This window comes from Toxotes jaculatrix, chromosome 13 (assembly GCF_017976425.1).
Source record: "Toxotes jaculatrix isolate fToxJac2 chromosome 13, fToxJac2.pri, whole genome shotgun sequence".
Taxonomy (NCBI): Eukaryota; Metazoa; Chordata; class Actinopteri; family Toxotidae; genus Toxotes; species Toxotes jaculatrix.
Window position 1 is genome coordinate 13,836,028 of NC_054406.1, and position 60,184 is coordinate 13,896,211.

The following is a 60,184-nucleotide window of genomic DNA, read 5'->3' on the forward strand; positions in this document are numbered from 1 at the left end:
TTCCCCTCACTTAATGTGAACTTACAACAGCAACAATTGCACGTCTGGTGCAGTCATGTCATCTCAGGAGACTCCTGACTCCTCTTCCTGTCGCATGCCCTCCCCAGATAATAAGCAATTTCGACAAAAGGTCTCATTTTAAACCATGTAGCCTAACTACGTGCTGCTCAGTGGGCTACAACCTGTTTTTGATCGGTGGATATTAATACCATCAGCATCGCTGAATAAACATCTCACTACTCGGTTCCACTCCTTTACCTGACAAGTCATTGTGGCCTAAACTGCTGGGCGTCCAAAAACTGGAGGATAATTTGGCTCCCTGGCTTGGGTTGGGTTCAGCTGATACAAAGGGCTCTTTTTTTTTTTAATCTCTTACAGAAGAGGTGCACGCTCCCATGGGGTTTGTTGCCACGCAACCGCAAGCCCCGCCTGCCACAGCAGTGGCTTCACCTGAGCGGTGCTCACGTGACGGACTCTGAGAGTTCATCCAATCAGGACTCAGTACAGGTGCTTCGAGGTGAGAGTTTCGGAGGCGGAAACCTGCTGGTTCAGTAGACGAAAGCCGCTCCTTATAAATGTGTTAATTCATTTGTAATTTTCTGCAGAACTGCCGAAGAAGAGAGGAGATATTTGAGTTGAAGAAGAGAGGTAACATTTACAGTTCGTAGAGGTGGGAGATGTGAGGAGTCAGGACACCTGGCTTGCGTGTGAAATGGATACTGGTGCGACCCTTTGAGGGACTGCTGTCACAGAGCGCTCCGCCGACTGACTAAGAAGAAGAAGACACCGAGCTGTCCTGCGAATTTAAATCCCAGCACGTTAAAAAGTGTGACATTCACCTTTTGCTTCAGGTCACTTCAAGTGTCCACAGCACCTGTTGGAGCTCAGGTAGGGGATTATGACAGCGTTTTTTGAGCGTTGTTCACCTGTGAATCACGGCTTGGGTTTGTTCTTCTGTTCTCACGACTCATTAAACCAGTTTTACAGAAAAGGTAAACATGGTTACACTGGTTATTCTTAGGATGTGTCACCAGTGTAAAATGGTTATGAGGAAGGTGGAATTAAATCAAGATATTTTACAACCAAAACATATTACAATTTAGACAGAGTAAACCATCATTCAAAGACATGGGGATGAGAGAACAGGTAAATCATTTTAGAGCATGTACACAGGTGATGTCCAGGAAACCAGGAAAAGCAATGACCTTATAGAAGACATGTCATCACTCACACTAATATTGGCTTAGAGGACAATATCTGAATATTTGCAGCTGAATGCTTTTGGCTTTATTTTTGTTCCAGTTTCCTCCCTCCAGTCAAACATGACAGAGAGGACCCCATGGTGGAAGGCTTTCCTTCCAAAGAGGAAGAGCGGTGGCTCCAAGGATGCAGGTTCGCCTCATGTCTTTGACCCAGACTTTGACCCCTTTGCACAACGTCCAGAGAAGAAAAAAGATCCTGCCGCGGCTGCCTCCAAGACCACTGGTGACCAGTCCCTGTCTCAGCAGGACTCCAGCAACAACTCCAGCCTCCTTAGTGACGACACCTACGACGACTCCCGGCTGGAGTCGGTCTTCAACGAGCAGACGTGTCGCAGGAACATGAAGGTGTCACGCTCGGGTCGATTTAAAGAGAAGAGGAGGGTGCGCTCGAGCCTTCCTATACAGGAGAAAGAGACAGAAAATGTGGCATCAGGGAAAGAGGACATACGGTGACGTGGGGATAAAATGTGGGAGATCAAAGACTGCATTGAGAAGATGCTTTGACGAGAAGGAGAGAGATCTGAGTACATGAAGAGGCTTCGGACTCTTGAGGCATTTCAGGAGGTCTGCTGTATGTTGGTGATGATGGAGATGACAAGGAAGATTCAACTTTTAGCCCAGTACTGCAGGATTAATGTGATGTGGTACAATAAATATTGAAAATTTGATGATGGACTAGTGCCAGAGGGCCACAGAAACAGAGACAAACAGGGACTTTATTTGTTTATGATGGTTATTGAACCATTTTGCCAACAATATCCCATAATCAAAGCCCCAGATGAGGAGATACAGTAGTAATGCAGTGAGCACTTAAAAGCCCCATGTAGCTACAGTCCCACAGTGTCCCTGTTTTAGTCATCACTGGGCAACTCATAAAACAACCTGTAAGAAAGCACAGTCACTGAATGTCATTTTCTATCCATACTCAAGATAAAAGTGTGATATACTTCAAGAAAATATTGTTTATAAGATGTTTACATTATTTCTATAATACAAATAATATATGTTGGATAATGAAGGATAAGTATAATGCTCCTTTTACAATGCTTTTACAAAAAAAAAAAATCTTGATTCTAAAGGGTTAGGAAGGATGTTTATGAAGGTGTAAATGATTCCATTATTATGTGTGAAAAACAATCAGCTAGTGGAAGAAATGCTTGTGAGCAGCTTTTAGTCTGACACACAACACTTGCCAGCAAAACAGCAGAAAATATTTCAAATGAAATGAAGGATGAAATCCGGCGTGATTTCTAACTGAAACAAAGTTGATGTTGAAGTAAGAGGTTATTGTTGTGTCCAGCTGAAGGAGATGTGGCCATGGAGCTAAAGGAAGTATGATCCAACCACGGATGTAGTTTTTGCTTTACAGGACTACTGTACTTTGGATCAGCTGTGAAATAAATCTGAAAACTGCTGCCGTCAGTTGTGTGTGTATATACACGTGTGCTTCATTATCATATTAAATCCCAATTATTGTGTCAACTTGGGCAGTGAGAGGACAACTTTGTGTTGCCAACAAGGAAAAAAAACGACATTTTACAGTTCAAAAATACATAAAAACAGAAGAAAATCTGCATTTAAGATAAGACATGGTCCAAAAGTGCAAGACAGTATTCACAGGAGTCATGTCTCTTCTCTTGGCAGCTGCGTTGGAGCCCGATCTTCACTCAACCTGGAGGAGGGTGAGGAGAAGAAGCTGGCCTTGTGTGTGAACATCACATTGTCTGAAAAAGGCAATCGCAAGTACTGGGTGCCATTTATGTGTAGTGTCTTCACTGTGTGTCAAAGCCAGGCCTAAATTACTCTGTTGTGTCACTTAAAAGGGAGGAGCATGCCTGTGTCACTGCATTCCTTTGCCACTGTTATGGTTTGAGGTGTGTGTGAGTGTGTGTGTGTGTCTGCACCATTTGTGTTTATGTAAGAAATCACATGATCACTGTCGAATTAAATGCTGCTATCTCGCAGTAGCTCTTTAATTGTGGTGCCATGGATGAAACACAGGCATTAGATGATTTCAAACTGAATCAGTGAGGACGACTTGTAATGTCATATTTCTAACGGAAGGGGGCGAAAATGTGCCACCCTGCAGCGGCGAAATATAGTTGAATATAACCAAAATATACCGAGTTGGGAAGAAATAATCCATTCAGTAAGATCTTGTTATAGTACAGAGGTCATCGCCGCTCGTTCAGAACCAGATCTCATGCAGGCAAGATGATTATTTTATACTACAGGTGTAATTCACGGTGGTGGAGGGGGGGTTCTTGGCAACTACAGCCTGAACTGAGGCGATGACACTGAGCAAAGCGTCCTGCCTTTCTGACTCTCCATTGGTCCCGTATTGACTGTGGGGCGGTAAGGTGTGGCCTTGCACTCAGCGTGTGTGTACGTGTGTGAGCCTCCCGCAGTGCGCTCCCAGGAGGGGGAATAAACCGTAAACAGCCGGAACCATAAAGGGACCATTGTGCAGAACCACAGTTGCATGTGTTTTTTTTTGGCGTCTGCTAAGTGGACACGAAAAGCTTTCTACAACTTATTTTGATATGTTTACAAGAGCCCCCCCTAACACACACAACCCTTCCAGTTTTAGTTATTGACAGCTCAAACGCCGGAGAAGTGGTGTCCTCATTTGACTAAAAATATCTTGGAAGCTGTCTCACTGACTTCCCCACGAGGAGCCCACTATGAAGGCTGTTTGCTGCGCTCCATCTCACTGAGGCTTTCCCTGCAAACAGGTGGATTACTGACATCTTCCGAAGGTAAGCCACACTTGACTGTTACTTTGGACGAATTAACAAACAGATGTTACGACGACAGGTCGCTATAGCCGCTATTCTAAGCGTCCTGAAAACGTAGAATAACAACAGACGTGCATAGTTTACATAGTTTGTTAGCGTTGCTTGAACTCTTTGTTGACACTGGTCTTACTTTTTAAGTATTTGTGATCCTACAGGCCCCACTGTTGTGTTGTTGTGTAGACAAACAAAAAACAAAGCTGCAAATTAATAACAGCAAAATCAACCACTTTGTCCTTTTAAACATGTTCTTTCCCACTTCGTTGTTGAGCTTGAACGTTTGAAGGAGGCAAAAAAATGAGGATCAAGTATTGTTACTGCATCAAAAAAGGATATTTTATGTTTTAAGCATTGTATGGATTATGCATGCAATAAAAACATTGTTTTATTTGCCAAAAACTTACTTGCAATGAACAAACTGCTCAAAAACTGTGCTCAGTGCCAGTCACAGATACAGAGCATATAAAGATCTTTTGTATTTAACCATGATTTACTGCTGGGGCCTGTGAGACACCAAACAGGAATCATTTTCTGCTGCAGACTTCTGAAACATGGACCCCAGTCATTGGACCCCCCATTTTAATTACAACCTCTCCATTGATTCATACTGTAGAGATCCTGGGGTGGGGGGGTGGTCTCATGGAAGCACCCTTTTTGTATGTCTTTGACACAAAAAGTGTGAGAAGCCCCTTGTTAAGGCCGCAACAGCTGCCGGTTCCAGCTGCCTGTCTGTGTCACTTTAGATCTTCTTTGCCTCAGACTGAACAAGACGTATTACAGGTTGACAAAAACAACAACTGGTGTGAGAGAGGTGTATTTCCGCGGTGTCCCACCTGTTCTGCAGGAGCTCAGCTAACCAGTGTCCAGCTTTGCCCCCTTTAAAGATCTACACTGGCAGTGTCACAGAGGCTGCTTGACACAGATATGAAGATAGAAATAGCAACGGAGGACAGTCTGCCAGTTGCATAGAGGGAAACATAACACATGAACTTTACACAAATAGATTAAGACAGCAGGGACATTTACAAAGAGATTCAGCCAAAAAAAAAAAAATAGGTTCTGCTCTGTGTTTTATTAAATTGAGGAGAATCATGTGCAAATTCCACAGAGAAGTGAATGCGCACAAACCTCGGGCTGTTTTCAGTCTTTTCAGTCACAGCTTGTCGAGAATTTATGATGTCAAGAAGTTGGGTGGAGGTCTCAGTGACTGTCACTGAGGATCATTTACTAGCCAAGTTGCCAACAACGTGTGAGAGATTGAAATGTGTTGACATAATCCTGGAAAGCTGTTGTTGTGTGGTATCGCTTACTATTACTGAACCAGTTGCTCTTGAAGGCTTCCTGTACATAGTCACATGTCCTGTATAAGTTGGGGAAAAAAGAACAATGTGTTGGCATGATGTAGAATATTCCTGTGGTGTTTCCTCGATGTGCTTTCCACTCAGTTACTACAGTGAATGCCTTTCGGTCATTGAGTGACTCAAGGGTAGGGGTCTATTACTTTTCACACAACACTCACCATTGTTCTTCTCCAAAGTCCCATTGTGGGAAGAAGAGGAGGACAGGGGCAGAGGGGATGTGTCAGATTTCTCTGGAGAGGATGGAGCGCTTGCTGTTTCCTGTTTTGTGCTGTATAGTGGTGAAAGCTCTTCCTGTTCGGGGGGTGGGCCATCAAGTGTGCCCCTTTGCACAGTAGCAGCTTCTGACATGAAGCAAGAAAAAAAAAATCCCCCAGATGCTGGTCCAGTGGCTGCAGAGCATTAATAGGATGGTGACTGCGTTTGTTTCCAGTTATAGGGTTGCGCGTTGTCTTCTGCAGGTACCTGAGGCCTAGGCATGCCAGCCCCTCCTCCTCCTCCCCCGCCTCCCCCAGCGCCTCCTCCACCCCCACCCCCACCCAGTGCTGCCCTGCCACAGGTAAGACTGTGTTCCTCTCTCTGTCTTTCTCTAGCTCTCTCTCTCATTTGGCTGTAAACACTCACTTGTGTCCTTCTCACTGACCATCAACCAAACACCTGGAGGTTATTTGCATTATTGATTGAGGTAGTGCACACGTCACACACAGACACACACACACACACAGACAGCAGACTCTCAGTAGCAGAAGAGTGTTATGTTTCCACAGCAGGCTCACGGCGTCCTCATGTTAAATGAGTTCCTGGCCACAGTGCTGATACACAGTTTAGCAGCTTGTACATGCACCAGTAATCTGAAGTCACAGTGAAGTAAATGAGAGAAACAGTAACCTCCCTGTGAATTTATCTATATAATTAAACAACAGACACTTTCAGTGTCTTCTTTTTCCTCTCTTATCCTTGTCTTTGCTTCATTCTTTCACTGCACATTTGCTTTTTTGCTTGCATCTGTTAGTTAGAACACATGAGATGATGCAGAGGAGCAGATGATATACTGTATCCCCTCTTCATGTAAAAAGATATGTGACATGTAAAAAAAAAAATGAACCAACAGCTCAAAATCCTAACACATTCATGTCACAGTGAAAGTAAATAGATAAAAGCGGCAAATCTGCATGTTTGTGAAGTTGATATCAGCAAATATTTGACATTTTGACTGGTAAGATCTTACATATATTGTACTGTAAAAACACTGGTCAAAGTTATATAAAATTTCACTTTTTTTTTGGGTGTGTGACAGTGTCCGTCTGAGCCTCCTAAGCTCCAGTCTGGTGGAGGAGGCGGTGGAAGGAATGCCCTGCTGGCCGACATCCAGAAAGGAACCAGGCTCAGGAAAGTCACACAGGTCAACGACCGCAGTGCCCCTGTTGTCGATAGTAAGAGAAACAGCCTTCCTACCAGCACTTACAAGGACACAGTCTATCTGTGTTCAGGCACTAAATGATACTCACATGCTGCTAGTATCACTAAGTCATCGATTTTCATTGTTTTGGGGGGGGGCGGTGTTAATAGTGTGTCTGTATCTTTAAAAAGCAAGGCTGAAATAAGAAGAAGGGCTAAGCGATGACACAAAGATGGTAAATAAAAACAGGAGGTGACGAGATTGTATTTAATTCACTGGGAACATGCTGTGTCTCTTGGGGCTGTAATTGAACAAACACACACACACAAAGTCCAGTGCACACTTCAGGAAGGAATGCCCTACAGCAGATAAGGATGCAGACAAAGTAGGAAGCCACTATATACAGTGGCAAACACAATGGACAAAGACATACATTGTGTTCCCAGTATACCATAAGCTTAACAAAAACAACTTAAAAACATTTTAAACAGTTTGTGTTATTTATCATGTTTATCGTATAAGACAAATTTGCCATGTGGGTCCAGTTAACTTAAAATTAAAATTCAAACTGTGAGATCAAAGACTGAACTTTGAATTAAAACTGAACATCGTGGCTACTGAAAATTTAGTCCGAAACATTCACATAATAATAATAATTTACTACTGTGGGAAAAGGCTTACAACTCCCCAGCCCTATTGCTTAGGGATATATACACAAATTGACAACACACTGGATATCTGACGTATGGGTGACCAGTGGGTTATAGAAACTTTGAGGGAAATTTCCAATCAGTTAGTCAGTGAATCAGCTTAACTTAGATGCTTAGATGATGGGTGAACCTGTCAGTCAGTAAGTAGCAGTTAACAGTAACCATGTCAGTTACACATTTGGAGCTGTGCCAGTGGAAACAGACCTCTCTGTAGCTGGCCCTCAGGGAGATCAGGTGATTTGGGTGGTGCAAACTCATGTTCCAGCCTGAACCATTGATCTTTCGAACGAAATTCTCACAGTCGTGAAACCACTGAGGACATAAAGTACATTTCTCACAAGATTATTTTCTCAATTAATGAATCAAGAAGTTAATAAGGGAGTGTGTAATTAAATATATTAAAAAAAAAAAACTCTTTGTGATTTTGACTTGATTAATATCTGCTTTCGTCCCTGTTACTGATTCTCAGCTGTAATGTATTTGTATGTTTGTTTTTCGCCAGAGCCCAAGACCAGCAGTGGAGATGTATCCAGCGGTGTTGGTGCTTCTCAGGGTTCATCAGGTGGGATGGCACCCATGGGACCCTCTTTGGGTGGGCTGTTTGCTGGAGGGTTTCCCACTCTCAGGCCTATCGGACAAAGAGACTTAGTGGGCAAGACCCCAGGTTGATGCAAAATGTTTTCTTCTTACTAGATCTGTGTATTTTCAGTAACCTTCTCTGGTGGTTTTCACCATCCCAGTGTCTGCTCATTCATGTCTCATTCATGTGTGTTTGTTAAAGTGTCTCGATCGAGCTCATCAGTGTCCCTGAAGCCACTGTGGAACACGCCCACGCCAGCCGACCCCGAGCCTCACAGGACGACGGAGCTCCGGAGCTCCATCCACCGCTCTCTCCATCCTTCATCCTCTGCTCCTCCCTCCCCGTCTCACGGCAGCAAGCACCCACCTCCTTTCCCTGCTTCCTCTCCCCCTCCTGTCCCTCCATCTGCTCCACCCCCGCCTCCCCCACCTCAAGCCTTTCAGGACCGTCCGGTCAACAAGCCTCCACCTATTCCCACCTGTCCTCCTCCTCCGCCTCCATCCCAGGTCACCAAGCCCACCTGGCTCCCCATCCAGCACTCCCACCACACCTCCATCTCCCAGCCATCTACTCCTCCTCCTCCACCTCCTCCTCCACCTTTCCAGCCTCCCTCTGGTGTCCCTGGAGATCGCTCCTCAGGGTGCTTCTACCCTCTGCCCCCCTCTCCAGTTCACTCCGAACCTTCTAGGTTCCCCATCCTGCGGGACAGCCCTCTGGGACCTCCTCCCCCACCTCCTCCTCCACCTCTCCCGGCTTCTTTTATCCCCACCTGCCCATCCACCCTCCCTCCACCACCGCCCAAGATGGCCCCAGTGCCTTCCCCAGCCATGCGTTCTCTGCCGCCATCATACCCCTGCAATGCTCCCACCCGCCGGCCACCAGCTGTGCCCAGAAGTGCAGGTAGGTAGACACCTACAACATCAGTGTCAATGTGATGTTTCAGTTCTACCTTTTTAATAAATTTGTAAAACTATACAACTCTGTTTGTGCTTTGTCATTATGGGGTATTGGGTGTAGAAATAATATATATGCATGTGTGTTCTGTATAAATGTAAAGACACAATTCTACAACAAATGCTTATGAGAGCTAGAGAAATAGTTTTAGTAATTGTTGTGTTTATGTGTCTGAAACCGTCAAGCAGCAACAGGTTTGAAACTGTGGCAGCTGTTGCAGGTGGTCATTAAGTCAAACAGTGTATGTCTTGTATGTGTCTGTTGTTTTTTTTTTTAACCTACGTTGTTTCTCAAAGAAAAGTGTGGCCTCGCTCGTCTCAGTTGACATTAGAGACAAGAACATCAGATTTGGTTTTACTTTTTTATGTTGTCAGTTTTGATGCTTTTGTCAGACTCCTGTCATCAACCCTCTGTGACAGGTCTGGGTCGACTGGCTCCTCCTCCAGCTCCACCGGCACGTTCCCCCACCACTGAGTTGTCCACCCGCATTCCTCCCCCTCCACCACCTCCTCCCCTGCCTCCATCCAGTCTCAGGAACGGACACCTGCTCAGCCTGGGTGAGACTCGACTCGACTGCCGACCGTCTCAGGGAGTTGGACACCACAACAAGACATTTAGAACATAAGCCTGTCTTGCATAAATTAATTATCTAAATATCTAACTGCATCTTCACCCTTCTTTGGCAGATGATTTTGAATCCAAATTCCAGTTCCACCCTGTAGAAGATTTACCTCCTCCTGATGAATTCAAGCCTTTCCCTCGGATCTACCCCAGCAAAGAAAACAGAGGTAGCAGCCCAGCATTTGTCATTTCTCTACTTTAACGCGTAACTTCAGTTTCAGCTCTTCAGTTGTCTTTCTCTTCTTCTTTTCTCTTACAGTGAACCCCAAACCACCTGGGATCAGGACACACCTCAGATGAGTCAAGGCCTCACACTGTTCTTCAACCCCAACACACAGCAAAAAAAAAGACTATGTGTTCCTCCTCCTCTTCCTTCTCATGACAATAATGTAATTGCCATGGACTTACTCTGATGCAAGCCCTGTGTGTGTTTTGTTCGTGTTTAGTGTATTAGTGTGCGTGTGTCTATGTGGGTGTCAGATGGGCTCCCGCCTTATACTGAATATATGACCTCTGACCTTTCCTAGTGTGGAATGTTTTGAATGTGTGTGAGGAGGAGGGCTCTCCCTACTCGTACTCATAAACTACATGCAGATTCTATACACACACACACACACACACACACACTCCAAGGACAATGTCTTCCAGTAGCTATATTTAACATGACACTTGGCACAGTTTGTAACACAGCTTTTAACAGCTTGTAAAACATTTCAGTAACTGCAAATAGTACAGAATATTTTGATTTTATATCTTGAGCAGTATCTCAACCTTATCTTCATCATACATTATCTTTTGTAATGATGTATACAGTGGCACTTTAAACTCTGAATTTAACCCACAGACATTATAAAACACACAGTTTTAAGATAATACAGTTCTCTTAAAGACAAACATATATGCAAACTGTGGACCAGCAACAACTTCTGCACAAGGAGATGCTCCTTAACATGCATCCATAATGCCACATTTTTAAACTGATGCCGTAATGCTCTTGCTGTTCAATCTCTTTTCCTGTCTAATTAAGCCTTGATCTAATTTCAGTATACAACTTAATGTGAAAACAGGATTGCAATTCACTTGCGCAGCAGGGTATGCTAATCCTGGGTGTTCGTAAATTATTGTACATACAGTATAGAGGTGCTCTCCGGTGTTTATGTGATTATTTTTCCAAGTACCAAAATAATCTATAAAAATGTAAAAAAAAAAAAAAAAAAAAGTGTGACATCTGTTTTGAATTACACTGAGGTGCCCTTTTTTTTATGAATAGATGAGCGATATACCGTTTACTGTCTCCAGCTGCAGTAAACACCTGTGAAGACAGTGCCACCTGCTGGTTCAATGTGTAAAGTGTTACAAGGTGTGACCACAATATACACCACAGCATTTTATTTAAAAAGTTGAAAGTCACTTTATTGACCACATTTATTGAAAACAAATCTACAAAAATAACCAAATCAGACCAGTCATTTGCTTATTGAGTTTAGTCGCGACGTGTTTACATGAACAGTGCCAATCCCAAAGCTGTAGAAACAGGACGGTCTGGATTCTTGTCGGCACTGTGGGAAAATCTCAAAACAGCCTCCAGCACACTTTGAAAAATAACAAGCACACTTAATCCCCCTTGTCCCCTTCACATTATTCTTCTCTGGACCCTTTAATATAGAGAGAATTATTCTTTGTCAGCAGAAATGTAAAAATACCAATTTTAATATCCATCCTATATATTATATAGGATGGATATTTCTTTATGTGTATGCAAGTTTGAAAAATCAGTGGAATAGGGATGAACAATATCCTTTCAGTGCTGACACTAATGTATACATGTGCACTGTACCTTTCTCACGGATATTCAGACTTGTCAGACAGAGCTGCCTCTAATAACATTATTAATAGCTGGATTCTTTTTAGGTGTACCAGTACCACAGCCTCAATTACTGGGAGCAATTAAATGGAATTGAGCTTGAATGTTATTAGCTACACCTGCTGATCCTGTTATGAGAAGTCATGTAATCCATCATGAAAAAAAGCCAATTATACCCTAACGCACCCCCCCCCCCCCAATTTTTATTTAGCAATGTTTATTGCTAAATAAAAATTGAAAAATACCAAAGTTCACATTTTCACAACTAAACACTCGCAGTCTAGTCAGTGCAATTAAACATAAACCTGATCAAGAACCCTATTTCAAAACTGACCCACAAACATTAAGCTGCATAAATCTGGGAACATTTTATAAAGAAAAACATTAGATTTTGATTAAGGGGAATTTCACAGCCAAATTTAATAACATTACAACAAAGCTTCTATAAAATGTCAGCTAACCTGAGAGAATCTTCGTAATAAACTCTGCACCAAAGTATCTTCCACCATGAACCATGAGTGAGCACGTCGTGGGGGGGACTGGGAGAGACTTTAAAGTTCATCGTGTTTGTATGTGAACTCTCTGGAGGATATAAAGCCATCTTTGTTCTCATCCTCTTTGGCAAAGATGTCCTCTGCCATGTTCTCATGTAGAGTGTCGTTGGGAGGGTAGCCGTGACGCTCAAACTCCTTCCTCAGGTATTCCTTGACCTGGCATATTGAGTAAGAGCAGGACAGTTCGTGAGACCGAGAGAGGTTGAGAGAAAAAAAATAATATAGCGAGGATATGCACTACAAAGAACATTTGTACTGTGCGGTGATAAATTAAGAAATGCCTTTATCAAATAGGCAATACTAAATATTTAACTCAGGCAAATACACTTTAGTCCAAATTACTGTGTGAAGTTTATAATATACCTCCTGTTAATCTTCACTATAGAGTAATACATATTTGGCTGTAAAAGCCAAAAAGGCTGGAAATTAGTAGCTTTTTGAGGCAATGGCAAATTCACTTCAAGTCAGAGTGTGTGGACATAAAGCAATTCATGTCTTTACCTCATGCTTGGAGAGTCTCCAATCATTGTTGAGGTCCATCTCCTGGAAGGACTCATGTGATCTTGGTCCGTTTCTGATCTCAAGCACCTCGACGATAAAGGTCAGTGTACTTTCAGGCGGGATCTTACCTGTTAGAGGATAAGACCACAAGGCAAGAGGTCAACTAAAACTGAGACTGGATACAGCTCAAGGCTTCTGTGAACACGCTTCAATACTGAGAACCAGCTAGGTTTGTGATTTGTTCTTAAATATATGAGAGGCAAGCTTGAACCGCGTTGTTACTCATGTTATACGTCATTCAGTTTTTTGGGTCAAATAAGAGGTTACACAGGTGCAGAAGAGATCAGATGTTATTGGTTAGAGTGGTGTGTGCTTACCAGGACAAGGCATAGTACAGGTCACATGCTCCATGTTGAGAAAAAGTGGACTAATATTACTGAATGAAACCTTCATTCAGTGTGGGAGCCCTAGGGAGCCATTCAAAACAAGACAGTTTTACATACAAACATGCATAATATATGTACACCAATCAGCCATAACATTAAACCCCCCTGTCTAATATTGTGTAGGTTCCTGATTGTGTCCTGTGGCACCAAAACTTCAGCCTCAGATCCTTTAAGCCCTGTAATTTGCGAGGACATTGTCTACAGCATCGCACTGCCAACACCATTAAGGTTCTCAGCAGTTTGTGCTACAGTAGCTCTTCTGTGGGATCGAACCACATGGCCCAGCCTTCACTTGTCCATTTTTCCGGCTCCTCACTTTAACAAGTGAGTGTTGACTTGCTGCCTAATAGATCCCCACCCCTTGACAAGTGCCATTGTAATGAGATAATTCGCCTGTCAGTGATTGTCATGTTGTGGCTGATTGGTTCATAGCATTTTTAAGAAGTGCTATGTACCTGTATAACAGCATGCAGGGAAACTTGCATGCATGTTGGTGGAGCTACAGTACCTTTCCCTTCTTTCCCATAGGCTAGGGCTGGAGGTATGACCAGTTTCCTCTTCTCTCCAGAGCACATGTCCTGCAGGCCTTTATCCCAGCCTTGGATCGCTTCTCTGATGCCCAGCGTGAACCACATTGGCTGCTTGTCACCGTAGGTTCGACTGGTGGACAGACACAAAGGCAGTGGACTGTTAGTGGGCGGCAGCATTGAGAGAGCGAGTACTTAAAGGGTGAGTCACAGGGTCCCAGTGTCTCCATTACTTTGAATAATTCAGTTTTCTTTGGTAGGAAGAGTGAGTGTGAAAAATAAGACTCTTCTCAGAAAATCGTGTGGATTTTGTAAAGGGTATTTTTACATACAGTAGCTGTTTGAGCACTTTCATTGTTCAGCTTGATTCTTTAAACACAACAGTGAGGTCAGACGTACCTGGAGTGAAACATGGTCCCATTCTCAAAGTATCCCTCATGATGCACCAGCAGAATGTCTCCATACTTTGATTTTCGGTGACAGAGGAAAGGTCTGTGCAAAACGTCTATCTTCACCTCGGCCTCGGGCAGCTTTCCCCCGCCGACAGACGCCAGCACGAAGGAGCAGAGCCAGCTCAGCACGGTCAGCAGCATGCCGACACACTCAGCGCTCAGAAGAAACAGCAGGACAAACACACAGGGAAGCTTAAAAAAAAAAAAAAAGTTTGTTCCAGATGTGCAGAAGCAGGATTGAGGTGTGCAGCTGCGCTTCTACGTGGCAGTGACGCTCATCATACAAGCTGTTGCAGCACTTTCCCCTCTGATTGGTCGCTTTTCCTCGTAAACCCCGCCCACAGACACTCCCTCTCAAGGGCCCCCATTAGGCATCAACTGAATGAGGACTCTTTAGAGTGAAAGTCTTATCTTTTATTAGTGTTGTTTTTTTTGTGTGTGTTAAATTTACAGTCATGCAAGCAGATTATCAATTAGTCCCTTTTTTACTGAATTCATTTTGGAGTCATCTTGATGTAACAGAGCAGTTTCTTCATGCTGCCGTAATAATCAAAGGTACTATTTTTTTCCCCTGCTGTTGTTGCAGTATGACATTCATTTTCCTCCTGTCGGATTATTTGGACATTCATTGGCAGAGGACCCCACTTCGGCTAAAACATTTACAGCACTGGTTAAAGCACTCTTCTGTGCACCAACACATTTACATGCAATTTCACAGAACCACACTTAATGAGTATATGTATTCTAATACAGTGCACAGGAAAAAAAAAAATACACCCCTGATTTGCACACTACAGTACATACAGTATAGTATCAATAATATTATTGCCTATTTTGGAAAAGGCTTTTTTTCTCTGACTACAAAAGAAGTTCAGAACACAGCTTATTTCTGCATTAACAGTCAGCAAGTCATACACATTGTAACTCTTTCACGTTACAATCATTAAACGTTTTTTGATAAATGTTTTTCACCATCAGTGTCCGTAACAGTGCTGCAGCCGGTGGTGTGACAGTAACAGGAAGTAGCTGCTCTCTGAGGCCAGTAAAAAGAGTTAAACCTCCATTCAATGTCCAGTCGATTCAAAGCTGACTCCCATGACTATTCATGGCTCAGAGGAGGTACAAGAGCTTCCTTTAAGTTCTCTCTCGGTCCATCAGTTGTTTTTTTTTAAGGGGTGATACTTCAGTCGAAATCTGAAGTATAATCCCCGTCATCAGAAAGAGGTATCGCAAAGTTGCATTGCAGGCATTTTTGAAACCTCTCTCCTCAGGTGAAGTACTTGCAGCCAGTGGAATCAATGAGGCAAGAGTCAGTGCATCTGAGCTGCCCAAAGGACCTGCAGAGGACATGGAGAAGGATTTTTAATAAGTGCCTCTGATCAGATAAATTGTCTACTTAATTTTACACTCAGTACCTACGAGGTTATAGAGTAAGCCTCCCTGTTGGAGGAGCTGGAGTCAACACTTCATATTTACAGTACAGGCTGTCAACAGTGGAATTTCCAAAAATGTCAAGAGATCCCTTTAAAGGCATAGCTTGACATTTTGGGAAATGTTCTTATTTGCACAGAGCATTTCTGTGCTGGAACTGCTCCTAGCTGGGATCAGTGAGATGTAACATTGCTCTCGAGCAGCTCGAAGCTTTTTTTTTTTTTAACTGTTTCCCCCTGTTTCAAATCTTTGTGCTAAGCTGAGCTGAGCGTCTCAAGCTCTAGCCTCACATTTAGTGTGCAGACATGAGAGTGGTATCTATTTTCCCATCTAGCTCAAAGCAAGAAAGCATATGTGTAAAATAATTTCTCTAAGCATTAGTTTAAAGCACGTAGAGCTGTGTGATTTAAACATCTAAAACACTGTACAGTAACTTGTGCTGACACAATGCAGGATGGCTTCAGAGACATCACAGCAGAAGAACAGTATTTCATTCAGGTGGCCTTTATAATCCCCTGTTGGGCGCAGTATAAATATGCTGCTGATTTAAAAGGAACTGCATTGTGCTACCTTGGCAAAGACGATCTCTGTGAAATGCTGACTTGCAGTAGCAAGCTGTACACAGACACATGGTGTATGTTTGTGTATCCACTCTGAAAGGTGTGACTGATCATACCCAGGAAGATAGGACTTGCAGGTTTGATAACCAAAGTCCTTTCCATCGCACTCCTCCATGCCTTCATGTCGGTAGCCATCTCCACAGTAGGCCCACTTACAGTCTGAAGGGACGAAGGGAAGGAGATGAGGAGAGCGTTGTGGCAGACGTAAGAGAGAGCAAGGGAGAGAGGGGAGAGAGAAGACATTACTAATTGCTTTGGCACTCCTGCGTGTTTCAGTGATGCCAATACAGCATTTTCTTGCTAATTTAATTGAACAGCCAAGTAGAGAGTAGTGAGAGGATGGCAGGAAAAGAGAGGGTGAGATTAATGAAAGATCAAGGAAAGGTTTCACAGTGCTTACTGCTTTTATGCCTATGCCATGTGGGCTCAGACTCTGTGGTGTACTGTAGTTAGGCTCTGCAGGGCATCTCATGAGCAACTGGGTATATGACAGCATGATGTTTGTGCAGCAAAAAGCCTAACCTACTTTGAGGGTAGAGAGTAGCTCTATTTCTCTAGACTAACATATACTATAGTCTTTAAAAAGCACTTTAAAATTGCTTGCATCGTTAGAATCACGGTCTGCAGATCATTATTTTATTGTCTGTGTTTATCTTCACATTGCTGGGCACGCGTTTGTCGATGAGCAAAAGAGGCATGTAACTCACTGAGGCAAGCATCGGTCACAATCTGGTTTCCATCGTCACACTCCTCTCCGTGCTGGGCCTGCACCTTTCCGTCCCCACAAACACCAACTCTGTCTGGGACTTTCTCCGTAGACTGGAAAGGCTGGAAGGGCTAGATGGATTTGTAAAGGAGAAAACAAGTGCTGACTTGACATTTCAGGTCCTGAGAGATCTTAGACAGACAGCTAAGGGTTTGTGGTTTGCAGGTGAAAGATGTCAAGTCATCTAGACTAAAAACTAGGCATAACTAGATGGAAAAATATATGTTGCCTGGTACATATAGTAGAAGTAGACACTTACTGGCTTTTCCCAGATATGGATGAGGTTAAAAATAAACTTTCATGCTCCACTGTAGAGCAGATTTTAGCCAACATGAATACAGTAGTTGTCGGCTATATCAAATCAGTTACATGCTCACTGGCTGCTGCTAATCTCATAGAATAGGTGTTACCTGTATGGGCTTCCATCCCTCTTTATCTTTAAAATACAGCATCCTCTGATCCTTCCTGAATGCTATTGCATTGTCCAGATGCAGACGACCCATCTCCTCCTCACTGTTGACCACAAATATCTACAAGCAAGCATGCAAAGGACAATAAAGGCTGATGGGTAACGATTCATTAAGTAATGACATGCATTCAGTTTGGATGGTACAGGATTGTATTGTGTATCAAATGGGTCTTACTGCGGGGACTTTATTGGGGCCACCCCGTTGTGTGTAGCTTCCAAAGGGAGCGTTATTAGCTCCAAGCATGGTGTCACAGTCGCAGCGGCCTGGTGGACCTGGGAGACCCTTCTCTCCCTTTTCCCCCACTAGATAGAGACCTGCAGGGAAAACATATGGTATCTCAAGGAGGGTGGGGCAACAAACACAAGCCCACACCATACATATACATAGTATATACAATATACTTTGTTATATAAATTGTAAATTGTGGCTGGTTGTGTGTGGCTGTATGTGTGATGGGTATGAGTTACCTGAAGCAGGTGGACCAGGTGGCCCAGGATGGCCGTTTGAACCTGGGGGACCTGAGGGGCCCATGACTCCTGGGGCTCCAGTCCCACCCTTCATGCCCTGTGCAAACCAGGAAACATCACAATATTAGAAAATACACACAGGAACACACACACACACACACACACAAACACAGACATATACACTGAAGGTGACCTACATGCAACTGCCACTTGTGCATAGCTGTGATAATCTAGTCCAGGAGAAAATAGTGTGTGTGTATGTGCTTATGTATATGTGCGTGTGTGTGTGCATATGAATGTGTGTATGTGCATATATGGAATGTGTGTGGAGTGAGAAGATCTAAGACCCCACGGCCCCTGCAGAAGTCTAAACTTAGAGCCAGAAGTAAAGTGGAGTTGCTTCAGTGACAGAATTAGCCTGTGAGAAGACACAGCTCTCAGTTTACAGAATGAGGAGGAGTGTGTGTCACTGCTCCGCACCATGTTCAAGTGATGCGGTCAAGATGTGTATGTGATGAAATGTGTAGAAAATCTCATGCCAAAATGCATCTTACAAATAAAAACGTGGCCTTTTACGTGCCAAATACACACATACAGCAGTAAAATTCAGAGGCAGCCAAACACCTTGTGCTTTTGTGTATTATTCTTTCTCTCACCTGTTTGCCTCTCTTTCCAGGTCGCCCAGTCGGTCCTCTCTTCCCTGACACTCCTGGCTCTCCTTTTGGTCCCTGCTCACCCTGTGACATGTGCAAAATTAAGGAATAATCAGGTAAAATCAAACGTTTCAGTCTCCTCATTATTTAATTATTCTTACCTTCTGGCCAAGCATCCCGGGCAAACCAATGGAACCCTAAATAGAGACAAAATGAGAGATGGATGTGAGAAAATTCATTCCCTCCGCAGAGCAGGGACTCATAAAGTGTTTAATGTTCATTTAATCTGGCTCCGAGACAGACGGCTTATTAAAACAGCTTGTCTTTCAGGTCTTTCAAGACCTGTGTCTCATGAACCACTTTGGATTCCAATCAATACTTGCAGAAGCTATCGTAGAGGATTTCGCTGCCAAATCAAATAATTAAAAACCATTATTACACAGCATGTTGAGTAGAGGTGCTCATTCTCAAAGCCAAGCATGAATACGCTGAATGCAGTTATGCAACAGAGCACTTTCTAAAACAATTCAAGGACGTGCAATAAAAGAAACATGTCTCTCAAACCTTATCGCCTTTTGGTCCTGCTGACCCTGGGTCACCGTGAGCCCCCTTTTAAAACAGAAAAGGGACAGGGGGAGAAAAGTGAAATGAAGAATATAATAGTTTATTAACAACAACTAGTTACTGCGGAGCATGTGATTCTAAACGTACCTTCTCTCCTTTGTAACCAGGTAAACCCTGAAAAGGCAGGTGAGGAATGAGATTAGACAGAAGGAAATCTAACATTGGTTTTGTGCATGATTCTGTAAAGATGTGGCTAACCTTTGTCCCTGGTGGTCCCCTCAGTCCTGGTAATCCCATGAGTCCTGGATCACCTTTCTCACCCTAATTAAAATAATAATAATAATTATATATATATCATATGATATTGAATGTGTCATGAACTTGATTTGCGATATACTAGATGCATATATGTATGAGGAACATCAGGATGTGTTGTTCACACCTGTAATGAGCCACTTTCCACAAAAAGATCCTCACTAAAACCATGAGGCTTACCTTGGATCCTGCTGGACCAGGCCATCCTTGTAGTCCTTGTTTCCCTGGGAGGCCTGGAGCTCCTGTACGACCCTACAGAAACACAGACCACTACTTAGTGAGACTATCAGTGCTCCTTCAGTCCATTCTTCCCTGCTCCATCAACATGGAACCTGCTGCAGAAATGGCGTTAAGTTGAAAGTATTTGTTGAGAATGGGTTTGCTGACTTCCCACAGTTTCTGTGGGTTGTCTGGCACCTTCTCCCTGTATATCGATGAGTTGCAAATTTTATTCTCTGCAACATGCTTGATTCATGGTCTTATTTCCCTGGTCTTAATAACGACTAACCGGGTTTATAAAGTGCCACAAACAGACAAGAGTACGGAACCTTTACTGCAGAACTTTAACAATATCACTGTGTTTTGTTCATTTAGTGGACGGGAATAAAGCCTTAATCGAGCTTGCGCTATCACCAGTTCCCTGTAAGCGGCAGAGCCAAATGTATTACACACCAGCCTCGCATCTCGGTGACACCTGGACAAGTATCCCAGAGCTGCTGCCATGCTAGCAGCGTGCTCTCATTTAGCTGCCTGTCATTAAAACAGCAGCTTGTAGAGACACTGTGGACCTGCTGCTGTGCGGAGTGATTTATCATGGAGAGCAAAAGCACTTAGGGAGATTAAAGTACAGAAGTGGAGTGCTGGAGAGGCTGGATCAGCAGGACTGGAGTCCAGTATGGGGGCTAATGGAGCCAGGCCAAGGAAAGGAGGAGAAAGAAGGAGAAGACAGGAAGAGGGAGAGAGGGAGCAGGAGGATGGACAGGAGACATCCAGGGATGTGATCAAGCTTTGCTGCATGGTTACAGGGTCTAGTGAGGCTAATGTAGCATGACCCATTTAGCATCTGCAGAGGATATTCTGAGGACATCAATAGACAAATTACATCACAGAGATTGAGGATGCATTGAGTGGATGGCGGAGGCAGAGAGAGGGAGAAATTCAGACTGCATTATTCCAAGGACATGTGAGATGGAGCAGAGAGAGAGAGAGAGAGACAGAGATGAGCGAGAGAATGAGACATGCAGGAGAGGAGGAGCGGCTCACCTTTGACCCTGGGCGTCCAATTTCTCCCTGGACGAGGACAAATGAGGGGAGAGGAGATGGAGCGCTCATTAGAGCAGAGAGGAACACAAGGACACAGGCACAAATACTTCTATAGCATTATACATTACAGACATATTTCACAAAAAAAAAAACAACAACACACACACACACCTTCTCCCCTTTTGGTCCTCTTATGCCAGGTAGTCCACTATGACCCTGAAATATCACACCAAATTTATATTCAGCTCACATATTCCCTATTGAGAACAGTACATTTGGAATAAAATCAAAATTAAAAAGGTACTACAGCTACTAATGGAGATTTACAACATTGTGCAGTATTTTATTTTTAAACAAGTTCTTACCTCTGGGCCCCGGGGTCCTGGAGGTCCTGGAGGTCCAGGTGAACACCCCGGTATAATAGGTTTTTCTCTTTGTTGCTCCTTTAATCCAATTATACCTGGCTCTAATAGGCTAATGTCATCCTTCAAACACACACAGATACACAGTACAAGAGAATAGGTTTTCAAACAATGCATATAATTATGCTTGTAAATGAGGGTGTAATATGCAAGTGTGTGTCTGCGTGTGTGTGAGAGAGAGAGTGTGTTGGTGACGACCTACAGGACTGCCCCGCTTCCACAGCTGAGGTGGCGGAGGGAAGAGCGGTGGCGGAGGAGGTGACGTGAGGCAACAGGGATCAAACCTCATCGGCTCATCCAGCAACCTGAGGGCTGAGAGGAAAACAGAGAGCAGCGTGCATCACTGTCAGCTTGCTACGAAGAATCACAGCAGTGACACGTGCATGCAACATGTGTTCGGTCAGTCTGACGACACACACACACACACACAAACACACAGCTGGATATCTTACCTGTCTGGGCTGAGAGGCCGCTGTCCATGTAAGGGTGATGGGATAAGGTCCATGCTGGACTCAGAAGAATGTGGATGGACACTGCGATTTTGACCAGGTCCATTCTGTTGCTTTACTTTCCCTGAAACACACAACACAAGCTGTCACACAAACCATTTATGCTGCCTGAGCTTAATGCAGTTACTGGCAGCTGTCACTTTTCCTTATTTTGCCTTGAGGGTGTCACTGTTTCATCACTCCTCTCTCTCTCCCTCTCCGTCCATCTCCTCACAGAATAATAAACTTGTTGCAGTTGCCACACTGCAGCAGATGCATCCACCGCTGTAATTCCACCTGTGCACCAACCCCCTTCAGCCCCATGCCATAATTAGACCCCTGACTGGCAGAAGTCATGACAATCATAATAGTAAGTCAAATAGCAAAAGTAACACTTATAGCATGCCTGCATTGCATTTTATAAACACAGGTCAATCATACTAGAAGAAGATGTTACAAATTCTTAAAAATAATAATCTTGCATTGAAGCACGTGTTTTGCAGAAAAGATAGTACACTTATTTAAACCTATCTTCATGAATATGGCTCACACCCCTTCTATTTTTATCTCATTTGAATAAAAGTACATCTTGTCTTAATGTCCCAGTGATCCGCACAAGCAGTGTCATGCACATCCATAGCTTTTAACGCACAAGAGCCCTCTTACCTTCCACTTGAAATTGTGCCGCACTTGCAGACACGCTGTCTGTCTGGCGTTCCTCTCACCTAAATGCAACGCGCGGTATGCAGTCCCACGGACTGTGGCTCCTCTGACATTTGGCGTGCTGCAGCCAATCTGGACCCGCTAATAAATCTGATCCACTTATCGATCCGCTTCCTTCCCTCCGCCGGTCAATAACAACACAGTTGTGAGGAAGGAGGACCTTTTTGCCCCCCCTTTTTTTATCCTCTGAGCGCTAAATGCCCAGCAGAGGAGCCTACACAGCGGGGGCAGCTCAGTCCCAGTGGGTCTGGATCAGAGACACAGTAACAGTTGTGTCATCTGGATCGACTTCAGTACAGCAGGTCGTGTGAGTGGGATGGTTCTGTCACTTCATGTCTGCATGCTTACGCTCGACTGGCACGTTTCATGCCCACAGTGATGCCTATGGTCTCTCTAGCAGTGAAATGGCGCCCTCTGCTGGGTGTTATAGTCCATACCAGAAATTAAAATCAGTATTTCACATTCTTACATAACTTCACTATCCATCATGAAAACATTATACATTTGTGTCTGGTAATAACATGAAATGAATCTATTATGCATTATCCTATTAAGATGACCGTAAGTGGATTTAAACTAATTTGCTGAGTGATGTGTGTCCCCTTCAAATGCCTACTGTATTAACTATTTCACTCTCTGTGCTTACAACTATATTCCTGAGATATCGCATTTACGATAATGGGACCGCACAGACAACCCGAAAATGCTCAAACAAACAAAAAAACTATACAAAGATTGAGCACAAAACATATTCATTTTAAAAGTGAAACTTTATAAAAATAAAAGTCAGAAAATTTTAAGTAGTCTGTCCAACACCATTTAACACAAACACGTGTTCAAAGTTTACCCGTTTAGCCTGCAAGAAGAAAATTATATATAAACAGACAGAGACTTAGAAAATACTAGACATAATACAATAGAAAAATAACCTCAAAAACCAGTTATGGTAAGAGGTAAGAGTTAAAGTGGCAAAAATGCAAAGTGTGTGAAACCATATTTCTGTGCAAGTGGCAGTACATTTTTAAGTAAACAACTCAGTTTTTAGAAAAGCCCAGAGGAAAGCTGCCCTGACAGAAACGTTACTGGAAAACCCAGAAGCTGCAGGAATGATAATTAAAAACAGTCTCCTACACACACAAAAACAGTGAGACAGCGATGTTGTAATGTAACAAAATGTTGTCCTATAAATAAAAAACAATATTGTAAATTATGAACTCAAAATTAAAACAAAGAGCACACTGTGAATGTACAGCATAATGCCTCTGTCTACAGCTGTATGTGTGTTCTATGGTGTCAGCGTGTTAGGAGGTGGCGTCCTTTAAATAAGCTATAAGATCCTGTCTTTCCTTTTTCTTTCTGATCCCACTGAAGATCATCTTGGTGCCGGGAATGTACTTCTTTGGATTTTCCAGGTAGACATTCAGAGTTTCCTCGTCCCATATGATACCTAAAACAACAAATATACGCATTAGAAACATGTAAAGCTTTGCAATATGTTTGCAAGAACATTATCTTGTTTTACTTGACATACTTGAAAAATCTGCCTTCTCACACATTCAAAAGTGTTATTGTTTCATGTTAGAGCAAGGGTCTGACTCAGAGAGGAAGTCTCAGTCACTGCTGTCCTGCCTGTTCAGACCTGTTGTTCGTCAGTGACGAGGTAGGTATAGAAAATACAAGAAACAAGCTGCTTCACTGCACCGCAGTGGTAACTGTGACCCATTCATTGCACATACGTGAATATTCAGACACACATTTATATGTTATATAACACAATTTAGTTACATAGCACAATTTCTGAACTTTTTGTTTGAGCATTCCTTAACTGAGCTCTTGAGATGACATCTCGTCCATATCAATCAGGGGACAAAAGACAAAAGAGAAACCACATCCATGGCCGCCCCTGTACTCTTTTGTTTCTAGTTTGTCGTCTGAGGTGTCCCCTACACCGCTGATCCATACCTTTGTCAATGTTGGCCTGTGTGTAGGAGAAGCCGGGCGCCTGTCCTGTCTTCCTCCCAAACAGACCCCACAGGTTGGGTCCCACCTTGTGGCGTCCCCCCTCTTCCACTGAGTGACACTGTGAACATTTCTGGACAAACACCTTCTTCCCTTTCTTGATGTCCCCCATGACCAGCAGCTGGGAGGAGAGAGGAGGAAGTGATGAGTTACACTTAGTCTTATTAATGTACAACAGCACATGAAGTGAGTGGAAAAACACCAGTGAGACAAAAACTTAGACACGAGGTAGCCCAAGGCACACAGGCAGTTCATAAACTTCCGGAATGTTTTAAAAGAAGTTATAAAACAAGTTACATGGGTTTCATAGCAGCAGGGTTATAAAAGAGATCTAAAAAGTGTGTTCGTGATGTAAAACACATTGGGAACACCAAGTCGCTATTTTTTTTAATGGAATGAAAAAAAGATTTGCTGTCATGTATAAATCAGTCCTCCCATTCTAACCACTGAAAATAGGAAAATACCAGTCGTCTACAACGTTACCCGATACAGACAGAGGGTACACCAGAACATAATGTTTTCGTTTGAGGAAGACCATGAGAACACAACAAATCAGGGTAACAACCAAAGATGAACTTCACCGTACCTGACGGGTTTGGGTAATTCCAGCGCCTTTTCAAAATAATACTATAACACTATATAGCTATTTCTTGTTGCTTGTTAACCTGAATTTCCAAGCTGTCTATGGGATGCGACCGGATCTGGACCTCAAATCAGGAGGAGGATGTCACATTTCTGGGGGGCGCGGTTTGTCGGGTTGAATAAGCGGTGATAATAACATTGCGCAACTCAGCGAAGACGACGCCGTAGCCGCGTATGTGGGTCACACCCATTTCCAAAGGCAGGTCAGGTATGTTTGCAATGTAGGGGAAGAAAGTAATGCTGTAGTTGTGAAATAAGATGGTTTATTGATGTGATCAAGGCACCGTGTCATCTCTACTTTTTTGAGGGACATCGTCAGAAACTTCATCAAAATGAGTTGAGGTGTTCATGCGTAACTGAGCGAAAGTATTGTGAATTGAAGCGGCAGAGCAAGTTTCTCCCCAACCTGGTCAGATCTCACATTACAATGCTGGAGACGCCTGTGTGGCCCCCAGCCCCCTCAACCCGAGGCTCTCAACACACACCACTTGTTTATGATACACAAAAACCGTGATCATACGTTTTATACTTAAAATGCCCAAAACAGATAGTTAAGATCTTTATGTAAATAATTACACATTACATTTAATATATAGCACAATGAAAATACATCATGCCCATTATATTTGAAGCAGATGACAGTGGACACTATAAATAATAGACAGTATTTGTTCAAATATGTTCAAATATATGACATGTCAAAGTGTGTGCTGTCAAAAAGGCCTATAAGGGCAGATTCATTTCTGTTATCTTGTCCTTATGTCATATTTTGACACTTGATGAGCAGCACTCCCTATAACACACACAGTGTCAGTGCTGAGCACAAATCACAAATGTCATTTATCTCATTCAAATCTACACTCAAATCTATGCTTGTGTGGCATTTGAAAATATCCATCACTTTGAATGACTGATTGTGATCTAAAGAATTCATGGTACTTAAGACCTCAAGAGATTGTTTTTTATATTTAAAAAATGTATATACTGTTTTGAAACAAAACACTGTGAGATATTTATGTTGTTTTCCTCACTATAAAACATTTTAAAAGGCTCATCTGGATCGACTGTGGATGGACAAAACATGCCACAGAGATATGGGACTGAGAGACTGAGAGGCACTGGCACCTTTATTTACCTCTCACTGGGAGAAAGGTGCAAGAACAGAGAAGATTGCATTATCTGAATCTAAGTGTATTTTACTTGGTGTTTTTCTCCCTCTAGTGGTGTATAAGTGTATTGAACAAGCCCTGCACAAGGCTGTGTTTGCTTCAGTTACAGTATGCAATGCTTTTTTTCAACAAATAATGCAAAACTTGTGGATCAGTGGTCACAACAATGCAACTAAGCCTTGCTGCTTCAAGGTGCTGTTTTCATGTACATCTTCAGTGTGCCTGGTAGTTAATGTAGTGCCCAAATCAACTTCATAACCAGAAAAAAAAAATCTGATTTCATGGATGTCTCCATTTGAAGAATCAAAGTAGTTTGCCTAGGACAGCATGCTTTACTTCAAAATGTTTATTTTCGCATTACACCTGCCAGAATGAGACGCTGGTGTTATCATAAAAGACACAGTAACAGGGGAAAGCTGCTCTGTTCTGTGATTCCTTGTGTTAGTAAAAATTGTAATGTCAGAAGTTTACTCATTTCATGCTGTTTAAAAGGTTGATTAAAAAGGCTAATAAATAATAGACTAAAAGGTATTAGAGTACAAAATGCATTTAAATAAATAAGTAAAGTGTTAAGAAGCATTTGTGATTCATGTACGATATTTTATTTTGAAAATTGTAATCTGGTCACATGACCAAAGTTTGGTCCAAGGTAGACGGACTGTGGAATTGTGGGATAGAGCCAGCAGTGGACGCACGAGGAACACACCCTGCGGAAAATTAGCATATTCTACCTGTGGGCCAAGAGGCGGACACGGTAATTATTATAATTGTTTGTATCGTGTGAAATATTGTTGATGGAATTTACGTGGACTCAGAGACACATTTTATTGTTTATTTTGTTTAGGGACGTTTGTGTCGTGCTAACATTTAGCCAGTGCACTGTTGGAAACTACCTTGAATGACTGAAAGGGCGTTGAAAAGGTACGTGATTTAAAAACGTTGTCCTTTTCTGTAGTTTTCACTGTGTCCTCTGAAGAAGCAGAGCCAGAGAGAGAAAAATAAAACTTCAGTGGCATCAGTATGAAGCGTGGCCATTATTTTATCGGGCCAGTGTAGCTGCACCTTGTATCAGGGTCGGACAGAGAGACAGTCTGTGATCGTAGTGTTGCTGGTTCAGCTAGATTCAACCTTCACTATGCTGATTATTGCTCACATAGGAGGTTTGAAGTCAAATGTATGCTATCCATCTGTGTGAGGCTCAAATCAGAGTGGATTTATGGTTTTACATTTCATTTTATAACTTTGCAAAACCCGATAACAGTGCAAAATAAACACAAACCACTCGCTTGACACTTTTATTATTAGTGTTTCAGATGTTTTCCATCACAATAATATAACTTTAGTTATAGGGACTAAGAAATTTGAATTATTCGAACTGCTTGGATTTTTTAACATCTAACTTTATACGTTTTGTCTTTACAGTAAAAACATTATATGTTGATATTTACATGCTACAGTAGAACTCATTTTACACCTTTAGACCCCTCTTCATCCTTTAAAGGTTTTTTCTTCCACCTCCACTTCTTCTGAGCTGGTTGTAAAATCAAAATCTTCTGCCCTATGAGAAGAAAATACAGTTTGCATAAACAGAGCTCACAGACAAGTCAAGACATTTGGATTTTTAGAATAAAGACACCAGTCCAGTGATAGACTGGTGATCTTTTCTTTTGCCAAATGCATTATGGGACACCCTTCCCCTCAAGAGTTGCCTACCAGTGCAAGCCAGTGTTCAACAACTCTTCATTGTTCAGAGTCCCTAGAAGGCTCCAGTAAAGACTGTTTCTCCCAAACCTCTGGGGCAGCACTGGGTCTGGAGCTTCTCGGACACGAGGACACTCAGCACACATCTGAATCACCTCCCAGGACCGCCCAAACCTCTGGGGCATGTTGGGGTTAGAGTTTGGTGCCCTGTCATCACTAGGATCGCTCTCTCTTCCAAAGCGCATGGGCATGTTGGCATGCAGGTGGAGAGGTTTGGCGACGGGTGGGTAGAGCTTGATGATGGTCGGGAGGCTGATTTTGCTGGTGGTCGGGGTCACGTGCACGTTGAAGCTCTCGAGATCCAAACTCCTGCGGATTTCACCTTTTGTCTGAAAAGAGAAACATGTTGTCTGGACCAGTCCATTTAAAGATTTTTTTAATATGTATTTTTTGCTATAATAAATGATTATAATGGACATTTTTTACTTTTTTCCTCATTTTATTCAATTAAATAATTAGTGAAAATAATCATTAGTTGCAGCCTAAATTTTTTACTAATTAACATAAGTTTAATCACATATAATAATAATTTTATACATTTCAAGAGAAAAGAAAACCTTATCAAAATGAGTTAAGGTAAATATAAATATAAAAATCTCAGTCTGGATTATTAAATGATTCTTACCTGTTGGTGCGGCTGTTTTCTGGCAGTGTGTCTTCCATCTTGGCTGCTCAGCAAAGTTTTATCTTTGTGAATTGATTTCCCGTAGACCTGGAGGTCAGATGCTGCTGCCCCTCCCAGGCCTCCCAGCATCAGCAGCACTGACAGAAACATTGTGGTCAACATGTTCACTGCAGGAGACATCTTCTCTCAGGACACTACCAGGACACATTCCTTATTTCCTACAGACCACACTGTCCCCTGCTATTAAAGACTCCTGCAAACATACGTCACCTGTGTGTGTGTGTGTGTGTGTGTGTGTACCGTGTGTACAAACTGACACACATAAGCCTCAGCTTCATTCATACTAAACAAATTCCTGGCTCAATAATCACCCAGCTCTGAAGAATATACTTGAAAAGCTATGTGTGTCCTAATTGGGCTGCTCAATGAACCATTCAGGATTTTTTTGTTGTTAAAGCAGAAACAGTGTGTTCAATGGAAACTGTGAATGGCACTAGCATTCATATTCAACATATGTGATATAACTTGTTGTGTCCGATTCAACCGGTGTTGTCTTCCTTTTTTCTGCAACCTTAACTAATTACTTCTGGGTTGGTTGTGTCAATCATGAAGAAGTTCTTGTCTACAATGATGAGCTGGTGTTTTAATGGACTGATGGACAGAAACAAGATCAGCAGCACTAAAGCGACAGTTACACACGTTGATGCTTCTCATTTCCTTTTTCAGCATGTCATTTGAAACATTTAGTGGAGCTGAACAACTTTGTTGTGATTACCAGTTAAGTTTTATCAGCATGCTCTTGGACAGTGCTTACAGTTAATTAAATCCTCACATAATATTCAGTGGTCACAATGGAAAATGATAAAGTTACAACAGGAACGGTATAGATATGTGAAGGCTAGAGAAAAACAAAGTGAAATGTTTGACGTGTGCATTATTGTAAGTGTAGGATGTTTTTGTTGTTTGACCCTAATTCTCTTTTTGTGATAACATTAAGAAAAATGTTGAATATCACCAGCATAGTTTTATAAATAATATAGAATAATATATGGTGATTTTTTTAAAAACCTGTCATCAGGTGAAACTAGCCGGGATAATTTATTGTACAAGACAATTTCAGTGGGAGGCTGTAAAATTCTGCTTCAGGCTCAAACTGCAGTGATGGATGTAGAAAATTTAACATCGCCTGGCAGGATAAGTATCAGGATGAGTAGGGACCAGGCAGATGATAATTGTATATTTCTGTTTTTGTTAGCAATGCCCATGAAAGACCAAAACAGTGCATTAGTCCATCTTTCAATATTCCTAAGGCAAGAGCAATTAGTGCATTTGTTGAGGATTATTTTTATCAGTGGATGTGGTGTCTCTTTAGCGCTGCAATTCAGTGATTTAGCATTGCACTTCCATGAAGCTGGGTAGCTTGCAAAAGACAGACAAATTGATGCAAGATGTCCTGACTGAGTCTGTAATTGCAGTTAATCTCCAAAAACACTGGGTCCTACACATCCAATAATACTGCTCCATGGTGTCTTTTCTATTAGATCCTCACTGTCTGGTAAACACCCACATCTTTCAACCCCTGCTTGATTACACAGACTTTAATGTTATAAATTTTTAGTCTCCAAGCCCAACATGAGATAACTGAGGACATCATCAGGATTATTTTCCCAGACCTGGCAAAGACCTCCCGTGACTACTCCACAGGCATGAAAAGTAAAGTGATCTTTACGTGTGAAGTTGGTGGAGTGCCCCTTTAATTTGTGTAATTTAATTTGTGCAGAGGAGCAACAGAAACTGCTCTCTGTTCTGTGGATTTACAGGAGCTAGCATGTCAAAGGGTTATGATTGTCATAACAGGTGAGACGAGGTATTCTTTCCCTCTATATGTTTGTTTTACCTGTCATTTATTCAGTAAAGCTCCTGTGTCTAGCAACCATTGGACAATTCAGCTTCGACAAGTATTTGCAACACAGGAGTGGGGATGACGTCACCCACCAGTCCTGTTTTGAAGGTGTCGATAGTGTGTTTAGACGCACAAATGACTCACTGGAGGTATATATGCATCCCCAAGCAGACAGAATGTGAGGAATGCCTGGTGCGAGACACAGGGTGATAATGACAACCCTCGGGGAACTTTAATTTGATCCATGCGTCATGACCCTGACATTGTTGCCATTTGCCATGTTGCCATGTCCAGTCCCACCTCCAAGCACAGAAAGCAGTTAACACAGCAGCTAAAAGTGTCTCAGAGGAAAAGCATCTGGTTTTAGTGATTCAGTACCAACCTTAAGATGTTTTTTATGGCTATGGTTTCAGTCTATCTTTCTGTATTATCACCTCCCACCTCTCCTCAGCCCTTCTCTTTGTGCTCTCCCTCTCTGACCCTGGCCCCAGCTTGCAGACTATGGGGCTTGGGATTTACGATGCTGTCTCCGACACTTATCCAGAGTCTTATCCGCAGAGGGCTTCCCTATACTTCAAGCTCTCCCTTTGTTCTTTAACCGAGCTCTCTGAGCACTCCCTCAAAGACCTTGTTCTCTGCCAATGTAATTCTCTCTTCTTAATGTTTTTAATGTGCATCCCTCGCCACCCCGGCGGCCTTTTCATCTTTCCATTTTCCTGCTTTTGGCCTCCTGTCCCTCCCCTCCTCTCTGCCTCTCCATGCAGTCCACTTGCTTGAAAACAGACGGTGTCTTCTTGACTGAAATACAGCTCTGCAGATTTGATTTAGTACACCTCAGCCTTCCATAAATAATGTTTTTTTTTTTTGACCAAACTTACATTCATGTTTCATATACTTGTATATTCTGTATATGAGACATGCAGACATGAAATATTCATCTGTCTGCCCTATAAATAATTTTTTGTGTACTTCAGGAAAACTAATCAAGAAGGAAAACTGACAGAGGCGAAAGTAAATACAGGTGGATCCGACGAAGAGACGAAAATGGACAGAAACAGGAAGCAGGGCGAAACAATGACACTGTTGATCCTGGCCTGTCTCCCTGTGTCTGGGATCTGGCAGCGTTCCCAGAATTCCTCTCCAGTACTGGGACACCCTCAAATTCCCAGGATGATTTGTGGGAATGTGCTGTTATCCCCCCGATGAGCTGATTTATGTCCAGTTTTATCTTCCCCCTCACTTAGACATCAGCAGGGTCATCATCACAACACTTTACATGCCCGCACACTCAACCAGGAGACACATTCATCAAGCCCTTGTGACGGGTTATAGTTTTATCAATGATCAAATCCATTTCTGCGGTATCACTGCATTATGATGTATGGCAAGAGGCCCTGACGCCGGGCAGACAGCAGACATACTGCAGCACTGTATGTGTGGCCAGTGTGATTCTGAGCTGTGTTGTTGTGATTGTAGCTAATGATGATCGATCCACGTCTCTCACAAAACTGCGCCCAATTAAAAAAAAAAAAGAGCCTCAGAATTAAAACTTTGAGCTTCCAAAAGGTCCAAGAGACGGAAGTGGACATAGACACAAAGTGGTACTTTTATGTCTTTCCACTGGAAGACAGACAGGGTTTTATGTTAAAGTATTTAACCTGTTACACGCTCAGAGGCCTGAACATTTTTGAGGCTGTAAGCAGAATCTGCCAACCCCTCCCACACTGAAATCAGCTCAGGAAAAGACAATAAATTACCTGGGTTAGTTTCCCTCCTATGACAGGTTGTGAAACTGTAGAAAAACAGGACAAGACATGATATTACTTAAAAGACCACGCTGACAATGTTCTATGTTTTTGTTATTGCCAACAAAACTCAAGACAAGACCAAAACCAATGTATTGGTCTGTGTTTGACTTATGCCTGCCCATAATGTCAGTGGCTCTCCATCCCAACCCTATTTGTTCCAGCTGAAGACACAAATCTTTGAAAATGGTTTGGATATATCCAGTATAGGTCATTTATTAATGTACTTTCATTTTTAAAAATGGCTCAGCCTTTTCCTAAAAATCCTTTTCTTTTTTCCTAAAAAAAAAGGCTAAATAGTGGATTTGTGGAGGACTATTTTAACATACGTGGGATTACCTCAAAATAAACTACAGTCCCATGTTCATCATAATGAAGCAACATGTCAACTAGTGCCCCGATGTGTCTCACTGATGTGTATTTAAAAGTTTTTGAATGACACTTGCTAGTGGAATCGGTTCATTGTTGTTTTTTTCACTGAGTTTGTTAACGATTAGAAAGTATTGTCAGATTTATCCTTCGAATGAACAGAATGAACAGAAAGTTTTACATTTTGTCACAGTTCATTGCAAACCTTGTATTTCCAATTTGGGGGTCATGTTCTTTTCATGATTTTATCCACAGACATTTTGAAGAAATATGTTTTTATTTGATAACATAATTTTCTAATTTGCTGGCTGCTTTACTACTGTAAAAAAAAAAAAAAAAAAAAAAAGAAATAGAAATTTTAAAGGGAGAATTCAACAATCTTAATTGTCTTTATAGTTAAATCTGTGACAGTATTCATTCTGCCAGGATTTGATTTACAAAGATTTTCTGTTCTAAATTTGTGCCTTTATTGTTCAATAGTAAATGCTGATAATATTTTTTAGTTTATTTGTTTTTCTTGTTTTTGCCCATGTTTTACTTAGGATTTTCTGTGGCTGTTTTGGTAGATCCTTTATGAAACCACTAGATGGCACACTAGGTTTGATTGATGAAATCCAGAGTTTACAGATTTGTTTGTAGCAGCTGCTTGTCTGTTTCTATAACTTAAACTACACTTTCTCAATTTCGTAATCATTCTTTTATCACTTCAGTTTAGGTCTTTGGTTGAGGTGATTTATTTAGTGCAGAGCAGTGTGAGTAATTAAGCAGCATGGAACACAGTGTGAGAGATGTAGTCCACCAGGTGGCACTCTAACACATTTGTTGTCTTTTTGTAAAGGAGGAGGAGGAGCACCGGAGAAGAGGTGGAGCGTCACAGGAGGAAGCCATCCCAGAGGAAAGAAGGAGTGTCTTCAAAAAATGGGAGGTATTTTCAGGACACTTGACAGGGGGGAGGTGCCAAAATCAGTGACCAATCAGATTCTAGTGAAAATTCGCCAATCAGAGATGCAGAGGAGGAGCCAAGAGAGGCAGTCAGGAAACTGAGCAAATGACCCTTGATGAGAGAGAGTGGGGGAGGGAGGGGGTGGGGGGGTGGGAAGGATGAAGGGAGGAAGAGGGGCCCTAGGAGAGGAGTGTGTGTGTGAATGTGTAAGAAGTGTTGGGTTGGTTGAAAAATATGCCACAGCATATGTTTTATCTTGTTTTCATTAAAAGATATATTACTTTTCCCAAACATGAGCGCTAAAGGTCCGTTCAAGTGTAAAGAGATAAACAGCACACGGATGATGGAAAAGATGAAAGATTGAGTTTCAGCAATAAAATACAGCATGAAGCAAAAATGCAGTGATTAAAAAAAAACAAAAAAAACAAAAAAAAACAACGTAGGTCAGAGTGAGAAGATGTTTTACTGAAAAACTGAAATAAATAAAATATAAAGTATTGAAGAATATATAGTAGAATTGGTCCAATAACAAGACATTAATGTGGAACAAGATTTAGAAATTCCTGCTGTTTGGGGTGGAAAAAAAAAACAAGTCCGTGTCATTTTGTTGTTTTCTTTTCTCCTACTTGATTTGAATGTTTACATGGTCATTTATCTGCTGAGTGAGTTTCATGATCCCTGGGCCCTGGAAACCTCTTAAAAGCCTGGTGCATAAATTCCCAAAGACACTGGTGTCTATAAGAAAATAAGCATCTTTTACTTTACTCTTGACACCAAATTATGGGCTTAGGTTTTGTAAATAGTTTTTGAGCTGTTACGGTGATGAGGGGGAATAAAGCGAAAAAGGGAGAAAGAGAGAAAAGGAAACAGAAAATAATCTTCTCAGTAGATAAAGAGGCTGAGAAGACACTGTTTTTCCTGACCTTTGGGAATTCTCTCTGCTCCCAGTTAGATGACCAGTTTGGCTGCTGTTCAGCGGGTCAGAGAGGGTCAAAAGTCATCTTAGACACCCACATGGAGAGCTACACTATGACCTCTGACCCCTCCCCACCATGCAGCTGAACCCTGCACAGCGCCTAAAGCGAAGCAGGGAGGGAAGAGGGAGTGGGGAAAGCTGTGTTTTCGAACAAGCAAAGATCTGATTTGTTTTATTCCAAAAAGCATAATTTGTTCTTATCCAAGCCACTTGTAATTTGCCACGTGGAAAAAGTCAGATTCAAGTAAAACTAGTTTTTTCTATCCAAGAATTCAGAAATTGTTGTCCCCACTCTGACCATAATGATGCAACTGTTCAACATTATCACTAATTGAATACATGAGACTTTCATACAGAGATAGGAAGCATGTGCTGCCCTGATTTATTTATCGCTTGATGTTGAGTGTTAGAGAAGGAGGAGGCTTAGACAAAGACATAAAAGGAAGAAATACCAGAATTTGATTTCAAAGGAATATCTCTCTTCTTTGTAATAGTTGTTTGGATCATTTCTCAATGTGTCTTTGTCTTCAGAAAAACTGAGGTGTGGAGGTCAGACTTGACACATCAAAGAAAAGGGCCTTGGTTGACAATAAGCATGAGGAGCCTCATATAGTGCGTGATAACACTTTTTAATGGCCTTTGATAAAGGTATGGCACTTAAATCTGAGACAACTGCATTATTATTTGACAAAAATAGTATAAAGCAATTTATTTAAAAAAAGAAATCTCTTCCACACGTTGCCGAATGTGACCTTCAGCTCGTACACCAACTAAGGCAAAATAAATCTACTGCAATGTTAAGTAATGCCAAAATTGAAGCTCTATTTTGTGCCACACTGCTTGAGTTACACCAGAGTGTGTGTCAGTGTATGTACTGTACACCCTAGTGGTGAGAGAAGCACACAAACCCCTTAATTAAATCACAGCAGATATAATATAACAGCCCTCTAAAAGTCCTCCACTCAAAAAAAATGACTTAAATACAAATATTGAAGTGCATGCACTTAGCTGTGTACAGTTACAGCATGAACACTCATGTTTCACTTCCAGGAAGCTTTCAACCTTTGTCGTGTTAACCTCCATAAATAAAGAGCATTAAGTAGTTATGCTATATTAAATGCGCTGTTTTGCTGTTATGCTAGTGAATGACTGTACGTAATCTCCTTCTCTTTCTCTTCGTGCTACCTTGTTGGACATTTGAAATATTTTTTCAGAAATGATGTTACACTTTCATTGAATTAATGTTTTTGTATGATATAATAATATAAGGCTTAAGTGTGAGAAAAAAAAAATCATTTTCACAAACACAGGTCCTACTAAGGAAATTGTGTAATTGTGGAATTTAAAGAAATATTTAAAGATGAGCAGTCAGCTTTTAAAGGACTTAATATTGCATATAGAACATGCATCATATCATTATTGTCACTGATGATGGCAGATTATCTGTTTTGTGTGGATCATCCCCCCACAGTTTAGTAACTTTCCAGAAACCTTTCATTAACTAACAAGGCTGTATAGTCGTGTTGTTTATCCAGGGTTTTTACAATACAATTCATCAATATGATGATGTAGCATAAAGAGATATAAGAGAATAGATGGAAAGAACAGAGAGGAAAGTCTTAACTTGTCTTGCAGTTATTTTTTATGAATCTAATTGATTTCTAAAATTTTGTGGATTTTACATTAGAATCAGAGAGTAAGCAGAGACGTCCATGCTTCATTCATTAGTTTAAACAGACAAACTATGTCCAAAGAAGCCTGAGGACTAAATACGTTTCTGACCTGTTTTTGAAAAATTTAGCAAATTAGGAAATGTTCTTCTAGTGTAGGGATACAAAATGTTAGAAAAGTGTGAAAATGTGTTTTAATTTTAATAGTGATTCACCATTGTGTAATTTATCAGCATGATCATAATGGCAATCGTTGAGCCTTTTCTTTTTGAGGTGAAAGCAGGTAAATTGCTTTGAAACAGAAGAGAAAAGGTATTAAGTTTGACAAAACAGAATGAGAGAGGCGCACGCACTTCAAAACAGCACTCAAGTACGACACTGTCCGTATTGAGTTTCTCTCCGTTTCCATGTGTGCACATGCTCAGTTATGTGTGAATAAAATACTGTTATCCTCTGATGGTTTGTGATAGTTCTGCTGTAAAAGCATCCCCACACTTCTCCCTCCCTTTCCCACTCTCTTCTCATGCCATTCCCGGCAGCTAGAATTGGAGTATACAGTATGTATATGTGTGTGTTTGTGTGCGTGGGTGTGTGTCTCACGTACACACAGAGGGAACTCGATCCCGGACCATAGCTTTCAGCACGGCCTATAGAATCCCCAGAGTTTTGAAAGAAGAGAGGGAGACAGGGAGAGAGTCCAATTTGACCTCAGTAGAGGTTTTCACACACATCCACACACACACACAGACAGACACGCACACACAGTGTAGTGCAGCACTGAGTGGTAGGGACAGCTGTGGGATAGTGACATCATCTTTAGTTGCCGACTGGTGCATTTGATCTGGTCTGAGGGCAAGATTGAAACTGAAACACCAGACTGCTCTCTGGACCCACATCCCCTGCCAGAAAAACCGTGAGAGTGTCTGTGTGTGTATGTGTGTGTTTGTGTGTGTGTGCGCTTGTATGCATGTCTGCATTTGTGTGTGCAAAGGTTTTAAGAGCACCAATAAAACCACAACATTGAACAATACTCATTTCTCTCTCTCTCTCTCTCTCTCTCTCTCTCTCTCTCTCTCTCTCTCTCTCTCTCTCTCTCTCTCTCTCTCTCTCTGTCTGTGTGTTTTCCTCTTGTTGTCTCTCTCCCTTCCAGCCTGCCTGCTGATTGATGTGTTGTATATATTCCTAGTGGTAATCAGATCCTTCTCTTCCAGAGGTTGTTGTAAATACAGTCTGCAGAAGTGCCAGTCTGCCGGGCAGACAGGCCGACTGTCTCTTGTGGGGATTTAGGCAACGTTCTGAAGCCTGGCATTGTGCTGTGGGGGCCCCTGAGGGCATGAAGGAACGCATGATGTCTCCCTGTGACGAGATCAGTGCACGCTAATGGCCACGTGTCTGCGTGTTAGAGAGTGAGGGGTCGTTCTAGGTCTGTGTTAGCATAGATGTGTATATTCATTAGACATCTGACTTGATTTGACCAGTAAATTAGCTGTTACATGGAAATGAGCAGAGCAGCGAGGTGGTGCACTGATGTGACTTTTTGCGGTTTGGTGAAGATGACACACACACACACACACACGCACACACACACACACACACACACACACACACACTCTTATACTTCTATCTTTGTGAGGACACTCACTAACACAGTGCATCCCGTAGCCCCTTACGTTAATCTTAACCATCACATATAAATGCCTAACCCCAACAAATCTCAAACAGCCCTTTTGAAGGTGTGACGTAAAGTGAGGACTGGTCAAAATGTCCTCACTCCATGAGGTCTATAACTCAAGCAGGTCCTCACAAAGACAGAAGTACAAGTACACACACATGCACCTCATAGAATTTGATGGCACAGTGCTGGAGTCCCTAATAGATACCTACTGATCACCATCTATAATCCCCCAAAGCCTTCAACACCTAAACCATCGCCTATTGCTCTGGGGACATACGACTGAACCGGCTAGCAAGAGATATGTGTCTGTGTATCTGCATTTGTGCGTGTGTGGTTTTTGACACTAAGCCAGAGCATGGGAAAAATGCAGCTTTAAACAGCAAAACATGCAACCACTACCACAAATACCGAATTCCACAAAACGCCCTAAGCAAAACAGCATGTTTAGACGGCTGTGCACGAACACATATGAACACACAATCACATGCAAAAGGAGCATACCGTTAGCATTTACTGATTGCTGATTAAATAATTTCTGGATTTCTGTGAAGTATATGATGCTTTGGCAAACAATTCCGAACTCAATCTTATCACATGGTCTTTATCAGTGGGACTTTTTTTTTTTTTTGATGTTTCAACAGTTTGTGGAAAGACCCTTTTCTTTTTCAACATGACAGTGGCCTGATGCACAGAACGAGGTTCAAACACCACATCCTACCTTTGCTAAATGTGAGTGTGTTGGGTGTCCACATACTTTTGGCTATACATGATAAAGCTGGGCTCCACTTGTAGCATATATTTAAATGTTTTGGCAGCATTTCTTCTCTGTCACGCCAATAAAGCTCATTTGACTTGAACCGAATTGACACTTTGAGAAACAAGAGAGAAAGAGACAAAGCAACAGTGAGTGAGAGAGGGTAATGAAAGCGAGCAGAGGGCTACCACCCACTGGAGCAGACAGCGCACACTCTCTCACTCTACAGAAAGTCAGCATAGACACAAAAGGTACAAAAGCCATCTGGGCTAGGCGGCTACGCTACATCCAGAGACAATAGGGGCTCATTCACGCAGTCCAGCCCAGCCAGGGCCATCTGCTCTTGGTGAGAGTGAGTGGGAGAGGGGACCTCCTGTACCTCCAGGACCCCCAGAGTTCCAAAATACAGCAGGACGGTAGTCTGAAATCAGCATAATAGTAGAATCAGGGTATGAAAATATGAATGAAGATGAGCCGATACATTGGGGGGGGGGGGGGGGGTGACCGAATCAGACGTTTGAGGCTGCGTAAGCCTCCTACATTGGGAATGAGAACATGTGTGATGTTTTTCTGAGCAACAATGGTGAAAGGAGAGCAACTGTTACAACAGCGGGGGGACAGGACAGCAGAAAGGGAGTGTGGATGCATGCAAACATCTTTACATATAGCACGCAAGCACAGATGCACACACACTGCAACATAACAGTGGCCATTCATCATGCAGTGGAAAATGGAACAAAGAGAGGCGTGAGAGAAAAATTAAGACACACTGAGAGCAGAAGCTTTTGACTTTTGTTTCATCTTGTGTGTACTGCTTAGGAAATCTGGCATGGTTTGAGTGCAGAAATGTGTTAGATTTATGGAGATACACATCTCCCCCCAGCTATGACAAGTCTGTACTTTAGCATGGTGAATATTCATGCAATGAGCTCATGCCACGCCATAGCATGACAGTAAAGCAGCCAGAAAGAGAGAGCATCTCAAGAATCTAAGTTTGGGATGTGCAAGTGGAGCATTGAACCCACATGGAAGCAAACCCACACTGACACCCATAAGCATGCAAAGGGATATATATATATATGCAGTAGGCCTGCATGCCACAGATACACATTACAAACATGCAATCATGCGATCTGTGAACACATATAATGTTCATCTTTTAGCACTGAACTAGGGGATTACCCATTCAAATAATGAATAGTCTCCTCAATTTGTCTCTTTGAGGGAAAACCACTGTTGGAGTTTTATGCTTATGGACACAGATGCTGAACTTTAAGCTTGTAGTTTCCAGTATTTTTATTCAGCAGTGGATTAAATCACTATTTACTATGTGGAAGAGGTTGCTTTTAGTCACAAACTCACAGAGAATTATCAGTGAAGTCACAGTGAACAATGTGCCTCAAATCTATGGAGTATTTTAATGTCTTTCAGCACACTTTTGATTTAATGCCCCCCCCCCCCCCCCCCCCCCCCCGACTTTACAGTTTTGGTTCACGGATCAGTCTCATTTCTCAGCCATAGCAGGCGGCTGACTTTACCAAAAGGCTGAGTTGAACCAACTGTAAGTTATCTGCCCAGCACCAAATGGCAGACAGACAGGGTTCATAGCTAGCTAGCAACTAGCCACACATCACAGTCAAAAGACACAACAATCTAACCCAAGACAAACTCATAGACCAACACTTGCCTGTCATCAGCAGCTGTTGTTAAACTCTATTAGATATGATGACAACATGTCGGCGTTTGCTCACCACAGATTCTCTTATTTAAGTGTCAACACTGTGAGCTCAAAGCTTTTGTGTATCCACTATTTGTTGTCACTGACTGTTTACATTCGGTGATTGTGCAGACAGGTTTGTAAAGGTAGGTTTCTGAGTCTAAAGTGAGGATTGTATACCTATAGGTGCGTGCAGCTGTGCATCCGTCTGCTGTTAAATTGCGAGCGTGCGACTATATTGCAGACAGGGAAACACCTGAGTTAACTCAGAGACACTGGATGTCAAGCCAGTCAATGATGAGAGATCCCGTGTCAAAATTTATGCCTTGCACTAATGAGTGGTTTTGTTCTCAAACACAACCAGTGACTGAAAGTGTGGAAATCCCCCTCAGCTGCTGACAGACAGTTGTCAGAGGCCTCAGATTAATGAAGGAGTCTCTCAGTCAGCCGATTCCCAAAGGCTGACACAGCTCACCCCCCGGGGGCTCAGGTGGCCTTTAAGTGGTCAGAGGTTATATGTTAACATAGGAACTGTGAACTAACAAATACATGCATTGGCAAATAATCTGTTACTTTAAACATGAAACCAGATGCAGAGCTACAAATGAAATGGCGTTCCATCAGCCATAGCAGATCAGCTGATCTTTATACCTTCAGTGTTTATTATGTAATGAATTAGTTTGCAAGCAAGAGGTTGCAAGCAAAATGTTGAGTGTTTCATTTCATTTCACTTAATTTTTCAATGAAACAGAGGGACACATGATGACGGCAGCCGTAGACAAAGTCAAACAATTAATTTATGTCATTAACATTTAAAGGAGCCAAAACTAGACTGGGGAGCGTTCAAACGGTTGGTAAGCAAAGTAATTCAGTTTGTTCATATTAAATTTCTTCACTGAGGATAATGGTGATCATCTGACGGGTCATGTCCTTTGTGAGGACACACCTCTGTTTTTCAAATCACGTGCAGGTGATTTCTATCAGTTGGTGTGCGTCCTTATTGCCAGTGTGCCTGGAATTTCATTTCTGACTGTGAAAGTGAGCCACCAACGTCTTATTGGTGGTCAACGGGAAGCGGGTCAGGAGAGATGGATCCATTGGCCATTGTGGTGACAGTTGTGTATTTGATATGCAGGCTAACAGAACTGAATTTGCAGCAACAAGGATGCTCTGTGGACAGTCTAAAAATCAACGCTTGATTAGATGATTTGTCAGGTATTTATCTATCGTGCCTGCACAATCATTCAGAAAGGCTCTTCCTCCACCTCCATCTCTTTCTCTCTGTCTAATGTTCTGTGTGTGTGTGTGTGAGTGTGAGTGTGTACCCGCAGGGCAGAAAGAGGTTTGTGACAGGCTTTGACAGGTACGGCATGGTGGCAGACCTCTCAGCTGTCAAACAAACAGACAAACCAAAGAAACCAGAGATAAAGAAACCAAAGATAAAGAGCGCCGGTGCAAGGAGAGTGACAGACTGATGTCTGAGCAGACCGGGACGGGCACATAGAAATGACTGAAAGACAAAACATTAGAATAATAAATTATCCTCAGTCACTCCCCATATTCCTCTTCCCTCCATCCCACCTCTCATTTCTTTACATCCCTTTGCTGTATGATTTCTCACTTAGCTTTCTCATCTGTCAACACCTGGCCTTCGAATGGACAAATGGTAAAATTGCACCACCCGGTTGCTTTGCACAGGCAAATCCAAATACACCTCAAATGCTCTGAGTGTTGTAAACTTGCCTGAGCATGAGGGAAGTTGATCGGAGAGTGCGAAGAGCGGCTACCAAGTATGAACACGCAGTTGGAAGATATGCAGACACAAGCGTCAGATTCAAGTGGAGAATTTGGAAATAGAAATTTGGAAAACAGAACAAAAAAAAATATCAGAGAACAAGCATTCAGGGAAAAGTAGTCCAGCGTGGAGGGAGTAGGGAAGAAAGGGATGGAGATCTGTGTGTGTGTTTCGTGTGTGTGTTCTATTTCCCTGATGAAAGGCTGTTGACGGTTTAGTTGGAGTGTGCTGTCAGGGCCTGTCACCTTGACAACCAGGCCTGTATTTCACTCACTCACTGAAGAGAGAGACCGAGCGAGGCCCCTGGCTTCTAACCCCCTGTCAAACCAATGTATGCATTCACACACACGCACTTTCTCTCTTTGTCACACACACACAGTAAATTCACCCTCCCTATTCACTTAGCTCACCCGGCTAGCGATTCATTTCACAGAAATTACACAACCTGTTTACTGAAATCCTCCACTCTGTGTGTGTGAGAGAGTAAGTAGTAGCTCACCTGGCATGTGAGGTGGAAACAGGTACACAAGGTCATGGGAAACAGCATGTTTCTTTGTGTGTTTGTGTGTTGTCAGGCACACAGGTGTGTTTGGCCTCGCACCAAAGCACGTGAGTGTCTTGTCAGCTGAGCTATTTTCTACTTCAAATCTGTCACCATAACTCTGCAGAAAGAAGTCGAGATCACAGCGGCAGCCACAACAGCGTCACCGCGCACAAAAGACAGGACGGACAGATGAATGAATGGGGAATGCACAGAAAAGTAGATGAGTGTGTAGTTTGAAAGACGGATAGTCTAATGGACGGATGGTTTAAGTGACAAGAGAAATGACAGATGCTGCCAGATAAATGGATGGATTGACAGATAGAGGGAAAGGCAGACAGATGAATAAAGACGCAAAGTGAAAAAAAAAGGATGAAAGAAAAATGAAAGCAACAGATAGATTATCTCTCAGGCAACAGCAGAAAGAAGACGTCGTGTTTGGCCAGTGAGTGACGAAAACAATGACAACCAAATCTGACTTGACTGCGCTGGGCGTGATTTACTTTTCAACCTGAGGCCTGAAGTGTTGACAGCTTCCATAGTAAATGTGAACCAGCATCTAAACTAGTGTTGGCTCCTTGTCTGAGAGTGGACTTCCGATTTCTTCCGCTTGACTGGAAGGGCAGAAAGGCAGGATGGGATGGTGGAGGGTGGGGTGGGGGAGACTGGCATTCCCTTGCTTCCGCTCAATAGAGCCATCTGACGCTGAAAAGGGCAGATTCCCTCTCTCCCTGCTTGGACCTGTCACATCTATCAATGCTGCAGCTGACGAGAGAGCAAACACACAGCTCTTAGAGGCAAACACACAAAAACACACACACAGACTTCCCATCAAACACATGAGGGAGGGGAGGGGTGGGGAAAGTTTGACAAATACATCTGTACTTCATAATTATGTTGCGTGGCTCCAACCCTCAAAAGGCTTTTGTCAGTGTCTTACTGTGAGTGTTGATGTCCTGCTATTTATGTCTTTGGTGTTGCCTATTTGTTTTTGCTCTTGTCTCGGTTTACTGTCTTTTGTCATTTGAGACAAACTGTCTTGTAGAGGTTGTAATATTAATCAGTGGTAGTGTGTATTTATTGTGGGTGCAGCACACAACAGTCACATCACATAAACACAACCAACAGTATTTCATTTCTGGCTTATAGCTGTCGACACTGTTGTTTAAATTTCACTTCCACAAAAAGACTGACTCATAATTGAAGGACGACTTCTGTATGACTAGAAATTTAGTTTTTGTTGTTTTACATCCCTGCAAACGTTCTTCTAGTGTAGGTCCTTCCTCCTCTGAAAGTAAACTCCGCTGATTTTACACATTGAACACATCTGCTTATAGGTCTTGAGGAGTAGTACTGCATTCCATATGTGTGGCTGAAGCCTTCAAGTTTGGAATAAAAAATAAAGTGGGGGTGTGGAGTTAGAAAGAAGTGAGCTTGTTTGCTTGTAGCCTGCCTCATCTTTGGTTGAGGCTCTTAACTCGAGGCTCTTCCAAAAACATCAATCTCTTATCTTTTTCAGTGGATTCACCAAACCCCTTTAACTCCACAAACGTGTTGTAAATCCTGAACACCATATTTTCACAAGGAGGTGAGGTTTAATCATTAGCACAATCAATACCCCTAAAATTACCCTATAACGCTGCCTGTTTTGCTTTGTTTGTGTGAACGTTTCATTCACAAAAATGTTGGTTAAAAAGAGGAATTTCACAGTGTGGAGCTTCAGGTCTGCTGTGAGAACTGAGCAAACAAAAACTTAGCAGAGTCAGTGGTCGTATTAGAAAATGCAAACAGTACATCTGTCAATGACTTGTCATCAGCGCACTGCACTGTGATAGAAATAAAAAGGGAAGCTACATGAAGCTAGATGCTATAAAACATCTGTCTAAAGCAAAGTGGTCCATGACTACTACAGAAGTCTTTTTGCAGATTCCTATCGTGAACAGGAATGCATGAGAACTTTGGAAAAGTGATCATTAGCTGTGCTGCGTGCATGTAAAAACTGTCACAATGAATCAGTGGTGTGGTGAATATGCTGCAAAATACAGTAGCTACAGTAAATTACAGTGTCTGTAGTCCAAACCTCCATTAAAAAAAAAGGCAAACAGCAGCAGCATTTGTAGTTCAAAGGTCAGAGGTCATGAAAATGTTGTCTTGTGGTATCCGATTCCAAAAACATCATTCTTTTATTTGTTATGGTTCCTTATAAAATGATACAAACGGCACTTCTGTACCAACAACACATTTGTGGAAGAGATTAAATTTTACAACGCATTTACAGTTTATGCTCTCTGGCTTTGCAGAGCAGCAATGTTTTTCTTCCCTCAGGGGTTATTCAGCATTACTCTGATTTACTGTTTGTTCAGAGTGACATCTGCCAGCAATGTTATAAAAAAAAAGCTTCACTGTAATTTTCTTTTAATGCAGATTCATTCTTTGTAAGGTGTAAATCACAGTTATAGCTACAGCTATCATTTCTAATCTGCGGACAGGGAAACATATTTTTTCTTTTTGCTTGTTGATAGATGTGGAGCAGCCAGGACTTTTCACTTGTCAGTCAGTGAGTTTGATGTCGAAATTGTTACAAATGCACACATGCAAATAATCATCTCCTTCTTTTTCTTCTTTTCTTTTCACAGACAAAACAGACAAACACACACACACACACACACACACACACACACACTCACACACGCCACACCCAGAAGAAAAGGAGACTTGTTGAATCGTGAGGTTATAGTGAAGCTTTGTGAAATTCTCTCATGTCACTCTGCACCTCACAGCTGTGGGAAAAGAAGTGGTGAAAACTTAAAAGATACAGTATAACACACACACACACACTCACAAACCAGCACAGGCACACACTGTAGGTAGGTATACACAAGCTCAAGTTTTTACACTCTGTGACACACGTCTGCTGACCCTTAAGTCTTGTCCACACACACACGCACACAGACACACACACACACTCAGGTCTCTTATTCATTAATCTTCATTTCAACACACACTCTGGCCGCCGTCAGCACATATGCTCCCAACAATCACTTGGCACTGTGCTCTTTCTCTCTCTCTCTCCCACACACACACACACACAAACACACACACACATAGGCAAACACATATACAAGCTCTCAGAGGGTGAGATCTGATTGCTGACACTGATATCAGGTCCCCTCCTGCTGCTGAGCTGTCCATCTGGCTGCCCGATCAGAAGACAGAGTGGGGTCCTCACAGTGGGGCTCCTGTCACTGTGCATTAGGAGAGGGCTGACGGCAGATCTGAGCTGACACTCAGGATAATATTGGCATCAACAGAATCCTTTGGTGCCGGTATCACATCGGGATTACGGTGGAACATGATGACATCTGAGGTGGCCGGGTCGAGTCGTTTTGAGGGCATAATGTTCCCCGATGATCCGCTGGATCTTTTTCTGGGTTTTGATGGAGTTTGGGCCACATCCAAGGGACAAATCCACGTGGTTTGTGTGTGTGTGTGTGTGTGAGCTATAAGTGGATAAACTTTGAGAAGCTGGGACGCCCTACTTTTAGCCTTGATGTCCAAAACTGCACTTGACAAGAATTGCTAGTTCATTCTTTTCCATCTTATTTCTGTGGTCTGATCAGGGACTTTTACTGAATCAAATCCAGACCTCATGAACCATGTCACGATGGTTAAAAAAAAAAAAAAAAATCACATAGCCCACACAGATGGGGTGCCAATCCACTCAATTTTTACAATGTTGTTTACAAAGCACTCCAAATAGTGGGAGCCCTGCGTTTGTTTGAATTCTGTTTCTAACAGGGATGACTGAATCCAGCCCTCTCCCAGGCTCTGATTCACTACAACAGAGACAAATAAACCCCAAGCCTGTGTTTGGCCAAGCAAATCAGTACTGTTGAATGATTCAATCCCACCGTTTATTATGGTTTTTACGCCATGCATTCCAAATGAAGGCCCGAGCACGAACAGGCATGTAGGAAAAACCAGGCACTTATGCTTTGTATATTTCTCTCTCTTCCACTTTCTGTCTGTAGCTCCCTCAATAAGCCTCTTGTTCTGAAAGATACATTTTATTTTTTCGTCGTAGTACTGTAATAAATGCAAACAATGCTTGAAAAAAAAATCGGAAAAACTGCACCCCTTGTTTTTACATCGCCGGCTGTTCATTCACAAGTTGTACTGAACAGAGAGGGCTGTGTGGGCTGTTGTATTTTATGCCGGTGTCCCCAGCTGTGACTTGGCTGTCAGTGAGACATTTGGGGTGCTGGCTGGGGGCGACAGGAAGGTTTAGGTGTTGTAATCAAACTCAATTTATTCCCCCAAGGCTCGTTACAACACTCAAATTCTGCACTAATTGGCCAGTGAGTAACATGGCAGCCAGGGACCCTGTCTGCCCGGTAACCCCTAGAGAAAGATGAGAGGAGGGGAGTTTTATTATTTTCAATTTGTAACAATATATAACCTTTAAGTTGATTTTCTGGGCTCCGACAAAAGCATGCATCATGTGAAATGTGGCTGTGGATACAGCAAATACAGCAGACTCCTGTTATTGTGGTTCAAGTGTAAAAACACACTGATCGAAACAGATTGAAAATCTGTTCCCAGGAAACATGCTGCTTTCAGGCAACACGACTTCATTATGACAATGTAAAAAAAAAAAAAAAAGAAAGTGACTCAGGGGTTAAACATGTTCACAGTAATGACTAATGTATGATTTCTCAGATTTCTCAAGAATATTGCAGATGGATTTTGAAACTAAATGGATTCCGACGTGGCCCAGGTACTAAAGATAATGAAGTGTAACACATAAAACTGTGTGATGCAACCGTGGTTTTTCAATAATTGGAACTGGAAGATAAACAGCCTTCCTTTATCTGCACTTCTATCTCTGTAACCATCCCATCCCTTGTCTCTCCTCCTTCAATCTTCCTCGTTCCCCGAGAGCCTCCCTTTCTGAGGTTTATGGCTCGCAGTTCTTTGACTGCTGAACCATTACCCCGAAGAGCAACAAACTGATCCGCGGTCACACTTTATAAGCTGTCAGCTGAACCGTGCTCCTCTGCCGACAGGTGAGGAATGTTTTCATTCACCTCTCTGCCTCTCTGTGGGTGTCTCACACTCATACACACACACACACACACACACACACACACACACAGTTAAACATATCTTTTTCTCTGCACCTGGGCTCAGCACTTTAAAGATGAAAGGAAAGGGACAGCAGAAGACAGAAGATGAGAAGTAGAGGAGAGAGGGAAACGTGATCCATCATCAGACGGGTCTTCCTTTTCGGCTCTTGAGCCACATTCCCCCCTCGGTCCTGTGGGGTGTTCCCTGAATAAAAGCAGACTTGAGGCCTCATCCATCTTTTATCCACCACCTTTTAGTGCCTTTCACCCAACAGGTCCTAAAAATTACATGACAAAAGACGTCATTTGTCCAGTATCTCTTGACTGACAGCATCAACAGGACAACATCATTTATCTGTGCCTTCTGACAACTCTGTAGTTAAGGTTTGGTTAGGTTCAGGCCCACACACAACTTGGTTAGATTTTGGGAAAGGGTTAAAATGACTGCTTCGCTAAGATTAGGGGACCTTTCTGTTAAGGACAGTCTCCTTTTACAATACAAGATTGCTGGAAGCACTTTCAATATTAATCGCACAAGAAAAGTTTGGAACTCAAACCTCAGCTAAAATAAACAACCTTCTGTAATTTTGGCTTTCCGGATAACTACTGGGGCTCAGCTCTTTGTGTTGATCCATATTAACTGTGAATTTGTTTGAGTCTGTGTGGCTGATTAGTGCGTGTTTGATGGAGGCTAAGGTTTCTCTGTCTGACTCGCTGCCCACCCAGCAGCCATCGTGGGTAGCTGCTAACGGAAGAGAGGGATTGTGGGAAAACACGGGGGCCTGCGGTTGGCGTGTCACCATCGCTCAGCGTCCTTTGGCCTTGTTGCCAGTCTACACACACGCACATACACACACACACACACATATGAAAATGTCCCAGCCATCAGCTTGTATGTGACATCAGAGCTCTGACAAAGACAAGCTGGCCCAGCAGTCTCAATTTTAACAAGCTCCAGCTGAGAGTGGACATAGGCCACTGTGAGTGCGTGTATAATTTTGTGTGTGTATGTACGTGTGTGTGTGTGTGTGTGTGCTGGTACCCACAGTGACACAAGGCAGTCTGTATATGTGTCTGCTCCTTCACTTCCTGCTCCTGTGAGGCAGACTTTCCTCTTACAGAACATGGCAGCTCACCGTTGGGGGGCAAATGTTCCTGTTGTGAGTGTGTCTGTGTATTTTTATGTGTCTGTGTGTGTATGTGTGTACTCTGTTACCAGTGGGAATAAAAAGTCATGCACACAAAAAGGAATCAATCGCACTTGTTGCTGATTGAGCCATGACTCCACCCCCTTGCTCTCCTACCTCTGCCTCTTCTCCCTCCTCCTCCACGAGCGCTCCTCAGCTGTGAGTGATTAAGTTGAGCCAGAGGGGCGGGTGGTGGTGGTGGTGGCGGTGTGGGGGTGGTGGAAGGGTGAGAGGAGGGGACAGGGTACTCACTCACTGGCTGAGTAATGGCTTCCAGAGACCCCCGACTCCCTGGCTCTGTGCAGCACGAGGGCTAATCAGGAGTGACGGCTCGGCCCGTTTGGACAGTGTAAAGGCAGCCCTGCTCCTGTCAGGCACAGACATGGACAGCCACCCCCCTTATCCCCACTCCCTCACACCCTCTCCCTTCACCACAGGACCCCCACTGCTAGGCTGCTAGTCCCTGCCACAACCATCTGACAGGGAAATGTTGGGTAAGAAGGAGGAGGGGACTGACAGAGAGAAGGGGAAAGGTAGAAATGAGAAAATTATTCAAGCAGATTTGAGGTTGAGAAAGAGAAAAGGCAGCCAAAGAATAGCGCACAGGGAGATACATGCAAGGCCGATGTACAGTGGAGTGGTTGAAGTGGTGGGCTGATTTCATGTTTGTGCGTGCTTGTGTGTCAGGCTGACTGTGTGTGTTTAATGGAACCTCTGAGCAGCTGGGGAAGCCCATCATGTTCATTTAACAGTACAGATCTCAGGCAAAAGCAATACTGAGGTTACTGTGCCTATGTGGCTCTGTGTCAGTGTGCGTGCACGTACTTTGTATGTGTGTGTGTGTGTGGGGGTGTGTTTGTGAGGGTCTGCTGATTTGTGCTGTTTCCACGGTGATTGGTTTCCATCACGCGTCCAAGGGCTAAACCATCGACAGCGCTCCCTCCTTCCCCGCGACCCGACTTCTTTTCATTTTTCAATTTCACTTTCATCAACCGCTGCCGCCTGTTTTTTCATTTTTCTATTTCCAGCCGATGACAGAAAGTGTGTGAAGTGTGAAATTAGAAAGAGCGTGTGTAAATAATGGCGTGTAACACAGAGAACACACACGTGAACAAACGCCTGTGAACACACACGTACGCTATTGCATAAGCCAAGAGACAAAACTCATTACCTTCAAACTGAGCGATGGGAAAAAGTGAACTGAATAAATAGACTTGCCTCCAAATGACATAATTACAAACAGAGGATGATAGTGGGCATTCTTCTTCTTTGATATTATCAAGTGGGAATTCAGAATATTGTGCAAAACATGCAAAAAGAGGCCTGTGTTACCTTAAGGCACTGACTGAGACATTATGAGCAGAGTTTAAGTGTGTTATTTCGTCCTTTTGGGGTCTCAGTGAAGGAGCCCCTGTTCTGTGTTACTCTTACACACATGCACACAAATACACATCTTGTCCCCCCCCACCTGGGTTTAACTGTCTGACAGAGTGAGATGTTGGCGCGGCGGAGGGCTGGAGAAGGAGGTCAGGGGCGCAAGGGCAGTCAGGTCCCTCAGACGTCCATCAAAATGACAGGTACCCCTGCCTTAAAACTCCCTGACCCACCCCAAAACCTAGTTTCCCTCCTTTTTGCAGCCACACACACACATATACATACACATGTGGAAACACACACACACTGAAATACCAGGCCTAAAAAGTAGCCCCGCAGAGAAGGAGACCAGCTCTCCGCAATTAGGACATTCTGTGGCCATGAAATCATTCTGAAAATTAGCTCCAGGAAGTGAGAGGAGGGAGACAGAGTCCTAAAGAGAGACAAAAAGAAAGGGAAAAAAAATAAGAGCGAGAGAAAGAGGGTGAAGTTAGGGGAGGAAGAAAGTGTTCTGGATCGCCTCAGCAGTCAAACAGACGGGCCACATGTGCTGGCAAGATGAGAATGAAAGAATTTAGAATTATCCCAGATAATGACGGCTGTTAAGATTAACAATTAATCCTCTGGCCTCATGACATGTTAGATTTGGATCCGGGGAAACGGCTCTAAGAGGTGTGAAAGGGCTCCAACAAGCACTCAGTCAGCTAAAATACTCTGTGTGTATGTGTATGTGTGTGTATGTGTGTGTGTGTGTGTGTGTGTGTGTGTGTGTGTGTGTGTGTGTGTGTGCGCCTCCGGTGGTTGACGGTGTCCAGGCCCCTAGTCCTGACAGGAGAAGGAACCAGAGTTCGGATCTCAGCTCACGACTAAAGAGACCTGCTCTATGTTCTCCGTTGGTCCTCCACTTGGCTACAACAACGTCTGTTCTATTTTCTGCAGATCTGCAGCTCTCCTGTCACCCCCAGTTTACCCTGCTTTGACCTTCTGCCATTACACAAACAGCATCTGCCAGCGATCAGCCCCCGACAAGCCCTAAGTAACACAGGGACAACATTACCCAGTGCCACCCTAACCCTTAGGCCATGCTGTCTCCTAAGCTAAGCATTTAAGAAACAGACTTGGGGATCACTTGCTGCTGGCCTATTCCCCTAACTTTAGAATAAATGAATGTGTGTCTAAGTATGTGTGTGTGTTTGAGAGAGCCCAGCTGTGAGTTGTTAGTTGCGAACTCAGCTCAGTAGGGAAGGGGCACCAGATGGTTGGCGGGATGGAACGATTGAGAGTTGAAAGGAAGAGGTGTAAATCGCAATTAGAGCAGACGAAGAAATGGGCAAATTGCAGAGCGCAGCACAGACATGATCCAAAGCTGAACTTTTCCATCGCTTTAATCCAGTAGTATCCTGCCGAGACACACAAACGCTCACGTCAAAATAGGCGCACAGTTGCTATGTAATCAATACACAGCAGCTTCGTAAACTGAGGTAACGTCTATGCCCACATGTGGGCATATGAGTGAGGCGGTGTGTACCCACTCATGTATCACTGCAACTGTGCAAAGGAAAACACATCTTGCATGAATTTCAACAAATTCCTGATTTTTTTTCCCATGCACTTCTCATCTGAAGAGTGAAACTGGGAAGACATGCTGTTGCAAGATTTTTGTAATTCAGGCCTTGTATCATTTTTCTTGACATGGTGAAATTCTGACACTCAAGCCAGGATCACGCGATCGGTTGAGTTGCTAATCAAGCGATGGGAGAGGTTGGGAGTTCCTTGGGAGGCAGACAATAGAGGCAGCGGGGTGTTTTTTGTGGCATCCGGAGAAGCAGGCATTGGGAAATCAAGTTCAGCGGAACAGCCACGCACACACACACCATCATTTGACAAACACTTGGCAAGAGAAGTACCCATCTTGATTAAAGGCTGTACGCTTGTGTGATGTATGTTTCTGCTGATGACATGCTTCTTTCCCAGTGTTGTCGACGTGTATGGGCATGTTAACGTTTCTTCTGTGTGAACTTGCTTGTGTGTGTTAGTGTGTGTGTCTCCTGTCTGATTAGCTGCTGTTTCTTTCAGGTGTCCCTCATTCCTCCTGCTCTTTAATCAGAGTCGAGGCCCCTGTCATAGCCGGAAGGAAACCCTGTTCTAGGAAGTGCCTGTCTGATACGGTGCAGCTGGCCTCGCTGTGGCCCCAGTGCCAATCCCACATCTCTTCATCTGAGGAAAAGGAAAACTGCCATTCCCATCCTCAGTCTTTCCTAAATCCAGTTACTGTAGAATCCTGTCCTGAATGGGAGGTGTGGTCTTCAGTTTGTTTGGTCCTCAGTGACTGACGTCTTGTCGATGGATGTGACAGAAATACACACCGGTTACAGTCAACGACTCAACACCCCTGCATAAAATTTTTGAGGGAGTGTTTTTTTTTTTTTTTTTTTAAAGTCAAACTCGAGTTGCGTCTGAAGTGCACCGTGGGTCACTGAGCCCTCACTCAGGCGCTGAGTGATGATGTCATACTTAGGAAACCACCGCTGGGAAAGCAGAAGGAAAATAAGAGCTGTAGCATAAAAAGAGGGGAAGAGACAGAGATTGGAGGCGACGGTTGTGATGTAAAAGAGTGTTTCTGGGCGCCGTGGCTGAGAGCGTGCAGTGCGGTTGCTGGCCGGCTGAGGGTTTTTAATAAACAGCCTGTTGAAACATGACAGGAATATTGGGTGAAATCATGGTTGTTTTACTGTGATGACTGCAGCGACTCCCTGGACCTGGGAGACAAAGCAGATCAGGACAGTGTAACAGCACGAATGTCGGTTGATATGATTGTCAGTGGTGACACATTTGGTTCCACTACATTTCCACAAACTCTTCATTTCTGAATAAGAACGACCTTTCCCATTTTTATACCACCAAATAAAACCTCGCTTTTGTCTACATTTGTCGGACATCATCTGAAACCTCTACCACCACACGTTTCCAAAGTCAGAATTATGGCAAATGTGTTAATATTTGTACCATCCATCTCTCTTCATATGTAAAAATGAGTGCAACACCATGAATATCTTAGAAGAGAGACTGTCCATCAAAAGTGTATGATGAAATGCAACTGAACAAGTTCTGCATCTTTCTCCTCTCAGTTTGAGTATGAACGTAGAGAACAGCTGTAAACACTGTTTTGCTTTCAGATGAGTTCAGATGACAAATAACAAACAAATTTGTTTCAAGCGTACCCTGTCCTTTGGTGACCCTGAAAGGCTACTCATTGTTAAATTGTTGAGTTGGCTGAAGTGTGTTCAAAGTGATCAAGAGGCAAATTTTTGCCTAACTTTCTTTTCACAAATTTGGCTGCTTATTAGTTTTTGTAGTCTGGGTTTATTCCCCCAAACAGCCAAAAACCCAGCTGCACAGACATTGTCTCTCGCTAGCCAGCGACATATGTACTGATTGTGTATGTGGAGTGAGAGAATTGTTTAAAGAATTTAAATTCTCTCAGATATCTTCCTCATTTTTTCTTTTCTTTCCATACATCCATGTACTGGGATCATAAACCTCGGAATAAACCCAATTTTTATTGCTCAAGTTGAAACGTTGTCAACTGGCGCAGATGCACCTTCGGTTCAGTTCACGCCATCTAGAATCAATCTGCGGCTGTTTGAGAGCGCGCGTGTTTTTCCATTGACAATCTGCAATCACACCACCTCTAACATTGGCTTTCTGTTCACTCTGACCACACCTTCGGGGTCTGGTCTCAGTAGGATTACACAACAGATTCCACAATTCATGTTGTTAGTGTAGGTGTCTCGGCCAAGCAAATGCTGCAACCATGGAAAACAGAACAAAACAGGGTATAACAGCCCCCCAACATGGCACTCAGTGTTTTCAAAGGCAATTTGGAGGACAGAGAGGATGCTGATGCGAGCAGAAAGCAGCCTTGCCTACCCCAGTCCCTCAACAGACGTATTATGCTGCTGTTAGGGTGAAGGGTGAGAGGTTAGAGGCGAGGGGGAGGGTGTGGTGCTGCAGGGGGAGGGGGCTTGCCTCTGGTTGACGGCTCTCTCCCTCATCCATAGACCAGCTGCCCCTGACGTGCACACACACACACTCACACACACATACGTACACACAAACATATGCTGACATTCATGCGTAAGCACACTCTACACATTAACCCACTCAACCTCTGTCCCCCCAAGCTCCAATCACTTCTCCCTGTTTTCAACAAAGACTTTTTCACTGTTTGATGCCAGCATTATTCACCCCCTTTTTTCATGCAGGTGCTTCATGTCTTTTCCAGATCTGTCCTGCGGTCACGGTTTGACATTTACATTTTAGTCTGCTGCTCTCTCTATGATGGCTGACGTATTGTATTAAGTGAGCGCTGGTCCATGTTTGATGGCGATGCCACGCTGAACCAGAATGCCACTTGAGTGGCAGCTGATAAGAGCTGTCGGTGCGACTGCAGGGCATCACGGAACGTCTGCAACGTCTAGCAAGCTGCAACGGGTGCTGAAAGGCTGTGAGAGGTGTAGTAGGCCTGTGGGGCAGATGTTAAACACACTGTGACTGAGGGGAGACAGAGCGAGAGACAGGGCTACTGTCAGAGCCTGACTGCAGCACAAAACTGGAAACAAAAAAAAAAAACCCAAAACAAAACATACAATACCTGCCATGGAGAAGGACGGATGAAGGAGAAATGATTCTGTTGTTTTAATAAGAATGAGTTCATCTTTCAAGATGGGGCCTTAAAGTGTGAAACATCTGCACACTGAATCAAATCTAATCAAGCTGTGATCAAAGATCTCACATCTCTGGGAAAGGAATTGCATATCTTGGGTAAATAGGCCATATTCCTTATTCCTTTCCAGGTGGTGCGATGTAGGTCTGAGCCGTCAAGGTGATGGAAATGAGCACAGGCGCTGATCCGTGGGCCTGATGGACACGTGTGCTGGCCCGTGAGCGCTCCGAAGATCTCCCCTTCTCCTCCTCCTTCTCCTTCTCTGTCATCTCTCCGTCTCTCCCATGGTTTCCTCCCATGGTTTATTATTACGGTATAATCGCTTCCATCTGCCTGTCAAGCCACCGGGTAGACCGAGATCAGGAACAAAAGACAGTGAGAGCGAGAAAGAAAAAGCAGGCAGGAGGGATTTTTCTCTCCAATACAAACACTTCTCCTCCCTCCCCTCTCCTCCTCTCAAAGTCCCTCGTCAGACCAAATCAAAATGCTGCAGAGTCACTTTTCTCTTTTTGTCCGGGATATTATAATTCAGCATGACTTCTGGACAGCTTCATGCACAATTAGGAATTCAGCGGCTCTGGGCAAGAAAATGTGATTCAAATTAGTGCTGTATTACATTACTGTTTACTTACGATCTCTCCTGCCATCTCACACCCTCTCAGTTTCTCTTTGAGGCCGTCTGGTGTGTGTGTTTGGATGCATGAATGCACTTACACACATGATGTATACACTTACCCAGCAGGAATTTATTCCAATTTGAATTCCTCTAAACTCACTGCATTGTCAGGGAAGTTGAGGCTAACAACATGTTGTGTACTTGTGTAGTTCTGCTCCCAAATCACACGGCAATGACCGGTAGCAATCAGCTGTGTTACAAACGAATATGTTTGATGTGTACATCTTGGGTCAGCGGAGGGGCGAGGGAATACTCACTCACAAACCACACAGGACCCCCAGTCCTCTGATCTCGAATCAGATTAGCCCCTCGCCCCAATTACAGCCAATCACAGCCAATTAAATCCAATTATGACCAATTATGGATAATTAGAATGCCCCGGAGATTGATAGCTCAGAGAGATGGGGCAGCAGACTGTCAATTTCAAGAAACCATGACACTCATCGTTTTTTTTCTTTCGGTCTTTCACTCCATCTCTGTCCAAAACATAGTGCTGGATCTTTTCAAAGGCTGTCTCCTGACTTCAAAAAGACTTCACGATAACAAGGCAACCTAAAAATATAAATAACACAGGACTAAGTCTCCCTTTTGCTTGCCCATCTGTGTTCTCTTCTCCATTACTTCCAAATTGTGGAGGTTCCCACTGAAAACTTAAATACTGCTACAGTGAAATGAATGACCACCAATCTGCAGTGTGCTGTTACTGCTGCCAGTTCAAGATGGTTTTTCCTTTGCTGCTTTTCTAAGATGTATAACCACTTTGATTGTCAGCCATTTACCACAAAACAATCCGCTCTTTCGACAGTTGGGTATTTTGGTAATGTGGTTTGCAAGCTTCAAGTAAGAGGAGGAAAAGACCTGCCTTTAGTCCCAACTCCAGATCATTTCAAGAGTAATGTTCTTAAAAATATCAAATGCCATACCCTTGTATTTGCTGGGGTTTCCCTATATGGTGAATGTTTTCGCAATAGTTCAAGTCCTCTCACTGGGTGCTATGGAATGTCTATGTGTTGTGTTATTGTATGGCTTTGAGTTTCGTACTGCCAGGGTGCTGATGTTTGACTTGGGTTGATACGAGGTATATGGACACATATTTCCCTCTTTTTGACACTGCGCAGACATGGAGGGATGTGGAAAACGAAGCTGGTCTTCAGTTTAGACTCAAGCCGACATTCTTGAGCTCCACAGGTCCATTGCGTTTGTCCATCAAACCGCGGGGCTCCTGTCAGTCAAAAGGTCAACCTCTGACCATGTCCCGTCCCGCCTCTTGTTATCGTTCAGTCCACTTAAGGTAGTTATAGCATAGCCTTTCATTTCAACAATTCTGTTTTCCATTCCACAGAGCAATTGATGTTATCGTTTTGATTAAAATCACTGCACAGATATTCAGCTCTAATGGCTGACAGAGAATAATGAGGCCTGTTCCAGAAAAAGTCCAGCCAAGATAAAGTGCATAAAGTGCGGAGCATAGTCTTTTGCTGTTTTGAGCATTTTGAAGATTGAAATAATTACTACAAAGTACTCACATAAAAGCTTCCTTCTGTTTCACTTCGTCAGATTTCCAAGATAGTACCTGCAGGGTTTTCTCTCTGGATGGGAGCTAAGCAGGACTGAAATAACCTCAGCCACAAAAGCTACATGGTGACCTAACTCTGGATGAACCCCATCACTGGTCATCATATGAAAGTTTGGGTGTTTTGGTTGTCTTTTTCTTTTAACATAATCATGTTTCTGTGCAATATCCCTTGTTCTCTGTCACACATACGCTTAACTGTCTGCTGTGTTTCCTTCTTTCTTTTGGGTTATATAAGTTCATATATATCAGTGTGTGTTTGGGGTGGGGGGTTCAAAGGAAACGTGGAGGATAAACAAACAGACTTGCAGAACCGTGGAAGGCTCTACGCTGATTGCCCGGCTTAGATTGACTCTGCCCTGGTTTATTTGTCTATGTCACTGAGATAAACATCACAGTAACCTTTCGACAAGAAAAATGAACCCACGAGAGGAAGAGCGCTCACACTGGTGAGCAGAAACCACTCACACATGTATATGTGTACATGTTCAGATGTAAAAATGTACCCGCAAACACATAGGCCCTCTCTATTTTACATACACACACAAACATTCCTTCGTGCCTTCCCCGGCCCCTGTGATGAAGAGACCTCTTTAAGAGCTGTCAGTCAATGCTGGTCACCATGGAAGTGACTCAAGGCTCGTAACAAAGACCCTTAAGAGTTTCTCACAAGGCAAAGGGAAGGCACACAGAGAAAAACAACAAAGAAGAAGACAGAAACAGACAGCAAGAGACTTACCGGGAGACACATCAACGCTCGTGAGACATGGAGATTGACTGACTGAGCGAGTGAGACGCCACGCAGATGAAGATGGACTGAAAGGATGTGATGGACAAATGAGACAGAAACATATTGAGATAAAGACATTGGGAGGCAGAGTTGAAGAATTGGCAAGAAGGAGAGAGAAGCTCGAGAGAGAGAGGAAAAGGAGATTTTCTTCCATCGCCAGACATCCAACCAAGCCTCATTAAACCCTGCTGGAAAACCCTTCCCCACTGGCACGTATATATTTACCCAAAATACCAAGTCAACACACAAATACATGCAGTGCATATGTACAAAACAAACTTTTCTGTACATTTCAGGGGTTGAAGGCTGGGGTGGGTGGTGGTGGTGTCCAAAAAGCCAGAGGGAGCGTGGGACAGTGGGTCAAGAGGTGAGAGGTCAAGGGGTGCAAAGGGGGCCAGGGTAATGCAGCCTGTGGCTATGGGGTCAGATGAGTGTGTGGGCCTTGGGCATAGTGCCAGGCTGAAAGGCACTTGGGTGGGCTCACTGTGGGTCTGTTGGGAGAGCAGGGCACAAAGCAGAGGGTGGGGGTCCAGAGGGTAAGGGTGGAGATACACACTGGAGGATTTCCTAAAGCCAACTGAGCATCAAAGTAACCCACCCATGTAATGTTTCCAAAATGTGATGCTCCAGTAAAATCTCACCCGACAGCCTTTGCCAAAAAACCTCTGCATTTGTGTGGAACAGCTTTACGTTGAGCAAAGAGAGTTATAGGGGTGTGTTAAGGTGAAACTGTAGGTGAAGAGAAGGGGAGAAGGATTTAAGCTCAGCGTAAACAGTTTGACATGAGGACTACCGCCCCCGTAGCTAAACTGTCTCTCGCTCTTCCTCTCAAAGACGAACACACACAAAGTGAAGTCTTTCTCACACACTCGTGCACCTACTTTGACTCAGTTTAAAACACTTTTCACCCCAGTTTTAGACCGAGAGGCAGAACTGAGAGGCAGTCAAGCTGTTCCTAAAGACTCGGTGACACAGTGATAGAAAACAGCACAGAGCAGTGACAGACAGAGTGAAAGGGAGAAAGAAAGGGGAGGAGGAGAGATAGTGAAAAAAGACAGAGGCCTTCAGTGGAAGCGAAAAATACCCACGGAGAGAGAAAGAGAAAGAGGGAGACTTGTCTGAAAAGAGGGTGAGATGACGAGCGAGAGCCAAAGAGAGGAAAAGGAAGGGGAGGCCAAGAAGAAGGAGAAAGAGTGAAGAGCGATACAGAAAAAAAAGAGAAAGAGAGAGTTAAAGAGATTACTTTCAGGTTCAGAGACGCTCTTTCTGGCTGCTTACTGGCTGTCATTCAGTGCCTGGTTCCTAGGGGGAGGGATGGCTGGCTCTCATTGGTGTCATTCACCTGTCAATCGGCCTGACAGGCGGACCACAGGGCCCCATGTTGTGGTGCGGAAACTGTCTGTCAGCCACGCAGCAGCTGCATATGACATCACCCAAGATCAGGTTTGGAACACGCATACACTGCGTGTGTGACAAAGAACATACGCGCATACATGTTAAATTTGGAAATTCGGACTATGTAAATAACATACCATTAACACCTTTTGCTGCCCAACAACACACACACGTATATTCAGACACACAGCTTGACTCCCTGTGGATTGCACTTCATGTCCTTGCCAGTCCCCTGGCTGTCCTCCCCTCCACTTTGCTCCCCAAAAGCCCTTGTTACTGGCAGGACAACAACCCTAGGACATCTGCACACCAGAGCACAAATACACACACACACACACACACATACATCTGCACATAAGACAGCTGGACAGTTAGACAGCTAAAGAGGAAAGGCAGATTAGCCACACGCACAAACGTAGAAGGAGATCAGTACATGAATAAGCCCTGTCTTGCTTACCTACACACACATACATGCACAGGACACACACATAGCTCTCATGGAGACAGCTTGGCAACGAGACAGCACCCATCTGTTTTGAGCTAATTTAACATGGTCACTAAAACAAAGGAGACAAAGGCCCATCTTGTGAATAATGATGAAGTGACTATCAAGTGAAAAACACTTCTGGTGCTTGTGTGTGCGATTTACTCTGTCCGTCTGTGTTGGTTCACAATGCTGGGTTTTGGCTGTAGCATCGGCACATGTAAACCAGTGAGATGTGAACTCGTGCTGTGTAGTTGTCCTGCGTGGGAGGGATCAGGGTCTGA

The 60,184-nt window shown here is 43.2% G+C and overlaps 6 protein-coding genes across 6 annotated transcripts; 2 read left to right on the forward strand and 4 right to left on the reverse strand.

Annotated features, from left to right (window-relative positions):
* Positions 1-499: 499 nt before the first annotated feature.
* Positions 500-2,684, forward strand: LOC121191458 (proline-rich protein 15). The gene is made up of 3 exons (XM_041052602.1): positions 500-517; positions 606-888; positions 1,303-2,684. The coding sequence occupies exon 3, from the start codon at positions 1,323-1,325 to the stop codon at positions 1,713-1,715; it is 393 nt and encodes a 130-aa protein (XP_040908536.1). The 5' UTR covers positions 500-517; positions 606-888; positions 1,303-1,322; the 3' UTR covers positions 1,716-2,684.
* A 1,008-nt stretch (positions 2,685-3,692) lies between these two features.
* wipf3 (WAS/WASL interacting protein family member 3) lies at positions 3,693-10,878 on the forward strand. The gene is made up of 8 exons (XM_041052530.1): positions 3,693-4,021; positions 5,877-5,974; positions 6,713-6,848; positions 8,027-8,188; positions 8,306-9,004; positions 9,478-9,615; positions 9,745-9,846; positions 9,939-10,878. The coding sequence occupies exons 2-8, from the start codon at positions 5,894-5,896 to the stop codon at positions 9,977-9,979; spliced, it is 1,359 nt and encodes a 452-aa protein (XP_040908464.1). The 5' UTR covers positions 3,693-4,021; positions 5,877-5,893; the 3' UTR covers positions 9,980-10,878.
* A 200-nt stretch (positions 10,879-11,078) lies between these two features.
* LOC121191931 (peptidyl-prolyl cis-trans isomerase FKBP14-like) lies at positions 11,079-14,270 on the reverse strand. Its single transcript, XM_041053400.1, has 4 exons — positions 13,971-14,270; positions 13,553-13,704; positions 12,599-12,726; positions 11,079-12,253 (listed from the first exon to the last, which is right to left on the reverse strand). The coding sequence occupies exons 1-4, from the start codon at positions 14,162-14,164 to the stop codon at positions 12,095-12,097; spliced, it is 633 nt and encodes a 210-aa protein (XP_040909334.1). The 5' UTR covers positions 14,165-14,270; the 3' UTR covers positions 11,079-12,094.
* A 563-nt stretch (positions 14,271-14,833) lies between these two features.
* Positions 14,834-22,311, reverse strand: wu:fc38h03 (acetylcholinesterase collagenic tail peptide). Its single transcript, XM_041053440.1, has 18 exons — positions 22,149-22,311; positions 21,447-21,567; positions 21,197-21,306; positions 20,938-21,057; positions 20,744-20,788; positions 20,573-20,599; positions 19,490-19,561; positions 19,253-19,315; positions 19,142-19,168; positions 18,995-19,039; positions 18,592-18,627; positions 18,434-18,514; positions 17,778-17,874; positions 17,485-17,624; positions 17,251-17,370; positions 16,782-16,911; positions 16,131-16,233; positions 14,834-15,360 (listed from the first exon to the last, which is right to left on the reverse strand). Exons 2-18 carry the CDS (start codon positions 21,547-21,549, stop codon positions 15,291-15,293), a joined length of 1,389 nt encoding a protein of 462 aa, XP_040909374.1. The 5' UTR covers positions 21,550-21,567; positions 22,149-22,311; the 3' UTR covers positions 14,834-15,290.
* Positions 22,312-22,956: 645 nt separating this feature from the next.
* On the reverse strand, positions 22,957-24,949 carry LOC121191879 (cytochrome c iso-1/iso-2-like). The gene is made up of 3 exons (XM_041053318.1): positions 24,811-24,949; positions 24,168-24,345; positions 22,957-23,652 (listed from the first exon to the last, which is right to left on the reverse strand). The coding sequence occupies exons 2-3, from the start codon at positions 24,334-24,336 to the stop codon at positions 23,507-23,509; spliced, it is 315 nt and encodes a 104-aa protein (XP_040909252.1). The 5' UTR covers positions 24,337-24,345; positions 24,811-24,949; the 3' UTR covers positions 22,957-23,506.
* Positions 24,950-27,523: 2,574 nt separating this feature from the next.
* On the reverse strand, positions 27,524-28,583 carry npvf (neuropeptide VF precursor). The gene is made up of 3 exons (XM_041053823.1): positions 28,422-28,583; positions 27,749-28,125; positions 27,524-27,593 (listed from the first exon to the last, which is right to left on the reverse strand). The coding sequence occupies exons 1-3, from the start codon at positions 28,581-28,583 to the stop codon at positions 27,524-27,526; spliced, it is 609 nt and encodes a 202-aa protein (XP_040909757.1).
* Between the last annotated feature and the right edge of the window lie 31,601 nt (positions 28,584-60,184).

Coding starts and splice junctions, on each gene's coding strand:
- LOC121191458 (XM_041052602.1), top strand. CDS start 1,323: ATGACAGAGAGGACCCCATGGTGGAAGGCTTTCCTTCCAAAGAGGAAG.
- wipf3 (XM_041052530.1), top strand. CDS start 5,894: ATGCCAGCCCCTCCTCCTCCTCCCCCGCCTCCCCCAGCGCCTCCTCCA. Junction 9,616..9,744: donor CGGACACCTGCTCAGCCTGG/GTGAGACTCGAC, acceptor CTTCTTTGGCAG/ATGATTTTGAATCCAAATTC. Junction 9,847..9,938: donor CCCCAGCAAAGAAAACAGAG/GTAGCAGCCCAG, acceptor TTTCTCTTACAG/TGAACCCCAAACCACCTGGG.
- LOC121191931 (XM_041053400.1), bottom strand. CDS start 14,164: ATGCTGCTGACCGTGCTGAGCTGGCTCTGCTCCTTCGTGCTGGCGTCT. Junction 12,727..13,552: donor CTATGGGAAAGAAGGGAAAG/GTACTGTAGCTC, acceptor ATCCTCTAACAG/GTAAGATCCCGCCTGAAAGT. Junction 12,254..12,598: donor GGAGACTCTCCAAGCATGAG/GTAAAGACATGA, acceptor TCAATATGCCAG/GTCAAGGAATACCTGAGGAA.
- wu:fc38h03 (XM_041053440.1), bottom strand. CDS start 21,549: ATGGACCTGGTCAAAATCGCAGTGTCCATCCACATTCTTCTGAGTCCA. Junction 19,562..20,572: donor TTGGACGCCCAGGGTCAAAG/GTGAGCCGCTCC, acceptor GTGTTTCTGTAG/GGTCGTACAGGAGCTCCAGG. Junction 16,234..16,781: donor TGTGACCGATGCTTGCCTCA/GTGAGTTACATG, acceptor TCGTCCCTTCAG/ACTGTAAGTGGGCCTACTGT.
- LOC121191879 (XM_041053318.1), bottom strand. CDS start 24,336: ATGGGGGACATCAAGAAAGGGAAGAAGGTGTTTGTCCAGAAATGTTCA. Junction 23,653..24,167: donor ACAGGCCAACATTGACAAAG/GTATGGATCAGC, acceptor TTGTTGTTTTAG/GTATCATATGGGACGAGGAA.
- npvf (XM_041053823.1), bottom strand. CDS start 28,583: ATGTTGACCACAATGTTTCTGTCAGTGCTGCTGATGCTGGGAGGCCTG. Junction 28,126..28,421: donor GAAAACAGCCGCACCAACAG/GTAAGAATCATT, acceptor TTCTCTTTTCAG/ACAAAAGGTGAAATCCGCAG. Junction 27,594..27,748: donor TTGAACACTGGCTTGCACTG/GTAGGCAACTCT, acceptor TTCTTCTCATAG/GGCAGAAGATTTTGATTTTA.